General features: G+C 43.5%; 4 protein-coding genes and 1 pseudogene across 12 annotated transcripts; 2 read left to right on the top strand and 3 right to left on the bottom strand.

Annotated features, from left to right (window-relative positions):
- Window positions 1–6,966: 6,966 nt before the first annotated feature.
- LOC124017519 (E3 ubiquitin/ISG15 ligase TRIM25-like) lies at window positions 6,967–13,857 on the bottom strand. Of its 3 annotated transcripts, none has more exons than XM_046332734.1 (8): window positions 12,723–13,857; window positions 12,384–12,473; window positions 10,920–11,153; window positions 9,714–9,897; window positions 9,458–9,493; window positions 8,263–8,508; window positions 8,103–8,162; window positions 6,967–8,015 (listed from the first exon to the last, which is right to left on the bottom strand). In XM_046332734.1, the coding sequence occupies exons 1-8, from the start codon at window positions 13,296–13,298 to the stop codon at window positions 7,486–7,488; spliced, it is 1,956 nt and encodes a 651-aa protein (XP_046188690.1). In that variant the 5' UTR covers window positions 13,299–13,857; the 3' UTR covers window positions 6,967–7,485. The 3 variants fall into 3 exon arrangements, with proteins under 3 accessions (XP_046188690.1, XP_046188691.1, XP_046188692.1); XM_046332735.1 differs by having other exon boundaries at window positions 9,741–9,897; XM_046332736.1 differs by lacking the exon at window positions 9,458–9,493 and having other exon boundaries at window positions 9,741–9,897.
- Window positions 13,858–29,073: 15,216 nt separating this feature from the next.
- LOC124017515 lies at window positions 29,074–44,882 on the bottom strand. Of its 4 annotated transcripts, none has more exons than XM_046332727.1 (9): window positions 44,505–44,882; window positions 43,796–44,235; window positions 43,601–43,671; window positions 41,994–42,359; window positions 41,766–41,885; window positions 30,708–30,961; window positions 30,463–30,504; window positions 29,678–29,865; window positions 29,074–29,554 (listed from the first exon to the last, which is right to left on the bottom strand). In XM_046332727.1, the coding sequence occupies exons 1-9, from the start codon at window positions 44,628–44,630 to the stop codon at window positions 29,521–29,523; spliced, it is 1,641 nt and encodes a 546-aa protein (XP_046188683.1). In that variant the 5' UTR covers window positions 44,631–44,882; the 3' UTR covers window positions 29,074–29,520. The 4 variants fall into 4 exon arrangements, with proteins under 4 accessions (XP_046188683.1, XP_046188682.1, XP_046188684.1 ...); XM_046332726.1 differs by having other exon boundaries at window positions 30,463–30,507; window positions 44,505–44,872; XM_046332728.1 differs by having other exon boundaries at window positions 29,710–29,865; window positions 30,463–30,507; window positions 44,505–44,871.
- A 243-nt stretch (window positions 44,883–45,125) lies between these two features.
- Window positions 45,126–51,247, bottom strand: LOC124017517 (telomere repeats-binding bouquet formation protein 1-like). Of its 4 annotated transcripts, XM_046332731.1 has the most exons (14): window positions 50,747–51,247; window positions 49,432–49,483; window positions 49,213–49,323; window positions 48,981–49,109; window positions 48,759–48,890; window positions 48,259–48,319; window positions 47,959–48,077; window positions 47,705–47,833; window positions 47,080–47,232; window positions 46,810–46,941; window positions 46,532–46,654; window positions 46,269–46,411; window positions 45,976–46,046; window positions 45,126–45,232 (listed from the first exon to the last, which is right to left on the bottom strand). In XM_046332731.1, coding segments are annotated over exons 1-14 (1,491 nt in total). In that variant the 5' UTR covers window positions 50,882–51,247; the 3' UTR covers window positions 45,126–45,231. The 4 variants fall into 4 exon arrangements, with proteins under 4 accessions (XP_046188687.1, XP_046188689.1, XP_046188686.1 ...); XM_046332733.1 differs by lacking the exon at window positions 45,126–45,232 and having other exon boundaries at window positions 45,716–46,046; window positions 49,432–49,552; XM_046332730.1 differs by lacking the exon at window positions 45,126–45,232 and having other exon boundaries at window positions 45,716–46,046.
- A 950-nt stretch (window positions 51,248–52,197) lies between these two features.
- LOC124017518 lies at window positions 52,198–53,202 on the top strand (annotated as a pseudogene).
- A 256-nt stretch (window positions 53,203–53,458) lies between these two features.
- Window positions 53,459–55,818, top strand: LOC124017520 (tripartite motif-containing protein 16-like). The gene is made up of 3 exons (XM_046332737.1): window positions 53,459–53,813; window positions 55,113–55,164; window positions 55,286–55,818. The coding sequence occupies exons 1-3, from the start codon at window positions 53,466–53,468 to the stop codon at window positions 55,816–55,818; spliced, it is 933 nt and encodes a 310-aa protein (XP_046188693.1). The 5' UTR covers window positions 53,459–53,465.
- Window positions 55,819–69,804: the final 13,986 nt, after the last annotated feature.

Raw genomic sequence — 69,804 nt, 5'->3', positions numbered from 1 at the left:
TATTTTTGCATTTTCCAATTAAGAACATTCAAAACAAAAGTGAAAAGATATTAGACAACGATAGGACAAAGTGACAGTAACAGACGAACGTAACAAAAATAAATTATAATTATAGTTAAATAAACAAACAAACAATAATAAATAAAAAATATATTAAAAAAAATAAGGAGACATTGGATCAACTGTCGTAGGCTACATAATATACATTACGTGTGAAACATTATGTGAATATTATATATAGATTCAATCAATGAGATGTGGGGGGAGATTCTCCATATAGTCAATAAAAGGTTGCCAAATTCTGTAAAATGTCTCATTTATTCCTCATGCAGTAAGTTATTTTCTCCAAAGGGTTACAACTATTAACTTCCGAAAGCCACATTGCAACTGGCAGGGAGGAATCCAATTTACATTTCAAGGCAGTACATTTCTTGGCAATCGCTAGCAATATTTCTGTTAGCTTTATAGTATGGCTTTGCCTAAGATTGGTGTTAGTAAAGTTACCCAGTAGACAGACCTCCGGGTCTAAAGGGAATGCAACCCCGTGAATTGAGGATATGGTATCGCATACCCCCTGCCAGAAACTGTGTAGTTTTGAACACTGCCAAGTGGAATGGAGGAATGTTCCTTCATCTGAGTCACATCTAAAACATAGGGAGGAGATATCTGGGTTGAACCTGTGCAGTCTAGATGGGGTGATATAGAGCTGATGGAGGAAATTAAACTGGATCAGTCTGTATCTGGAGTTCAATGTGGATGTAACCCCATCCCTGCATAGGTCACTCCATAGATCCTCATCAAGATCAATACCCAGATCTCTCTCCCATCTAAGTCGGGGTTTATCTAGCCCAGGCAGTGTTAGTCCTGACATAAGAGCATTGTAAACACGGGATATGGTCTTGAACAGTGGTTGGTCTGCGTGGCAGAGTTGTTCAATAGGTGACATCTTAGGTAGGTTCCATTGTCCCTTGAGAGTCACCCTAATAAAGTTTCGTAGTTGTAGGTAGCTAAAGAAGTCCCTGTTAGGCAAGTGGTATTTCTGTTTCAGCTGATCAAGACATAAGAACTCCCTCCTCGTAACAATGTTCCAGAAGAGTGATCCCCTTATCAGACCATGGTCTAAAGTTACTATTCTGGAAAAACATAGGGATCAATCTATTGTTCCATAAAGGGGTTTTAGGGGAAAGGAATCCCCCTCGTCCGAACAGCTCATGCAGTTTGCACCATGCCAGGACAGAATGTATGATTAAAGGGTTGTCTGTGATGGTTTTTTTATAGATTTTCTGTCCCATTTGTAAAACAAATCTGCCCCAGTGTCATCATTTACCTCAAGCTTTTCAATGTTCAACCATGAGGGAGAGGGACCATTGTCAAACCTCTGAGCCAGAAACCTAGACTGTGCAGCCCAGTAGTACATTCTAAAATTGGGGAGGTTTAAGCCCCCTTGACTGTAATCAAGGGTCAGTTTATCCAGGCCAACCCTAGGGGTTTTGCCGTGCCAGATAAACCGTCTGGTCAGCTTGTCGAGAGAGGAAGAAAATGCTGCGGGAACAGGGATAGGGAGAGATTGAAACAGATATAGAAACCTGGGCAGGACATTCATTTTAATTGCATTGATTCTACCCAGTAGAGTGAGAGGTAAGTCCATCCACTCGGGGTGGTTAGAGCGTTGGACTAGTAACCGGAAGGTTGCGAGTTCAAACCCCCGAGCTGACAAGGTACAAATCTGTCCCTGAACAGGCAGTTAACCCACTGTTCCCAGGCCGTCATTGAAAATAAGAATATGTTCTTAACTGACTTGCCTGGTTAAATAAAGGTAAAATTAAAATCTATATATTTTTTTACAAAGGTCAACCTCCACCTTTTGCAACAAACTGGCCAGATTGAGTTTATAGAGGTTGATCAGATTACCATCCACCATTACGCCCAAATATGTGAAGCCCATAGGAGACCATCTAAAAGGGAACTTGTGCTTGATGGTATGATGGTCAAAGACAGACAACGGTAAGATTTCGCTTTTATCAAGATTGACCTTATATCCAGAGAAAGAACTATAACACTGTAGTAGGATCTGCAAGTGAGAGAGGGAGTGTTCTGGGTTTGTTAGGAATAAGATAAGGTCGTCCGCAAAGAGTGATAATTTATGGGTATGGGGGCCCACCTCAAAGCCATGTATGTCAGGGCACGTTCTAATAGCCTCAGCCAACGGTTCGATGGCGAGGGCAACGAGGTGGGGGCTAATTGGGCAACCTTGTCTGTTCCCCCTATAGAGAGGGAAAGAGGAGGAAGTAATCCCATTGGTAGCAATCCTAGCTTTAGGAGATTTGTAGAGTGATTTTATCAAATTTACAAACACGGTACCTAAACCGAACTTTTCCAAGACGTGAAAGAGGTATGGCCATTCAAAGGCCTTTTCAGCGCCGAGGGAGACTGCGACACCAGGTATTTTGTTTTTGTTAGCAAGGTGAATTATATCAAAGAACCATCTGAGATTATTGGAGGACAATCTATTAATTATGAAGCCAGTCTGATCTGGGTTGACCAACAGGGGAAGACATGACTCCAGTCTCTTAGATAGCATCTTGGTGACCAGTTTACAATCTGTGTTAAGGAGAGAGATTGGTCTATAGGAGGCGCACTTTAGCGGGTTTTTCCCTTTCTTGTGGATTACAGTAATCACTGCTTGAGAGAAGGACTCTGGAAAGCAGTTGTCTTCTCTGGCTTTTTTTAAGTACCTCCATAAGGTAGGGGACCAACAGCTCCCTAAATTCTTTATAGAACTCTGGAGGGAAGCCATCCTCCCCAGGAGATTTATTAGAAGGTAAGGATTTAATGGCCTCCAACAATTCAGGGACTGAGAAGTGTTCACTCAGGCGCTCGCTGTCTTCCCCTGACAGGCATGGGAGGTTGAGAGAGGAGAGAAAGGAGTCTATCTCTGATAGATCATCGCTTGATTGGGAAGTGTAGAGGTCTTCATAGTATTTCTTAAAAGTGTTATTAATTTCAGTAGGGTCAAAAGATATCTCTTTAGTGAGAGTTTCTATGGCATTAATTGTCCTCTTACTTTCCTCTGCTTTCAGTTGCCATGCCAATACCTTGTGAGCTTTCTCTCCAAGCTCATAATAAGGCTGTTTTGATTTAGTGATGGCCCTCTCAGCTTGATATGTGTTCAGAATATTATATTTAAGTTTTTTATTTACCAAAAGCCTGTATAGATCTTTAGTCGGGCCTCTTTGGTAGGTTTTATCTAGCTCGGAGATTTCAGATTCAAGGGCACTCAGTTTCCGCACCGTGTTTTTTCTTCAGCCCTTTAGTATAGGAAATAATCTGTCCCCTCAGATAGGCCATCAATGTGTCCCAAAGAATGAAGCTGTCAGGAGCAGAGGGTTTGTTTGTCAAAGTAAAAATATTGATCTGCTCTTTGATGAATGCACAAAATTCAGGTTGCTTTAGAAGTGTAGAATTTAGTCTCCATCTATATGCTCCATTTACCTTGGTAGGAATGGAGATTGATAATACCAGAGGAGAATGGTCACTAAGCAATCTGGGGAGATACTCGACATCTAACACTCTATGAAACAGTTGTGTCAAAAGTAAAAAGTTATCTATGCATGTGTGTGTCTTGTGTGGGTGTGAATAAAAAGAGTAGTCCCTATCCTGTGGGTGCAACTGTCTCTAGATGTATAGTAAATTGCGATCTTTCATGAATGACATGGTGAGCTTGCCGGCTTTGGTAAGAAGTGAGGGTCTATCAGAAGACCTATCAAGAACTGTATCTAAGCCAAAATTAAAATCTCCTCCAACCAGTAGCCATCCTGTTGGTGCTTGAGCAACCTGAAGGAAGACATTCTGAATAAACATATGGTCATCGAAGTTAGGAGCATAAATATTCAATAGGGTCCAAGACTCTGAAAACATATGCCCCTGCACCAAAACAAACCTGCCAGAGGGATCAGAGATGGTGTTGTTGACGTAGAAGGGGATGTGTCTACTTATCAAAATTGCAGTTCCTCTTGCTTTGGAGTTAAAAGAGGATGCAAAAACTTGTCCTACCCATTCCCTCTTCAATTTCTTGTGTTCACTGGCTGTAAGATGTGTTTCTTGTAAAAACACAATGTCAGCCTTTAATTTCTTAAGGTATGTATAGACTCTTTTCCTTTTAATCGGGCTGTTAAGACCTTTTACGTTGAATGTGACATATATTAGTGGATTAAGCATAGGTTGGGTTTCAAATATGTAACTGAATAGAAATCTATCATATGCAGATAATTAGGAAATGTTTCAACTTTGGTTTGATCACAAAAGTGACCTGTGTGTCTCTTTAGGAAGGAAACAATAAACATAGAAAAAAGGAATAAAAAAATAATAAAAATCCCACCACGATTGTCAGACTAGAACAACAGTCCCAACAATCAAACATGAATACACTTGTAGAGATACGTTGCTGCTCGCTTTCCATCTTGCTCTTACTAGCTAAACCTTGGCGTAAACTAAAACCTGCGAGCTCTCTAAATTGAAAACAAACGTTGTGAATAGATATTTATGGCTGAATATTTACTGCCCACAGTAAGGGCTGCTTGAGTCTCTTTACGAAAGATTAACATAAATGAGGGGGAAAGCAGTGGGCCTAAACCCACTTATTGCTTCGCCCAGTAGATATGGACTAAACCAAAATATACTCTCCTGTAAATGTAATAGAACTCACCCCGGGAAGATACTGTTAGTTGAAAATGTACAAATCAATTAAAGTGACCGGGAGATACCAGCAGTTCAATCCGGATAAGAGAAAACAAACAAACTGCATTTTATCCCCCAGAGAGACCGTCCTGGCTCAGACTCAGACGTTGCTCAGTTCTTTGAGAAAAGTGTGCACTTCTCCCGGTGTGTTGGAGAGATGGCCTTTGGCCTTTGTAATGAACTTTAATCCGCGCAGGGTGGATGAGGTAGCCGGTGATGTTCTTCTCCTTCAGTGCTTTGGCGGCAGGTCTGAACTGCTTGCGGCGTCTGGCGAGGTCCGCGCTCATATCCGGGAAAAGGCTGATCCTCTTCCCATCGATGGCGATGTCCCCTTTGGCTCTTGTGAGTTGCAGTATCTTCTCTCTGTCTTGGAAACGGAGGAACCTGATCAGGAGGCTCGTGGGGGCTCATCTGGCCGGGGTTTCGGCGCTGATGTTCTGTGGGCGCGTTCGATGTCCAGCGGCTTGGTGAAGTTGGTTATGCCTAGGACCTCCGGGATCCATTGAGTGAAGAAACGGACCGGGTCACGGCCCTCGCTGTCCTCTTTCAATCCCACCACACGGATATTACTACATCTACTCTGGTTCTCCATCTGATCTACTTTGTTTTTGAGGTAGGCATTGTCCTTTTGCAGTTGTGTCAAGACCTGGTCATGTCTAGCGATGGTATCTTCAACTGTGCTAATGCGCAGCTCTGCCTCAGTCGTTCTCAAAAGGAGAACAGTCATGGAGGATTTCAGGCCGTCAATGGAAGAATGGAGTTCAGCCGATTTCTTATCGATTTTCAGAGAAAGACCTCTGTTACCATCCTGAATTTCCCGGAGGAGAGTAGCCAGCATGTCGGCAGGCTCGCAAGAGGTTGCTGAGAGCAACAGTCTGGGACTGTCGGCTGAGTTATGAGGGCTAATGCTAATCTTGCTAGCTGTAGCGTTATCTTTATCTTGGGAATCAACAACGTTTTGGTCGTCCTTCTTGCCTCTCGGTCGGAGGTCCATGGCTCTTTGGGAAGGTAAGTACTTGACAATTTATCAGCCGATGTTAGAATATTGTTTCAACGTTGTTATTTAGGTAAAAATAGAATAACTTTGAAGAGCTCGGTTTGTCAACGTCTGCTCAGCTCCGCGGCATCACGTGTCTATCAACAGTTCATTTCTGATGTCATACTGAATATGTGTTTGTATGTGAAAAGATGGCGCAGGAGAAGATGGCTGCCGTTTTATGAGCTCTTACCCAACCGTGCTATTTTGTGTTTTTTCACGTTGTTTGTAACTTATTTTGTACATAATGTTGCTGCTACCGTCTCTTATGACCGAAAAGAGCTTCTAGAAATCAGAACAGCGACAACTCACCTTGAACTGAACAGAAGATCGGGGTGCCTTGTGAGGATCCGCTGACGAGAGGCTAATCTGCCGTTGCAATCTGTACTATTAGCCAACGTACAATCACTGACTAATACATTGGATGAACTAAAAGCACGTATATCCTATCAATGGGACATTCAAATCTGTAATAGCTTATGTTTCACAGAGTCGTGGCTGAACGACAACATGAATAACATACAGCTGGCGGGTTATACATTGTACCAGTCCATCTGACTGTGCTGCTGCTCCAGTTTCAACTGTTCTGCCTTATTATTATTTGACCATGCTGGTCATTTATGAACATTTGAACATCTTGGTCATGTTCTGTTATAATCTCTACCCGGCACAGCCAGAAGAGGACTGGCCACCCCACATAGCCCGGTTCCTCTCTAGGTTTCTTCCTAGGTTTTGGCCTTTCTAGGGAGTTTTTCCTAGCCACCGTGCTTTTACACCTGCATTGTTTGCTGTTTGGGGTTTTAGGCTGGGTTTCTGTACAGCACTTTGAGATATCAGCTGATGTACGAAGGGCTATATAAATAAATTTGATTTGATTTGATTTGATTTGATATCTTGCAGGATAGAACAGCAGCCTTTGGTAAGACGAGGTGGCAGCCTATATATATTTGTAAACAGCTGGTAAACAATATCTAAGGAAGTCTCTTATCGATGCATAAGTCACTTTAATAACTACCTTCATGTATATATAACCTCAACTATCTCGATTAAACGGTGCCACCTGTACTATTGTTATTTTACTGCTGCTCTTAATTATTTGTTACTCTTATTTCTTAAAACTGCATTTTTGGTTGAGGGCTTGTAAGTAAGAATTTCAAAGTAAGGTCTACAAATTGTATTCAGCAGATGTGACAAATAACATTTCATTTTATTTTGCGTTGACAGAATCCTGTAACCTACTGTATGTATAAGCCTGATTCCATTGTGGTCCCCTTTCCCTACATGTTGGTGTTGCAGATCTAAAAGAATGGGATAGGTGATGACTCCATGTGCTTTTATAATAGGCCAAGTGAAGCAGCCTCCATATTGCTTACATCCTTCCGGTCCTGTCAAACTTGTGCACACTGAAGTGGTAGGAGCTAACTGCCAAACTGGAACTAGGCCTTGTTTGAGTTTCTCATGGCTTACTATTTACCTCAACCCACATAGAGGCCAGCTTGCATGTGTTTATACAACAAACCCTGGTTCATCAGATTTGCAGTCAGGACATAAACAATCTGTTATGTCAGAGCTGGGGAAAACAGCAGCACTCCATCAGCAGAGACATTAAGCATATTTTTCCGAACTTCTCAAGATTATATAAAAAAAAGAGAAATAACAATGTTATGGATTAAACCCATACTGAGTTTAATATGAAAGCTGCTTTACTTCTATCATTTTGTCAGTATCTTCACAGATGATCCATGACCAACTGTAAACCCAGGATAAAGAGGTTCAGTGAATGTGGTCTGCACTCTGTGGAGGAGAGTCATTGTGTCAGAAACGTTGTAGAAGGACAGAGTTCCTGCCTTGTGGTCCAGGTACACGCCAACTCTGGAGGAGCAGGGGACAGTGATAACAGTTGTAGAGCAATTGTGCATGAAAGTACAGCTAGAGGTTGAGCAGTATAAACTCAGTGACAGATCATTCCTTCCAAATGCAGCGACGCCATTCCATTGGTCTCCTTTCCTGATGATTCTTTTATATGAGACGGCTACATTAACAGAATCCCCACTCCACTCTACCTCCCAGTAGCTGGCTCTAGACAGACCCTCTCTACACAGCACCTGGACGAAGTAGGTAAATCTGTCTGAATGGTGAAGGTAGGGCTGGGTCTTTCCATTATTTGTCACCTTCCTGTTTCCCTCAGACAGACACAGGCACTCTTGAGCTGAGTTAGGATCCAATGTGAGCGGTAAGGAATCTGAGAAAATATCAAAACAAAGTTGAAAATGCAGACGTAATAGTGTGTGCATGCATGGGTATATGGAATTGTGCGTTTCAAACTCACATTTCAAGAACTCTTCTCTGATCCTGGGTTTGGGGAGTGGAACATCATGAAGATTTGTTGCTATGGATAACAGAGATAATCAAATATAGCTGATCCACTCTGATCATCATGGCCCTGGGCACACTCAACAACAGTTATGTTAAAACGTTTGTGCACTTACCCAGATTGACTAGATAGTGTTGTTTTTCCCGTAGAATCTCATAAAAGGCTGCTTTCACCTTAGAGCCTCCTGAGTGTAGGGCCTCATACAGCAGTCTCATCTGTTCCTGGCTGGGCCTGGCATTACGGATAGTATTATACATTTCTTTATGAAGCATGCATCTCTGAAGCAGTTCATCTGCTATAGGCATCACCATGGTTACCCTCTGAATGAGCTCAGACCTTTGCTCATCCACAAACTGGACACCTTCAGTTGGAGAGAGAGAGAGAGAGAGCGAGAGGGGTAAAGTTATCATGACAATAATATCACCATCTTTCAATCTGCCTCTAGATTTTTATAGTACCAGTCAAAAAATGCATTATTTTTATGATTTTCTACATTCTACAATAATAGAGAAGATATCAAAACTATGAAATAACACATGGAATCATGTAGCAACCAAATAAGTGTTAAACATATATTTAATATTTCAGATTCTTCAAAGTAGCCACCCTTTGCCTTAGTGACAGTTTTGCACACTCTCTCAACCAGCTTCATGATGTAGTCACCTGGAATGCATTTTAATTAACAGGTGTGCCGTGTTTAAAGTTCATTTGTGGAATTTCTTTCCTTAATGTATTTGAGGCAATCAGTAGTGTTGTGACAAGGTAGGGGTGGTATACAGAAGATTTGGTAAAAGACCAAGTCCGTATTCTGGCAAGAACAGCTCAAATAAGCAAAGTGAAATGACTGTCCATCATTAATTTAAGACATGAAGGTCAGTCAATGTGGAACATTTCAAGAACTTTGAAAGGTTCTTCAAGTGCAGTCGCAAAAACCATCAAGTGCTATGATGAAACTGGCCCTCATGAGGACTGCCACAGGAAAGGAAGACCCAGAGTTACCTCTGATGCAGAGGATAAGTTCATTAGAGTTAACTGCACCTTAGATTGCAGCCCAAATTAATGCTTCAGAGTTCAAGTAACAGACTCATCTCAACATCAACTGTTAAGAGGAGACTGCGTGAATTAGGCCTTCAAGGTCGAATTGCTGCAAAGAAACCACTACTAGTAAAAAATAAAGAAAAACCCTTGAATGAGTAGGTGTCCAAACATTTGAATGGTACTGTATATGAATTGATAAATCATCATTATCATAGAGGTAACCTAAAATCTAATATAATTTAATATTGAGTTGGCCCCAAAAGCAACATTACCATATTCCTCGGTACTTATGGTCGCTGGCACCAGCACTAGAATGGTATGAAAGAGTGCCAACAAGAGAGATTTCATGAAACATGTCATGTTAAAGATACAATATAGAAAGTCTGACAAGCTAAAAAATTGTTCTCACATTTACTGTTCAACATCAAATTACATGATCATACCATATGATTTACTCTCTTGCCAGATAAAGCAACATAATCTTTATGTACAAACATTTCCAAAAAACAATAAGATATAACGCTGTACCTTTGCTGTTTGTGTGTGAAGTCCTACCTTTCCCAGGTATCTTGGCCATTTCCTCCTTGAATATAACCTCCAGTCGCTGTTTAAGTGCAGATATTGATTTCTTTAAATCCTCAAATGAGATTTGGTTGACAGTGATGCTGGGTAAGGCCTCAGATCCAGGAGGGACACAGACAGACTGGAAACTCTACAGACACAGATCAGAAAATAAGTCAAATATTATCAATGTGGGCAAGGCAAAAGAGCTGATCGTGGACTACAGGAAACGGAGGGCCAAACGCCCCCATTCACATCAACAGGGCTGTAGTGGAACGGATTGAGAGCTACAAGTTCCTCGGTGTCCACATCGCTATGGACCTAGCACGGTTCAAACAGACCAACACAGTCGAGAAGAGTGGACGATAACATCTCTTCCCCCTCAGGAGGCTGAAAAGATTTTGCATGGGCCCTCAGATCCTCAAAAAGGTCTACAGCTGTACCACTGAGACTATCAACTGGCTCATCACAACTTGGTATGGCAACTGCTTGGCTTTCGACCGCAAGGCGCTACAGAGAGTAGTACGTATGGCCCATTACATCACTGGGACCGAACTTCCTGCCATCCAGGAACTCTATACCAGGCAGTGTCAGAGGAAGGCTTTAAAAATTGTCAGACTCCAGCCACCCGTGTTATAGCCTATTCTCTCTGCTACTACATGGCAAACTTACTGGGACCCAAAAGCTCCTGAACAGCTTCTACCCCCAAGCCATAATACTGCTAAAAGCACTCTACCCACCCACTAAAAGCACTCTACCCACCCACTAAAAGCACTCTACCCACCCACTCACACACTTATCACATATGCTGCTGCCACTGTATATCTATCCTGTTGCCTTGTCACTTTACCCCAAACTATATGTTCATATTTACCTCAATTTCCTCGTACCCCTGCGCATAGACTCAGTACTGGTACCCCCTGTACTGTATATAGCCAAGCTATCATTGCTCATTATGTATTTATTTCTCATGTTACTATTTTTATTTCTATTAACATTTTTTACATTTAAATTCTGCATTGTTGAGAAGGGCTCGTAAGTAAGCATTTTACTGTTAGTCTACACCTAGTTGTTTACGAAGCACGTGCCAATTAACATTTGATCACGGATAAAGACATTGACTACACTTCAGGAGTGACACCTGCTGCAATGGACAGAGAGTCATGATGCCACCTGGAGGAAATGGATGTGATCCTCTGTGTGTGAGAGTTGCTCCAACTCAGCCTCTCTCCTCTTCAGCTCAGCGACATCCTGCTCCAGTTGCTTCAGGAGTCCTTCAGCCCGACTCACTTCAGCCTTCTCCTGGGCTCTGATCAGCGCCGTCATCTCAGAGCGCGTTTTGTCAATAGAGTGGACCAGCACAGTAAAGATCCTCTCACTTACCCCAACTGCTGTCTGTGCAGAGCACTGTTAGGACAAACAGAGAGGAGGGGTTACATTTTAATAGGGCTAGGCCCCTTTTTTCTCCATTTCCTCCTGAAGCCCAAAGTAAACTGCCTGTTGCTCAGGCCCTGAAGCCAGGATATGCATATAAGTGGTACCATTGGAAAGAAAACACTTTGAAGTTTGTAGAAATGTTAAAATAATGTAGGAGAATATAACAATAGATATGGTAGGAGAAAATTCTAAGAAAAACCAACCAGAATTTTTTTGGGAGAGACCATCCTCTTAAAATGGCAAGTATAAGGTCATATTGACAATTAGCTCCCTGACTGCAATTGCTTTGGCTTCCACAGGGTGTCAGCAGTCTATGTTCAAGGTTTCAGGCTTGTAAATTCAAAAACGAATAAGAAATATCAGTTTTAGTACTTTTAGACTAACTAACTTCAAAGTAATGACTCGGGACGTCTGGTTTGATACGAAAGCTTCTTTTAGTAAGAATACTTGTTCACGTTACATTTAACAACAATTGTTTTGGTACAGAGCAATGCAGGTAAGATGCTGTCGGAAAGTCAGCTACAAACACTAGCACCTGCACATAATTTTAGGGTATCTGAGGAGAAGATAGAAAGTATTTTGACTTGTTGAAACAAAGTTTAGGGATAGATTTTAGGATTCCTTTCTCAGCACGTTGAACGAGTGGATTACTCAAATCGATGGCACAAACTAAACTGACTTTTTGGGATATAAAGAAGGATTTTATCTAACAAAACGACACTACATGTTATAGATGGGACCCTTTGGATGACAAATCAGAGGAAGATTTTCAAAAAGTAAGTGAATATTTCATTGTTATTTGTGAATGTATGAAACCTGTGCCAGTGGAAAAAAATGTTGATGTGGGGTGCCATCCTCAAACAATCACATGGTATATTTTTGCTGAAATAGCTACTGTAAATCAGACAATGCAGTTAGATTAACAAGAATTTAAGCTTCCAGCTGCTATAAGACACTTGTATGTACTTAAATGTTGAATATCCATAATATTTATGACTATTTATTTGAATTGCGCCCCCTCCAGTTTCACCGGAAGTTGTCCCACTAGCGGGATGCCTAGCCATAAAAATGAACCAGTCTATTTATTCAGCTCTCACCAGAACCCCAGCCTGTTCCCCCTAGTTATACTGCACTTCAGTTTAGGAATAGTAAGTCACTTTATAGAGTACTATCTGTTAAGTGGAAACATGTCAAACTCACCTTGAGTGACTTCACAGCCTGTCTCACCTCCTGTATCTTCACCTCTCTCTCCTGAATTCTCTGCCTGGCCTGGTTCTCACTTAACTGTTTCTGTACAGAAACAAATGTCATAGAATGAAAGCTTAAATATCATGTGTTAATTTGTATTGGATGTGTCTTTCTAAAAGCATAGTACCATCACATAGACGTACCGTCACCGTCAGTACCGTCACATTAGTACCATCACATAGACGTAACATCATACAGACATAATGACTCTCACATTAAATGATTCTCTGATTAATTACATCTTCAGATATACTGTATCCTGGATGAGATGTTTAGAGTTGTTGCCCTTACCAGCCTCTCAATCCTTTCTACTGCTGGAGAAACGGTATCATGGCCTTTGTGTTTCTCTATCTCACACTGATAACAGATACACTGCTGATCCGTACGGCAGTAAACCTCCAGCAGCTTGTCATGATGAGTGCAGATCTTCTCCTGTAGTTGTGTGGAGGCTCTGACCAGCTTGTGTTTTTTAAATGCAGGAGATTCATAGTGATGCTGGAGGTGAGTCTCACAGTAAGAGGCTAAACACACCAGACAGGACTTTACGGCTTTTAATTTTTTCAGAGTACAGACGTCACACTCAACATCTCCAGGTCCACCAAAACAGAGAGCTGGAGGAACAGCTTGGATTCCTGTCTTCTTCAGATTCTCCACAAACTCAGTTAGTAGAGGGTTTCTGTTCAGAACAGGTCTTGGGGTAAAGGTCTGCCTGCACTGGGGACAGCTGTACACACCTTTTAGATCATCCTGATCCCAGCAGCCTTTAATACAGTCCATACAGTAGTTGTGTCCACAGGGAATAGCGACTGGATCCTTCAGTAGATCCAGACAGATCGAACAACTGATCAGGTCCGTGGCCTCTGCCATGTTGTTACACACACTGACCAAGTAGCAGAGTTCTGGAAGTAAAGTGGTTGTGACTGGGAAGGAAACGCTGTATTCTGTAAGAGGTGTGGTGTTGCGCAAAGATCAGGCAGTTGTTGCAGACTCAAGGGCATATCTACAGTAAGTTCCTTTATTTCTTAAAAACTAAAGAACACTCATGACTAATGACTATTTGGTCACAAGAAAAATAACTTTCAAAAAGTCTTCATAAGCACTATAAATACTTCACAGTCAAACAAAGGCTGATATGATATTGCCACTATTTAATAATCATTTATTTTTCAATTAAAATGTTTCACTTTTATTTAGACAGGTGGGTAATTGACGAATGTTTCCCACAATTATGACCTGCCATTGGCTGTGAGTAGATCACCCCAGTTTTCCCAGAAATGGAAACTTTTGCTGTATGAAATAAAGCTGCTTCTTCTGACATTATTGTAAAAAAAAATTTTTTTTAAGGTATTTATTTATTTAAACTTTATTTAACTAGGCAAGTCAGTTAAGAACAAATTCTTATTTACAATGACAGCCTACCAAAAGGCAAAAGGCCTCCTGTGGGGATGGGGGCTGGGATAAAAATAATAAATATATAAAAATAACATGGTAGCAGCACAAAACATGGTACAAACATTATTGGGCACAGACAACTGCACAAAGGGCAAGAATGTAGAGACAACAACACATCACGCAAAGCAACCACAACTGTCAGTAAAAGAATGTAGAGACAACAACACATCACGCAAAGCAACCACAACTGTCAGTAAAAGAATGTAGAGACAACAACACATCACGCAAAGCAACCACAACTGTCAGTAAAAGAATGTAGAGACAACAACACATCACGCAAAGCAGCCACAACTGTCAGTAAAAGAATGTAGAGACAACAACACATCACGCAAAGCAGCCACTACTGTCAGTAAAAGAATGTAGAGACAACAACACATCACGCAAAGCAGCCACTACTGTCAGTAAAAGAATGTAGAGACAACAACACATCACACAAAGCAACCACTACTGTCAGTAAAAGAATGTAGAGACAACAACACATCACACAAAGCAACCACTACTGTCAGTAAAAGAATGTAGAGACAACAACATCACGCAAAGCAACCACAACTGTCAGTAAAAGAATGTAGAGACAACAACATCACGCAAAGCAGCCACTACTGTCAGTAAAAGAATGTAGAGACAACAACATCACGCAAAGCAACCACAACTGTCAGTAAAAGAATGTAGAGACAACAACATCACGCAAAGCAGCCACTACTGTCAGTAAAAGAATGTAGAGACAACAACATCACGCAAAGCAACCACAACTGTCAGTAAAAGAATGTAGAGACAACAACATCACGCAAAGCAACCACAACTGTCAGTAAAAGAATGTAGAGACAACAACATCACGCAAAGCAACCACAACTGTCAGTAAAAGAATGTAGAGACAACAACATCACGCAAAGCAACCACAACTGTCAGTAAAAGAATGTAGAGACAACAACATCACGCAAAACAACCACAACTGTCAGTAAAAGAATGTAGAGACAACAACATCACGCAAAGCAACCACTACTGTCAGTAAGAGTATCCATGACTGAGTCTCTGAATGAAGAGATTAAGATAAAACTGTCCAGTTTGAGTGTTTGTTGCAGCTCGTTCCAGTCACTAACTGCAGCAAACTGAAAAGACGAGTGACCCAGGGATGCGTGTGCTTTAGGGACCTTTAACAGAATGCGACTGGCAGAACGGTTGTTGTATGTGGAGGATGAGGGCTGCAGTAGATATCTCAGAGAGGGGTGAGTGAGGCCTAAGAGGGTTTTATAAATAACCATCAACCAGTGGTTCTTGAGACGGGTATACAGACATGACCAGTTTACAGAGGAGTACAAAGTGCAGTGATGTGTCCTATAAGGAGCATTGGTGGCAAATCCGAATGGCTAACAACATCTAGCCGTTTGAGAGCACCCTTACCTGTCGATCTATAAATTATGTCTCCGTAGTCCAGCATGGGTAGGATGGTCATCTGAATCAGGGTTAGTTTGGCAACTGGAGTGAAAGAGGAACGATTACGATAGAGGAAACCAAGTCTAGATTTAACTTTAGCCTGCAGCTTTGATATGTGCTGAGAGAAGGACAATGTACCATCAAGTCATACTCACAAATACTTGTATGAGGTGACTACCTCAAGCTCTAAATCCTCAGCGGTAGTAATCACCTCTGTGGGGAGAGGGTCATTCTTCTTACCAAACGACATGACCTTTGTTTTAGAGTTGTTCAGAACAAGGCTAAGGGCAGAGAAAGCTTGTTGGACACTAAGAAAGCCTACACAATTCCAGTAACCATCTGGTTCCCCTCAGAAAGATACAGGTGCTCATTGACTGTGTTGGGTTCCAAGGTCCACTGGCAAGAATCCCCCGTGACAGATGTATCAGGTAGTTCCGGGATTATAATGTGTTTTATTTACACTTTCAAACCTCCGCTCTTGGGCTCAGGAGTGGGGTTCATGATGTCACTATAGAGAGACAAACTCTTTAGTTTAAATCAACATAATCTTCGATAAGATTACAGCGTTTTAGGAAAATTTCTGTTACAAAAGGAAACGCTACCACATCTACATGGAGACTCAACCTCTTCAACTGAATGCCACTAAAACAATTATTATATCTTTACCAAAGTCATGAGGTAAGGCAGCTTGGAGTTGTCTTCTTCATTTACCCCAGAGCAGATCTATGCCCCTGTTCAGTTCTAGGCCTATTGGTTTACACTCCCATAGAAACCAACATCTCACTTCCTCTTCAGTCTCTGCTACTACTTACTTAGTAAGTGACTCATGAAAGATAGCAAGCCTATAAAATGTGCATTACTGCCACCAACTGGACATTATAAAAACCCACAGCAATCAAAAGGCAAGAAAGGATCATTATAAATCAGAATTTATAATCAACACCATGCCCATACACTTTAGGCACTTCTATACATCTGAAACAATTGGAAAGGTGGAAGACATATGGTGAAAATTCCATCCAGCCAAATTTGACATAATTCTCCCAAAATGTGCACTTGCACACTTCTCAACATGTATGTGAAAGCATTGGAATGTAAGAATTGGCTGGAGTTTCCACCATTGTTAAATCCATGAGCGGAGTGTGCAACTTCACAGATCAAGACGTAATCTTAGAAGGCATGATGACCCAATTACCTATAAAATTCTTTCATACAGGAGGGTCTGGGGCTATTTTGAATTCAGCAGCCCTCACAGCTTTCAACACATTTCCAAAGCAACTTTTAATTCCATATTCTTTACATTTTACTGACTGAATACACTCAATATCGCTCCCCCAGTCTCTCCCTTATGACAGTGCAGACTAGAAGGTCATGTTTCACCGATGATTAAGGGTAGGATTTGGGGAGGGTAACCTCATGCTTGTTCTGCCAGACATAACAACATTCAGACCAACAGCCTGTTCTTCTCCATCTGATTCATATAATTCCAAAGGGCTCAGACCTCAATAAACAACACTACATAACTCCACTCTGCTGATTTACTGGAAATTGTTACTTACCTTATTAATGTACTGAATGTGCTGGTTGACACCATGCATAGTAAAGTTTGCTTAACTATATATATTTGTCTGTCGTGACTACAACACAACGCATATTGAAACATGGTGGCAGCGGTACTCAAAAGAACCTGGATCTCATCGATTAAAATAAAGAATAGATCCCAGGCGTCATTTTGGAAAAGTGCCGCGTTAACAAGCAAGTCATCAAGCTAAACGTCAACGTTAGCTTTTATCATAGTCACGATAGCCAGCTAACTGGCTATTGGATACAGGCAGATTCATGAGTAGCTAACGTTCCATTCTACAAATAAATCGTCATGGAAAATGCACTGAAACTAACCGGGAAAAATATACTTTGATGATTGTAATTTAGCACTCACCTGGAAAAGATCGATCGACGAATTAAATGTGTACATGGGAGAAAAACCTGATGACTACAAAGTGGAGCTACTGTATAATCGCATTGGGGGAAAAGGCAGATATTTATGAGACCCTCTTTAAAAAAAATATTTTTTTAAATGTATTATGAACACAACAAATACAAAAAACATAAATATACAAACAAGAGTGCATAAACCTAACAGATGGGGGGGGGCTGGGTCTGGGTCACAATCACAAAATATACATTTGTTATCAGTAGCTATTTTAAATCTGTGTATAATAAAGGTCTTTACAGGGTAGATTCTATGAATGAGTTTGTATGATACTTCTTTCACCTTATTAGATATACAATATTTACCAGACAACAACACTTTGTTCCAGTTCACTTAGAGCTGCATTCTAGGTCTGCAACTCTGGAATTCCGTGGAGCCTCAGGTTCCACCTGCGCTGGTATCTCTCCTCCTCATTCACCTTTTGCTCAAGTTCAGCCACCTTCTTTTCACTTCCACTTTCTTCATGTCACTCTTGAGGGTTTTCACTTCTCCAAGGATAAAGTCAACAGATTTCTTAATGGCCTCAATTTTCATCATATTCTCCCTAACCATGACATCCAAGCCATTTGCCCTTTCATCCATCTTTGCTGTCAAAAGCATTACAATATTGTTTTACATCTCAAGAAGTGACATGCCCTCTTGGACTCTCATATTTTCCCCCTGGGGCATGACGGGAGTGCCAGGGTCGTTAGGTAAAGGCCTGAGCTGGGGACTGGAGGGGCGCAAGTTGTGAGCATTGTTGTCCGTGGTTAATTGTCCATCTGACAATCTCTCTTTCTCTGCAGAAAGCAATCAATTACTTTGGTAAATAAACTAAACCATATTCATACACGGTTTTATGGCCTTAGAAATAATCCAATGGTCATAATTAGGTAAGGAAATAATAATAATAATAATTCCTTCAACTACCAAAACAAATCATCTGTACTGACCGCCATCTTGCGCACCCATTTATGAGACCCTCTGTGTGGGCAGTACAAAAGACAATATCTTTGTTGAGGAAGTAATTGCAGCAATGGATGTATTTTGTGATCCAAGTAAAAAATATATTTTAATGTGCAGTCAGGGCCAAGATGAGAGTTAAAACAAATATCTCACTGAATTGAGGACCTTAGTGGCCACCTACAACTTTAGTAATCACAGACTCTCTTATCAGAGACAGGATTGTGTGTGGCACGTGTGACCCACACTTGAGAGCGCTTACTCAGAAAGAATGATCTCAGTTTATAGAAATGCATACAGATTGGAAGAGCTGCAGAACTGTCCAGACAGACAGCTGAAGTCCTAAATGTGCAAGGCCCTGTAGCAGTGCATGCATTAAGACAGAAAGAGAGGCAGAGAGGGAGAGGAGACCCTACAGAGGGACAGAGAGGGAGAGGAGACCTTACAAAGGGACAGAGAGGGAGAGGAGACCTTACAAAGGGACAGAGAGGGAGAGGAGACCCTACAAAGGGACAGAGAGGGAGAGGAGACCCTACAAAGGGACAGAGAGGTAGAGGAGACCCTACAGAGAGACAGAGAGGGAGAGGAGACCCTACAAAGGGACAGCGAGGGAGAGGAGACCTTACAAAGGGACAGAGAGGGAGAGGAGACCCTACAGAGGGACAGAGAGGGAGAGGAGACCCTACAGAGGGACGGAGAGGGAGAGGAGACCCTACATAGGGACAGAGAGGGAGAAGAGACCCTACAGAGGGACAGAGAGGGAGAGGAGACGTTACAGAGGGATAGAGAGGGAGAGGAGATGTTACAGAGGGACAGAGAGGGAGAGGAGACCCTACAGAGGGACAGAGAGGGAGAGGAGACGTTACAGAGGGATAGAGAGGGAGAGGAGATCTTACAAAGGGGCAGAGAGGTATAGGAGACCCTACAGAGGGACAGAGAGGGAGAGGAGACCCTACAAATGGACAGAGAGGGAGAGGTGACCCTACAGAGGGACAGGAGATGTTACAGAGGGATAGAGAGGGAGAGGAGATGTTACAGAGGGACAGAGAGGGAGAGGAGATGTTACAGAGGGTTAGAGAGGGAGAGGAGACCCTACAGAGGGTTAGAGAGGGAGAGGAGACCCTACAGAGGGACAGAGAGGGAGAGGAGACGTTACAGAGGGATAGAGAGGGAGAGGAGACGTTACAGAGGGACAGAGAGGAAGAGGAGACCCTACCGAGGGATAGACGGGGAGAGGAGACCCTACAGAGGGATAGAGAGGGAGAGGAGACCCTACAGAGGGTTAGAGAGGGAGAGGAGACCCTACAGAGGGTTAGAGAGGGAGAAGAGACCCTTACAGAGGGACAGAGAGGGGGAGGAGACCCTACAACGGGACAGAGAGGGAGAGGAGACCCTACAAAGGGACAGAGAGGGAGAGGAGACCCTACAAAGGGACAGAGAGGGAGAGGAGACCCTACAAAGGGACAGAGAGGGAGAGGAGATCTTACAAAGGGACAGAGAGGTATAGGAGACCCTACAGAGGGACAGAGAGGGAGAGGAGACCCTACAAATGGACAGAGAGGGAGAGGTGACCCTACAGAGGGACAGGAGATGTTACAGAGGGATAGAGAGGGAGAGGAGATGTTACAGAGGGACAGAGAGGGAGAGGAGATGTTACAGAGGGTTAGAGAGGGAGAGGAGACCCTACAGAGGGTTAGAGAGGGAGAGGAGACCCTACAGAGTGATAGAGAGGGAGAGGAGACCCTACAGAGGGATAGAGAGGGATAGGAGACCCTACAGAGGGTTAGAGAGGGAGAGGAGACCCTACAGAGGGATAGAGAGGGAGAGGAGACCCTACAAAGGGACAGAGAGGGAGAGGAGACGTTACAGAGGGACAGAGAGGGAGAGGAGACCCTACAGAGGGACAGAGAGGGAGAGGAGACGTTACAGAGGGATAGAGAGGGAGAGGAGATGTTACAGAGGGACAGAGAGGGAGAGGAGATGTTACAGAGGGTTAGAGAGGGAGAGGAGACCCTACAGAGGGTTAGAGAGGGAGAGGAGACCCTACAAAGGGACAGAGAGGGAGAGGAGACCCTACAAAGGGACAGAGAGGGAGACGAGACCCTACAGAGGGACAGAGAGGGAGAGGAGACCCTACAGAGGGACGGAGAGGGAGAGGAGACCCTACATAGGGACAGAGAGGTAGAGGAGACCCTACAGAGAGACAGAGAGGGAGAGGAGACCCTACAAAGGGACAGCGAGGGAGAGGAGACCTTACAAAGGGACAGAGAGGGAGAGGAGACCCTACAGAGGGACAGAGAGGGAGAGGAGACCCTACAGAGGGACGGAGAGGGAGAGGAGACCCTACATAGGGACAGAGAGGGAGAAGAGACCCTACAGAGGGACAGAGAGGGAGAGGAGACGTTACAGAGGGATAGAGAGGGAGAGGGGATGTTACAGAGGGACAGAGAGGGAGAGGAGACCCTACAGAGGGACAGAGAGGGAGAGGAGACGTTACAGGGGGACAGAGAGGAAGAGGAGACCCTACAGAGGGACAGAGAGGGAGAGGAGACGTTACAGAGGAATAGAGAGGGAGAGGAGACGTTACAGAGGGACAGAGAGGAAGAGGAGACCCTACCGAGGGATAGACAGGGAGAGGAGACCCTACAGAGGGATAGAGAGGGAGAGGAGACCCTACAGAGGGACAGAGAGGGAGAGGAGATCCTACAGAGGGACAGAGAGGGAGAGGAGATCCTACAGAGGGACAGAGAGGGAGAGAAGATCCTACAGAGGGACAGAGAGGGAGAGGAGACGTTACAGAGGGACAGAGAGGGAGAGGAGACCCTACAGAGGGATAGAGAGGGAGAGGAGACGTTACAGAGGGACAGAGAGGGAGAGGAGACGCTACAGAGGGACAGAGAGGGAGAGGAGACGTTACAGAGGGATAGAGAGGGAGAGGAGATGTTACAGAGGGACAGAGAGGGAGAGGAGATGTTACAGAGGGATAGAGAGGGAGAGGAGACCCTACAGAGGGTTAGAGAGGGAGAGGAGACCCTACAGAGGGATAGAGAGGGAGAGGAGACCCTACAGAGGGATAGAGAGGGAGAGGAGACCCTACAGAGGGACAGAGAGGGAGAGGAGATCCTACAGAGGGACAGAGAGGGAGAGGAGATCCTACAGAGGGACAGAGAGGGAGAGGAGATCCTACAGAGGGACAGAGAGGGAGAGGAGATCCTACAGAGGGACAGAGAGGGAGAGGAGACGTTACAGAGGGACAGAGAGGGAGAGGAGACGTTACAGAGGGACAGAGAGGGAGAGGAGATGTTACAGAGGGACAGAGAGGGAGAGGAGACGTTACAGAGGGACAGAGAGGGAGAGGAGATGTTACAGAGGGACAGAGAGGGAGAGGAGACGTTACAGAGGGACAGAGAGGGAGAGGAGACGTTACAGAGGGTTAGAGAGGGAGAGGAGACCCTACAGAGGGATAGAGAGGGAGAGGAGACCCTACAGAGGGTTAGAGGGATAGAGAGGGAGAGGAGACCCTAGGGAGAGAGGAGAGGAGACCCTACAGAGGGATAGAGAGGGAGAGGAGACCCTACAGAGGGACAGAGAGGGAGAGGAGATCCTACAGAGGGACAGAGAGGGAGAGGAGATCCTACAGAGGGACAGAGAGGGAGAGGAGATCCTACAGAGGGACAGAGAGGGAGAGGAGATCCTACAGAGGGACAGAGAGGGAGAGGAGACGTTACAGAGGGACAGAGAGGGAGAGGAGACGTTACAGAGGTACAGAGAGGGAGAGGAGATGATACAGAGGGACAGAGAGGGAGAGGAGACGTTACAGAGGGACAGAGAGGGAGAGGAGATGTTACAGAGGGACAGAGAGGGAGAGGAGACGTTACAGAGGGACAGAGGGGGAGAGGAGATCCTACAGAGGGACAGAGAGGGAGAGGAGACATTACAGAGGGACAGAGCATTATACAATGCAGATACTGTGGACGGACACATGAGAGAAAAAGGGAAACATGCCCTGCATATGGACAAAAAATGTCAATCCTTTAGAAAAAAACAATCACTTCTCTACGGTTTGCAAAGGTGCAGGGACCAGCAAGAGTCCTGGCAATGGAAAATGTGTCAGCTGACTCAGAGAGAGATGAGGATGTTCTCTGCATTACACTAGGGCCAAAGTTAGAGCATCAATGTGGTACAGGAGAAAACCACAGACCCCAATGCAGCTCTCTTTGCAACCATGCTGGTCAAGAAAAAGTCAGCCAGATTTCAGCTAGATTGTGGTGCAAGTTGTAATATTATCCCTGCAAACTTCACAAAAGCCAGTGACCTAGAGCCCTGCAGTCAGGTATTGGTGATGTATAACAAGAGTACTCTGACACCACTGGGGAAGTGCACACTTAAAGTGATCAATCCACGCAATAAGAAAACCTACCAAGTTGAGTTCATTGTAGTCAACAAGAACTTACACAGGCCCATTCTAGGAAGTAAGGCTATCCAGGCAATGGAGCTGATTACTGTGCAGCACCACAACTTCGTGGCCACCGAGAAAACAACAGGATCCTGGACATAATAGCAATTAAAATTGGAGTATTCTGATGTATTCTGAGATGGATGCTTACCCTGCAAACTGAGGCTGTAAGTGGATGAGCGAGTGGTGCCCATCCAGCTGCCAAAGAGAAGAGTGCCAGCAGCACTATATAAAGCACTCAAAGAGACGCTTGTGGTCTAGAGAAAAGAAGGACGATAAAAGCAGTTGAAAAAAGCACACAGATTAGATTAGCAGTTTGGCCGTAGTGCAGAAACCATCTGGAAACCTATGAGTGTGTACTGATCCGAAACCTCTGAACAAGGCGCTCAAGAGGAGCCATTACCCACTTCCCACTATTGAAGACGTTCTGCCAGATCAACAGCATGTTCTCTGTTTGTGATGTAAAAAAATGATTTTGGCATGTGGAACTGGAGGAGGAATCCGGCTATCTCACCGCATTCTCTACTCCCATGGGACGCTACAAGGTGGCTGCACATGCCAATGGGAATCAGTCCAGCCCCAGAGATCTTTCACATGAAGTTGACCCAGGCAATGGAAGGTCTTCCAGGAGGTCTTCCAGGAGTCAAAACCATTGCAGATGACATCCTGATTGTGGGAGACAATGATAAAGCAGCGACTCTGGACCATGACAAGAACCTGAGAATGCTCCTGGACAGATGCAGGAAGCTCTATATCAAGCTGAATAGCTACAGCTCAGGCTGCTCTACATTGGCCCCCAGATAACATAAGAAGGATTGAAAGTGGACCCAGAAAAAGTGACAGCCATCAGACAGATGCCTAGGCCTACAGATGTGCAGGGGGTTCAGCGCTTCCTGGGCATGGTAAACTACCTAGCCAAGTTCTGCAGCCACGCCACCGAGCTCTGCGAGCTACTGCAACAGCTAACACACAAGGACTCACTGTGGGAGTGGTCAGAGACAGGAGTTGGCTTTCAATAAAATCAGGGATACCAGTGCACAGACCCCTCTGCTGAAATACTACAACCCAACAGAGCAGCTTGTACTACAGTGTGATGCTTCAGAGTGGGTTAGGAGCAGCCTTGATGCAGGGAGGACAACCAATAGCATACGCCAGCAGAGCCCTGACAGAGACTTATGAAGGGTATGCACAGATAGAGAAGGAGCTGCTTGAGGAGCCCTGACAGAGACTGAAAAGGGGTATGCACAGATAGAGAAGGAGCTGCTTGAAGAGCCCTGACAGAGACTTATGAAGGGTATGCACAGATAGAGAAGGAGCTGCTTGAAGAGCCCTGACAGATACTTATGAAGGGTATGCACAGATAGAGAAGGAGCTGCTTGAAGAGCCCTGACAGACACTGAAAAGGGGTATGCACAGATAGAGAAGGAGCTGCTTGAAGAGCCCTGACAGAGACTTATGAAGGGTATGCACAGATAGAGAAGGAGCTGCTTGAAGAGCCCTGACAGAGACTGAAAAGGGGTATGCACAGATAGAGAAGGAGCTGCTTGAAGAGCCCTGACAGAGACTTATGAAGGGTATGCACAGATAGAGAAGGAGCTGCTTGAAGAGCCCTTACAGAGACTGAAAAGGGGTATGCACAGATAGAGAAGGAGCTGCTTGAAGAGCCCTGACAGAGACTTATGAAGGGTATGCACAGATAGAGAAGGAGCTGCTTGAAGAGCCCTGACAGAGACTGAAAAGGGGTATGCACAGATAGAGAAGGAGCTGCTTGAAGAACCCTGACAGAGACTTATGAAGGGTATGCACAGATAGAGAAGGAGCTACTTGAAGAGCCCTGACAGAGACTGAAAAGGGGTATGCACAGATAGAGAAGGAGCTGCTTGTAGAGCCATGACAGAGACTGAAAAAGGGTATGCACAGATAGAGGAGCTGCTTGCAGAGCCCTGACAGAGACTGAAAAGGGGTATGCACAGGATAGAGAAGAAGCTGCTTGCAGTGTTTGGCATGGAAAGGTTCCACCAATTCACATATGGACGAACTGTCGACGTGCACAAGCCTCTAGAGAGCATCATGACAAAGCCTCTCCTCAGCACACCAAAAAGACTACAACACATGCTCATGAGACTCCAAAACTATGAGGTCAGTCTCTGATAATTTCCTGGCAAACATGAGCAGGACGAACAGCGCCTTGGCGTTTTTCCTATTTTGTTGCATTACAACCTGGAATTTAAATTGATTTTATTTGGATTTCATGTAATGTACATACACAAAACAGGCCACATTGGTGAAGTGAAAAATAACTTGTTTCAAAAAATTACATGAAAACTAAAACGGAAAGTGGTGCGTGCATATGTATTCACCCCCTTTGCTTTGAAGCCCCTAAATAAGATCTGGCGCAACCAATTACCTTCAGAAGTCACATAATTAGTTAAATAAAGTCTACCTGTGTGCAATCTAAGAGTCACATGATCTGTCGCATGATCTCAGTATATGTACACCTGTTCTGAAAGGCTCCAGAGTCTGCAACACCACTAAGCAAGAGGCACCACCAAGCAAGCGCCACCATGAAGACCAAGGAGCTCTTCATGGTGTTAAGGAGAAGTACAGATCAGGGTTTGGTTATAAAAAAGTATCCAAAACTTTGAACATCCCATGGAGCACCATTAAATCCAGTATTAAAAAATGGAAAGAATATGGCACCACAACAAACCTGCCAAGAGAGGGCCGCCCACCAAAACTCATGGACCAGGCAAGGAGGGAATTAGTCAGAGAGGCAACAAAGAGACCAAAGATAACCCTGAAGTAGCTGCAAAGCTCCACAGTGGAGATTGGAGTATCTGTCCATAGGACCGCTTTAAACCGTACGCTCCACAGAGCTGGGCTTTATGGAAGAGTAGCCAGAAAAAAAGCCATTGCTTAAAGAAAAGAATAAGCGAACACGTTTGGTGAGAACACCATCCCCACAGTGAAGCATGGTGGTGGCAGCATCAGGTTGTGGGGATGTTTTTCATCGGCAGGGACTGGGAAACTGGTCAGAATAGAAGGTGTGCTGCCATCCTGTTAGAAGGTAACAGATTATTTTATTACAATGGTTAAATTGGATTTTCATTGTGTTCAATGGTGTTATTTGCCCCCTAGTGGCGCTTTCTGGTACTTAGAAAGACAACGCAAACGGGAAGTTTAGAATTTGTTTTGCACGCATAGAAGCAGCTACAAGCAACGCTACGGTGCAGGTCTTTCAATGTAGTTCTTTCTTGTCACGCTTCAGCCTTGGAAAAATATTTGTTTGTAAGTTTGATTCAAGCATTTAGCTAATGATGATAATCTTGTTATTGATAGAGTTTCTTACATATCAATGTTGGTTGCATTTACTCACAAATTGCAATGCCTTTTGTGTATGTCATTAGCTGTATTACTTTGCTCATGCGTCATGCAAACGAATTGTAAAATATACAATACTGTAGTTTTGTTACTGTTTCTAGTGTAATATGCTTTATTATTCTACATAGATGGTTATACATTATTAGAGTAATGAAAGGAGAAATTACCATATGGTTAACAATTAGCTATATGGTTTGGCATCATGCCAGATGCATGGTACCTTAGCGCGTGCTTTGTATTTATGCAACTTCAAATGTTTAATGTACAGCTACAGTATGTCGGTGTGAATTGAACACTAAAGTATATTCTTTTCTGTATTTTGCAGTTTCACAACATAAAGGTTTTCAATATATTTGTTCAAGAAAAGTCACGCCTTGGGAGTTTTATTGAAGACATAGTTGTTAGCTATCTGTCTAGTTTTGCATGGGAACGCAACTCAAGGGCAGAATAGAAGGAATGATGGATAGAGCTAAATAGAGGGAAATTCGAGAGGGAAACCGGTTTCACTCTTCCAGAGATTTGAGACTGGGACGGAGGTTCACCTTCCAGCAGGACAATGATCCTCAGCATACTGCTAAAACAACACTCAAATGGTTTAAGGGGAAACATTTAAATGTCTTGGAATGGCATAGACCAATGCCCAGACCTCAATCCAACTGATAATCTGTGGTATGATTTAAAGATTGCTGTACACCAGTGGAACCCATCCAACTTGAAGGAACTGGAGCAGTTTTGCCTTGAAGAATGGGCAAAAATCCCAGTGGCTAGATGAGCCAAGCTTATAGAGACATACCCCACGAGACTTGCAGCTGTAATTACTGCAAAATGTGGCTCTACAAAGTTTTGACTGGGGGGGTGAATAGTTATGCACGCCCACGTCATGTTTTTCGTCTTATTTCTTGTTTGCTTCAAAATAAAAAATATTTCTTCATGCATTGCGCCAACAGAAATAAACATATCTCTGGGAATAAGGGCGGGGGTATATGCTTCATGATCAACAACTCTTAGTGTAACCATAACAACATACAGGAAGTCAAGTCCTTCTGTTCACCTGACCTAGAATTCCATACAATCAAATGCCAACCATATTATCTCCCAAGAGAATTCTCGTCAGTTATCGTCACAGCTGTGCATATACCCCCTCAAGCACATAACACAACGGCCCTCAAGAAACTTTACTGGACTCTATGTAAACTGGAAACTATATATCCTGAGGAAGCATTTATTGTAGCTGGGGATTTTAACAAAATCAGCTTACTGATTGTGGCACTCACGAGGACAATACACTGGACCACTGATACTCTAACTTCCGTAATGTGTATAAGGCCCTCCCTTCAGCAAAACCGACCATGACTCCATCTTGCTCCTACCGTCCTATAGGCAGAAATTCAAACAGGCTGTACCCGTGACTAGAACCATTCAATGCTGGTCTGGCCAATCAGAATCCACGCTTCAAGATTGTTTTGATCATGCGGACTGGGAAATGTTCCGGGTAGCCTCAGAGAATAACATTGATCGATACGCAAATTCGGTGAGTGAATTTGTAACGAAGTGCATTGGAGATGTTGTACCCACTGTGACTATAAAACCTACCCTAATCAAAAACCTTGGATGGATGGTGGGATTCATGCAAAACTGAAAGTGCGAACAGTTGAAAGAGGACTGGGAATATGGCAGAATATAAAGTGTAGTTATTCCCTCCGCAAGGCAATCAAACAAGCAAAATGTTGGTATAGGGACAAAGTGTAGTCACAATTCAACAGCTCAGACACGAGACAGATGTGGCAGGGTCTACAGGCAATTACAGACTACAAAAAGAAAACCAGCCACGTCTCGGTCACCGACGTATTGCTTCCAGACAAACTAAACACCTTCTTTGAGGATAATACAGTGCACGACTGCATCTCAGTGCTAGAGGTGTCACTACAGACCCTGGTTCAATTTCAGGCTGTATCACAACCGGCCGTGATTGGGAGTCCCATAGGGCGGCGCACAATTGGCCCAACATCGCTGGGGTAGGCTGTCATTTGAATTAAGAACTTACTCTTAACTGATTTGCCTAGATTGAAATCAGAATTGTCAAATAGTTCTGAGAGCAGAACAGTCTCCCAGATATCACAGGAGTGTTGAATGGACAATTGACTCAACAGGCAAAGCTACAATTATACTGAACAAAAATATAAACGCAACATGTAACTTGCTGGTCCCATGAGCTGAAATAAAAGATCCCAGAAATGTTCCATATGCACAAAAAGCTTACATCTGTTAAAGAGCATTTCTCCTTTGGCAAAATAATCCATCTACCTGACAGGTGTGGCATATCAAGAAGCTGATTAAACACCATGATCATTACGCAGGTGCCCATTGTGCTGAGGACAATAAAATGCCTCTAAAATGTGCAGTTTTGTCACACAACACAATACCACAGCTGTCTCAAGGTTTGAGGGAGCGTGCAATTGGAATGCTGACTTCAAGAATGTCCACCAGAGCTGTTGCCAGGCAATTGAATGTTAATTTATCTACCATAAGCCACCTCCAACTTCATCTTAGACGGTCAGGTCCATCAAAAGTATGAGCTCCTGCTGTTGTTTTCCCAATGAGAACACAATCCCTGTATCCAAATCCAGACTAAAATACATCAAGATACAGTATTCAATGTCTGTCGGCTGTATGCCACTCAAACTCAAATATATCTTTCACGTATCTTTTCTTCTCCCACACGGTCTCCTATGTTTCATGCATGTTTAAACCATTCACACCCATGCATTGCATAAAAAGTGTCTTAGATATTGGTGTTTAATATTAAGCTATAGAAAGCATTTCCCCTTAAGGGACAAACTCTCTAGAAGTAGAAAAAGCTGTTTACTGTTTACTGACCTCAAGTCAGTAAATGAACATCCTCATTGTTATGGAGCCTTGAGGGTCCCTGAATGAAAAAGCATGGTGTGAGATTATCAGACAGTGACACACACATCACTGCATACAAACACTCTTCTGTTTAATTCAATACAAACAACTTCAGGGGATGACGAGTGAACAACCATTTCAATCTCAATCCATACATTAACAATGAACAAGATAAATTATGAAACCGTCAAGTGCAAATCATTACACAAATAATTGCCATTTTTCTATTCCAAACAATATTCCAACTACTTCAAATAGGCAGCAAAATGCTGTGTAAAACAACAAGGTTGAGAAATACAGAACGGACCATTCATCCACCCTCCATGACCATGAAATTAACATATTTCAAATATAGTACTAACTTAAATAACAAATTATGTATTTTATTTACAGTAGCACAGCATAGTAATTCATTTCAAACTGGGGACTAAATTATAGTATTTAAACTATTATTGAATATTACATTAAAGTATTTAAAATATATGACTGTGATGTATGTACAATAGACAATGTGTTCCTCTAGGATCTCATGGAGTCTGAATCCATACCCTGGGCTTTAGCCTGTAGGGAAAGAAAGAGAGAATGAGAGACAGAACAAAATGGAGAACAAGACCCAAAAAATGACGAGAGAGCAGGGTCAGTTGAATACTCACCAACTGAAATTGAATTCAGTGACATACATACATTTTTGTAAAACCATTGTTGATGCCTATCACCTGCAGGCGTTTGTATTTCTTGGCCAGGTCAACGTTGGTGCGTCCCGGCTGGAACGGATAGGCCCAAAGGATGGAGTTCCAGGATGGACCAAACCGCTCTATACCTCGACACAGATAACTCTCCTCCTCACGGCTGAAGTTCCTCCTCTCCCTCCTCTGTAAATAGATAGAGTTCGCTGAAGACAGACCTGGCTCTCAAGAGCAGACAGGTTATGTGCACACTGCCCACAAATTGAGGTGGAAACTGAGCTGCACTTCCTAACCTCCTGCCAAATGTATGACCATATTAGAGACACATATATTTCCCTCAGATTACAGACCCACAAAGAATTCAAAAACAAATCAAATGTTGATAAACTTCCATATCTATTGGGTGATATTCCACAGTGTGCAATCACAGCAGCACAATTTGTGACCTGTTTCCACAAAAGGGCAACCAGTGAACAAACACTATTGTAAATACAACCTATATTTGTTTATTTATTTTCCCTTTTGTACTTGAATGATTTGCACATCATTACAACACTGTATATACACAACATTTGACATTACGTTATTTAAATCTTTTGTAAGTAATGTTTACTGTTCATTTTTTATTTCACTTTGCTTTGGCAATAAACATGTTTCCTATAAAGCCCCTTAAACTGAAATTGAATTGGGAGGATCAATGTACAAGGAATGTAGGAGAATGCAGGGTAAAGAACAGTAAGACAGAGAGACAGACAGAGGACATGAGACAAAACACAAACACACCTCATTGGTATTCACCCTCTTTTCCTTGGTTTTGGAACTGCTCTGCTGCAAGACAGAGGACACCATGACACACATACCTCTGGATAACATTCCCCTACTACACACACACTGGCATAGTGGTCTCTTCTCCCACATTGCCTGATTACTAGAACACTGGTCGTTCTATACAGTCCATCCACTATAGATTAACCTCCAATTCAACACTCACTTCTACAGAGACATCTGGATACACTCATCTCTCTTACAGTCAAAGATGGGTTTCCCATAGAAAGAGTCTTCTGCTGATTATCCATGACACCGTCCTCCTCATGCATGACACCGTCCTCCCCACCGATGACATCGTCCTCCCCACCGATGACACCGTCCTCCCCATCGATGACACCGTCCTCCTCATCCATGACACCGTCCTCCTCATCCATGACACCGTCCTCCTCATCGACACCGTACTCCTCATCCATGACACCGTCCTCCTCATCCATGACACCGTCCTCCCTTCTGTCTGCATGTGCGTGTGAGTGTGTGTGTGTGTGTGTGAAAGTGTGAGGGAAAAAAAGAGGGAGACAGTAAGCAAAGAACAGACGTGTCAAGCCTTATTGTGAGCAGAGACCAACAGCTCACAGAGCTCATTGAGGTAAACAGAGACACAATCAAATAAAGAGAAAATACAATCTCTCTCTCTTTGTCTTCTTCATTGGAAGTGACATTAGGTCAGTCAGGCCTAATACAGCTGCCTGCTACCAGAACAATAGAACACAGAAGAGATTCACTGATCAGAGAGGGAAAAAGGGAGAAATAAGGATAAATGGAGCATATGAGAGGGGCAGAGAGAGAGAGTACGGGGGGGGGAAAGCAAGACATAAAAACAGAGCGGGAAAGTGGGTTAGAGAGCAAAAGAAAAACGAACGGACAAAGAAAGAGTGTAGTATTTCTTTGAAGGAGGAAAGGTGCTCAAAAAGAGCAGAGTAAATCTGTGAACTGTGAATCAACACACAGTTCACACAGTTCACACGATAAGAGCGCTATAAGAGTGTAAACTAGCTAGTGTTGTACAACTGTACCTCTAGAACAGTGTAAACTATCTGGAGTTGTACAACTGTACTGGTATAGAACAGTGTAAACTAGCTGGAGTTGTACAACTGTACTGGTATAGAACAGTGTAAACTATCTGGAGTTGTACAACTGTACTGGTATAGAACAGTGTAAACTAGCTGGAGTTGTACAACTGTACTGGTATAGAACAGTGTAAACTATCTGGAGTTGTACAACTGTACTGGTATAGAACAGTGTAAACTAGCTGGAGTTGTACAACTGTACTGGTATAGAACAGTGTAAACTAACTGGAGTTGTACAACTGTACTGGTATAGAACAGTGTAAACTAGCTGGAGTTGTACAACTGTACTGGTATAGAACAGTGTAAACTAGCTGGAGTTGTACAACTGTACTGGTATAGAACAGTGTAAACTAACTGGAGTTGTACAACTGTACTGGTATAGAACAGTGTAAACTAACTGGAGTTGTACAACTGTACTGGTATAGAACAGTGTAAACTAACTGGAGTTGTAAACTGGTATAGAACTAACTGGAGTTGTACAACTGTACTGGTATAGAACAGTGCAAACTAGCGGGAGTTGTACAACTGTACTGGTATAGAACAGTGTAAACTAACTGGAGTTGTACAACTGTACTGGTATAGAACAGTGTAAACTAACTGGAGTTGTACAACTGTACTGGTATAGAACAGTGTAAACTAACTGGAGTTGTACAACTGTACTGGTATAGAACAGTGTAAACTAACTGGAGTTGTACAACTGTACTGGTATAGAACAGTGTAAACTAACTGGAGTTGTACAACTGTACTGGTATAGAACAGTGTAAACTAACTGGAGATGTACAACTGTACTGGTATAGAACAGTGTAAACTAACTGGAGTTGTACAACTGTACTGGTATAGAACAGTGTAAACTAGCTGGAGTTGTACAACTGTACTGGTATAGAACAGTGTAAACTAACTGGAGTTGTACAACTGTACTGGTATAGAACAGTGTAAACTAACTGGAGTTGTACAACTGTACTGGTATAGAACAGTGTAAACTAACTGGAGTTGTACAACTGTACTGGTATAGAACAGTGTAAACTAGCTGGAGTTGTACAACTGTACCTCTATAGAACAGAGTAAACTAGCTGGAGTTGTACAACTGTACTAGCTGGAGTTGTGTTATACAGCTGTAGAGGTCAGTAACAGAGTTGACTAGCTATCAGCCAGTGTGAGAACATTTCTCTGTGCTACAAGGAATACACTGGAGACCAGGAATCCCACGGGGGAAAAAACACATTCAATTCGCATATTAGTTGTAACTTCATAGCAGCCTGTTACCAGCATCTAACTTAAAAGGGTAAATCCACTCATTAGTCCACTGTTGATACAGTCCCAAAATGTTTTGCATGTAAGCAGACAATTTTCTAAATATTGGACTTTCAAGAGGGTCTCCATGGAGATGTTGACCCCGGAACTGACAAAGACCAGAAACAGCTTTGCCACTTGTACTGATAACTTTGACACCTTCTGGAAACAGAATATACTCTACAGGAATGACAGAGTCCATCCAAATCATCTTGGCTCCTGGACTCTGTACATGCATTTCAAGGATGCCTTGAAACAATGACTGGTAAATGATCCAGGACCAGCTCAGTTAATCCCTACCATTGTGACAATGAGTTGTCATAATGCTGCATCAAATGTACATGATCTTAGGGGCATTGGCAAACAGAAGTCATTTCATTTATGTAACCCTAACTGCAAGGAATATATCCGTTTATCCTACAGCTATTGTAAGCAGTAATCATGAGCCTATAAACCAGAGTTACACTGTTAGCACTGAGGCTCACCCTGCACTATCAGCTCCAATGTAAATAACAAGAGTAAGTCTACCTCTGATAAGCTTCCCAGTAAAGCATTAAAACAATCAAGCACCCAGAAAAGTACTAAAAATAGCCCATATTAACATATGTAGCCTAAGAAACAAGGTCCATGAAGTCAATAACTTGCTTGCAACAGATTACATTTATATTCTGACTATCTCTGAAACTCACTTAGATAATACATTTGATAATACAGTGGTAGCAATACATTGTTATAACATCTACTGAAAAGACAGAAATGCCAAGGGAGGCTATGTTGCTGTCTATATTCAGAACCACATTCCTGTAAAGCTTAGAGACAACCTAATGTTAAATACTGTTGAAGTAATATGGCTACAGGTTCATCTGCCTCACCTAAAGCCCATTCTGGTGGGAAGCTGCTACAGACCACAAAGTGCTAACAATCAGTATCTGGATAATGTGTGAAATGCTTGATAATGTACATGATATTAACAGAGAAGTATATTTTCTGGGGGATTTAAATATTGACTAGCTATCATTAAGCTGCCCACTCAGGAAAAAAGTTCAAACTGTAACCAGTGCCTGCAACCTGAATCAGGTTGTCAGTCAACCTACCAGGGTAGTTACAAACAGCACAGGAATTAAATCATCAACATGTATTGATCACATTTTTACTAACGGTGCAGATATTTGCAATATCCAAATCCATAGGATGTAGTGATCACAATATAAACAATATAATAGCCATATCTATGCAAACCAAAGTTCCAAAGGCTGGGCCTAATATAGTGTATAAGAGGTCATACAAGAAGTTTTTTAGTGATTCATATGTTGATGATTGTTATGGATACAGTTATCCTTTGTGTGTTTCTTTTCTCTCCTTCTCCACTCACAGGTGAAAATCATCACTCCCCAATCAGTCAACAATCAATCATCAATCAGAAGACACACCTCCTCCTATTTCCTGACCTATCACAGTTCCTTCCCCATGGTTTAAAAACCCCATCATTTGTTTGTTCTAGAGCTCAGCTCAGCTCAATCTCTCTGTAAATGCCATGTCTGTAGGTCTCTGTGGTTCACTCTCGCTTTGTGTCTTAACCTCTCTTTTGTTTAAAGCACCTCCATAGCACTTTGTCATCACATGTGAGTATTGTTTTTGGTTATGGTGTTTGTTTGTTTGCTGGTGGGAAAAGGGGGAAACCAAGACAAGTCGCCCATGGGCATACTGTCATGTTTTGTCATTGATTATCATGTCTTGTCTCTGTGCTTCCCTTCTATTCGTTTCCCTCTGCTGGTCTTATTAGGTTCTTTCCCTCTTTCTATTCCTCTCTCCCCCTTCCTCTCTCCCTCTCTCTCTTTCCGTTCCTGCTCCCAGCTGTTCCTCATTCTCCTAACTACCTCATTTACTCTTTTCACACCTGTCCCCTATTTCTCCCTCTGTTTTCCGCTTCTGTCCTTGTCGGATCCTTGTGTGATGTTCGCTGTTCTGTGTCCTTGTTCCGCCCTGTCGTGTTTTACCTTCTTCAGATGCTGCGTGTGAGCAGGTGTCAATGTCAGCTACGGCCGGTGCCTGCCCGACGCGACCTGCAGTCTGTGGTCGCGTCTCCAGTCATTCCTCTCTACTGACGAGTGGATTTCAGTTTTCCTGTTTTTGCTTTCACCTAGATAATATCAGGATTATCGCTTTTGTCTTAGACTGGAATAAAGACTCTGTTTTCGTTAAGTCGCTTTTGGGTCCTCATTCACCTGCATAACACATACACTACCCGTAGGTGAACTTTGTTAAATACACTAGTTAGAACTGGGTGGACCACCCACTGTATTTTTGGTTAGTTAGTTGTTGTTAAAGTAGGCTAGTCTAGCTTAGGGGTGTGTTTTTGTATATTTATTTTCTTTCCTTGGGTCCAGCTCAGCCCCTTTTCCTGCTTCCCCCCCCCCATTACTGTGTTTATAAATAAACCTAGAGTTTGACGGTAGATTTCTGTTGTCGTGGTTATTTCGTGCACACTTTTACTTTGTCACTAATAATTTGCATGAGTTGTTACGGGTCTCATTACCATCCCCCCTAGACTGTCGGGCCAAAAGGGATTCTTAACAATGATGTAAACAATATTTGCTGGTCTGTGTGTGTAATAAGGAGCAACCAGATGCCGCACTTGACACATTTATGAAACTACTTATCCCAGTTACTAATAAACTCACAACCATTAAGAAAATTACTAAAACTGTTACATCCCTGTGGATTGATGAGGAATTTAAAAATGGTATGGTTGAGGGATGAGGTATGGCAAGTAAGTGTGGCAGCCCAACTAATTGGCAAACGTACTGCAAATTAAAAATCATGTGACTAAACTAAAAAAACAAATATCAATTATATAAAGAATTATTTAAAAAAGCATCCGGGGCAACTTAAATGACATTTTGGGAAAAAGGCCAACTTGGCTCATTGAATCAAAAAGCCCACTGATATTGCAAACTACTTTAATTACTTTTTCATTGGCAAGATAAGCAAACTTCGGGATGACATGCCAGCAACAAACGCTGACACTACACAAAGTATATCAGACCAAATTATGAAAGACGAGAATTGTACTTTTGATTTCTGTAAAAGTCAGTGTGGAAGAAGTGAAAAAATGGATGTCTATCAACAATGACAAGCCACCAGGGTCTGACAATCTAGATGGAAAATGACTGAGGATAATAGCAGATTATATTGCCACTCCTATTTACCACATCTTCAATTTCAAATCAAATTTTATTTGTCACATACACATGGTTAGCAGATGTTAATGCGAGTGTAGCGAAATGCTTGTGCTTCTAGTTCCGACAATGCAGTAATAACCAACAAGTAATCTAACTAACAATTCCAAAACTACTGTCTTATACACAGTGTAAGGGGATAAAGAATATGTACATAAAGATATGAATGAGTTATGGTACAGAGCAGCATAGGCAAGATACAGTAGATGGTATATCGAGTACAGTATATACATATGAGATGAGTATGTAAACAAAGTGGCATAGTTAGTGGCTAGTGATACATGTATTACATAAAGATGCAGTAGATGATATAGAGTACAGTGTATACGTATACATGAGATGAATAATGTAGGGTATGTAACATTATATAAGGTAGCATTGTTTAAAGTGGCTAGTGATATATTTTACATTTCCCATCCATTCCCATTATTAAAGTGGCTGGAGTTGAGTCAGTGTCAGTGTGTTGGCAGCAGCCACTCAATGTTAGTGGTGGCTGTTTAACAGTCTGATGGCCTTGAGATAGCAAGAAGCTGATTTTCAGTCTCTCGGTCCCAGCTTTGATGCACCTGTACTGACCTCGCCTTCTGGATGATAGCGGGGTGAACAGGCAGTGGTTCAGGTGGTTGATGTCCTTGATGATCTTTATGGCCTTCCTGTAACATCGGGTGGTGTAGGTGTCCTGGAGGGCAGGTAGTTTGCCCCCGGTGATGCGTTGTGCAGACCTCACTACCCTCTGGAGAGCCTTACGGTTGAGGGCGGAGCAGTTGCCGTACCAGGCGGTGATACAGCCCGCCAGGATGCTCTCGATTGTGCATCTGTAGAAGTTTGCGAGTGCTTTTGGTGACAAGCCGAATTTCTTCAGCCTCCTGAGGTTGAAGAGGCGCTCCTGCTCCTTCTTCACGATGCTGTCTGTGTGAATGGACCAATTCAGTTTGTCTGTGATGTGTATGCTGAGGAACTTAAAACTTGCTACCCTCTCCACTACTGTTCCATCGATGTGGATAGGGGGGTGTTCCCTCTGCTGTTTCCTGAAGTCCACAATCATCTCCTTAGTTTTGTTGACGTTGAGTGTGAAGTTATTTTCCTGACACCACACTCCGAGGGCCCTCACCTCCTCCCTGTAGGCCGTCTCGTCGTTGTTGGTAATCAAGCCTACCACTGTTGTGTCGTCCGCAAACTTGATGATTGAGTTGGAGGCGTGCGTGGCCACACAGTCGTGGGTGAACAGGGAGTACAGGAGAGGGCTCAGAACGCACCCTTGTGGGGCCCCAGTGTTGAGGATCAGAGGGGAGGAGATGTTGTTACCTACCCTCACCACCTGGGGGCGGCCCGTCAGGAAGTCCAGTACCCAGTTGCACAGGGCGGGGTCGAGACCCAGGGTCTCGAGCTTGATGACGAGCTTGGAGGGTACTATGATGTTGAATGACGAGCTGTAGTCGATGAACAGCATTCTCACATAGGTATTCCTCTTGTCCAGATGGGTTAGGGCAGTGTGCAGTGTGGTTGAGATTGCATCGTCTGTGGACCTATTTGGGCGGTAAGCAAATTGGATTGGGTCTAGGGTGTCAGGTAGGGTGGAGGTGATATGGTCCTTGACTAGTCTCTCAAAGCACTTCATGATGACGGAAGTGAGTGCTACGGGGCGGTAGTCGTTTAGCTCAGTTACCTTAGCTTTCTTGGGAACAGGAACAATGGTGGCCCTCTTGAAGCATGTGGGAACAGCAGACTGGTATAGGGATTGATTGAATATGTCCGTAAACACACCGGCCAGCTGGTCTGCGCATTCTGTGAGGACGCGGCTGGGGATGCAGTCTGGGCCTGCAGCCTTGCGAGGGTTAACACGTTTAAATGTCTTACTCACCTCGGCTGCAGTGAAGAAGAGTCCGCATGTTTTCGTTGCAGGCCGTGTCAGTGGCACTGTGTTGTCCTCAAAGCGGGCAAAAAAGTTATTTAGTCTGCCTGGGAGCAAGACATCCTGGTCCGTGACTGGGCTGGTTTTCTTCTTGTAGTCCGTGATTGACTGTAGACCCTGCCACATGCCTCTTGTGTCTGAGCCGTTGAATTGAGATTCTACTTTGTCTCTGTACTGACGCTTAGCTTGATTGATAGCCTTGCGGAGGGAATAGCTGCACTGTTTGTATTCGGTCATGTTACCAGACACCTTGCCCTGATTAAAAGCAGTGATTCGCGCTTTCAGTTTCACGCGAATGCTGCCATCAATCCACAGTTTCTGGTTAGGGAATGTTTTAATCATTGCTATGGGAACGACATCTTCAACGCACGTTCTAATGAACTCGCACACCGAATCAGCATATTCGTCAATATTGTTATCTGACGCAATACGAAACATATCCCAGTCCACGTGATGGAAGCAGTCTTGGAGTGTGGAGTCAGCTTGGTTGGACCAGCGTTGGACAGACCTCATCGTGGGAGCTTCTTTTTTTAGTTTCTGTCTGTAGGCAGGGATCAACAAAATGGAGTCGTGGTCAGCTTTTCCGAAAGGGGGGCGGGGCAGGGCCTTATATGCGTCCCGGAAGTTAGAGTAACAATGATCCAAGGTTTTTCCACCCCTGGTTGCGCAATCGATATGCTGATAAAATTTAGGCCTACTAGAGAGCATGTGCCCTCAGGCCTGGAGTGAAGCTAGTCATTCCGCTACCCAAGAATAGTAAAGCCCCCTTTACTGACTCAAATAGTCGACCAATCAGCCTGTTACCAACCCTTAGTAAACTTCTGGAAAAAATGTAGTTTGACCAGATACAATGCTATTTTACAGTAAACAAATTGACAACAGACTTTCAGCACGCTTATAGGGAAGGACACTCAACAAGCACAGCACTTACACAAATGACTGATGATTGGCTGAGAGGAATTGATGATAAAATTATTGTGGGGGCTGTCTTGTTCAGTGCAGCTTTTGAAATTATTGATCATAGTCTACTGTGGAAAAACCTATGTGTTATGGCTTTACACCCCCTGCTATAATGTGGATAAATAGTTACTTGTCAAACAGAACACAGAGGGTGTTCTTTAATGGAAGCCTATCAACTATAATCCAGTTAGAACCAGGAATTCCACAGGTTAGCTGTTTGGGCACCTTGCTTTTTTCAATTTTTACTAAAGACATGCCATTGACTTTGAGTAAAGCCAGAGTGTCTATATATGCGGATGACTCAACACTATACACGTCAGCTACAACAGCGACTGAAATGACTGCAACACTCAACAAAGAGCTGCAGTTAGTTTCAGAGTGGGTGGAAAGGAATAAGTTTGCCCTAAATATTTCTAAAACTAAAAGCTTTGTATTTGGAACAAAACAGTCACTAAACCCTAAACCTCAACTAAATCTTGTAATAAATAATATGGAAATTGAGCAAGTTGAGATTACTAAACTGCTTGGAGTAACACTAGATTGTAAACTGTCATGGTCAAAAAATATTGATGCAGTAGTAGCTAAGATGGGGAGAAGTCTGTCTATAATAAAGCAATGCTCTGCCTTCTTAACAACACTATCAACAATGCAGGTCCTACAGGTCCTCGCACCTTGACTACTGTTCTGTCGTGTGGTCAGGTGCCACAAAAAAGGACTTAGGAAAATTGCAATTGGCTCAGAACAGGGCAGCACAGCTGGCCCTTGGATGTACTCAGAGAGCTAATATCAATAATATGCATGTCAATCTCTCCTGGCTGAAAGTTATGGAGATTGACTTCAACACTACTTTTATTTATGAGAGGTATTGACGAGAGGTCTACCGATTATGATTTTTCAACGTCGATACCGATTATTGGAGGACCAAAAAGGCCGATACCGATTAATCGGACAATTTATTTATTTATATAATGACAATTACAACAATACTGAATGAACACTTATTTAAACTTAATATAATACATAATTAAAATACATTTTCTCAAATAAATAATGAAACATGTTCAATTTGGTTTAAATAAATGCAAAAACAGTGTTGGAGAAGAAAGTAAAAGTGCAATATGTGCCATGTAAAAAAGTAAACGTTTAAGTTCCTTGCTCAGAACATGAAAACATATGAAGAAAGCTGATGGTTCCTTTCAACATGAGTCTTCAATATTCCCAGTTAAGAAGTTTTAGGTTGTAGTTATTATAGGAATTTTAGGACTATTTCCCTCTATACCATTTGTATTTCATATAACTTTGACTATTGGATGTTCTTATAGGCACTATAGTATTGCCATAATCTTGAGAGTTGATAAATCATAAACAGCGCTGCGCATTGCAAAGAGCTGCTAGCAAATGCAGAAAGTGCTGTTTGAATGAATGCTTACGAGCCTGCTGCTGCCTACCACCGCTCAGTCAGACCACTATCAAATCATAGACTTAATTATAATATAATAAACACAGAAATATGAGCCTCAGGTCATTAATATGGTAAAATCCAGAAACTACCATTTCGAAAACTAAACGTTTATTCTTTCAGTGAAATACGGAACCGTTCCGGATTTTATCGAACGGGTGGCAACCCTAAGTCTAAATATTGCTGTTACATTGCACAACCTTCAATGTAAGTCGCTCTGGATAAGAGCGTCTGCTAAATGACTTCAATGTAAATGTAAATAATTATGTAAAATTCTGGAAAATTAATTACGGTCTTTGTTAGGAATAAATGGTCTTCACACAGTTCGCAACGAGCCAGGCGGCCCAAACTGCTGCATATACCCTGACTCTGCTTGCACTGGAACGCAAGAAGTTTCCCTAGTTAATATTGCCTGCTAACATGTGTTTTATCCAAATATGCAGGTTTAAAAAAAATATACTTGTATATTGATTTTAAGAAAGGCATTGATGTTTATGGTTAGGGACATTGGGGCAACGATAGTGCTTTTTTTCACGAATGCGCTTTTGTTAAATCACCCATTTGGCAAAGTAGGCTGTGATTCGATGATACATTAACAGGCACCACATTGATTATATGCAACGCAGGACAAGCTAGTTAAACTAGTATTATCATCAACCATGTGTAGTTAACTAGTGATTATGTTAAGATTGATTTTTATAAGTTTAATGCTATCTAGCAACTTACCTTGGCTCCTTGCTGTACTCACGTAACAGGTGGTCAAGCCTGCCACCAGTCTCCCCGTGGATTGCAACGTAATCGGCATCCAAAAATGCAGATTACCGATTGTTATGAAAGCTTGAAATCGGCCCCAATTAATCGGCCATGCCATTAATCGGACAGGCCATGCCGATTAATCGGTCGACCTCTAGTATTGACAGTACTAGTACACAGCTCGGACACCCATGCATACCCCACAAGACATGCCACAAGAGGCCTCTTCACATTCCCCAAGTCCAGATCAGATTATGGGAGACACACAGTATTACATAAACCATGACTACATGGAACTCTATTCCACATCAAGTAACTGACGCAAGTAGTAAAATTAGATTTTAAAAAACCTTATGGAACAGCGGGAACTGTGAAGCAACACAAACATTGGAACAGACACATGCATACACACACGATAACATACGCACTATGTGGAAGTGGTAGATTAGGGGCCTGAGGGCACACAGTGATGATGCCACACACACACAGATGATACAAGAGAAACGATACGGTTATCTCATTATTGGCAGGATAAAATAAAGGCTAAGGTGTTGTCATGGTGTCTGAACATACAGTACCTCCTCTCTCCTGCCCCCTGCTGGTCACAGAAGAGAGGCTCTTCATCAGACCTTCATGCAAAGGATTCCAAGCGATACCTTCACATGGACCACAGGTCTCAAGGGGAGTGAGACTCACATCTAAGAAAGAAAACAGGGAGGGGCGAGAGAACTACATAATATATTATTGTTTTTCACAGAAAAGACAGAGGGGATATGTAAATATTTTGTTGAGATGGTGAATCTTACGGTTGTGATCAGTGTTGCGTTGTCCGCTGTTGGTTGAGAAGCTCCTCAGGAGGGTTCCTTTACAGACAGGAGTCAGACTGGCCTCTGTTACAACAGGACACATATCCGAATTCAAATCACATCGGTGTGTGGGTGTGTTCAGCACTTCAGGAATCTTATCTCTGCAGTGATCCCAGACGCTCTGTGTCCCTCGCCGAGTCTCTCTCTGTCCCGTTGTGTGTATTTCTCTCCTCCTGCGTATATCTCGGAGGTGCTGTGTGTAACTGTGTGTGGCCTGCTGCAATACCAGGTGCAGGTCACAGCTGTGGGGACAGTTCCTTTGGAGGACAGGGAACGACCGGCTGGTCACCAAACCGAACACACAGCCTGGGGAGACGGAAACAGCTGGGTGAACACGGTTTTGCTATGAGACAGTTAAGCTTTTTTCAGAGCTATAGATAAATAGATACACTACATGAACAAAAGTATGTAGACAGCTGCTTGTCAAACATCTCATTCCAAAATCATGGGCATTAACATGGAGTTGGTCACCCCCCTTCTATAACAGCCTCCACCCTTCTGGTACGGCTTTCCACTAGTTGTTGGAACATTGCTGCGGGGACTTGCTTCCATTCAGCCACAAGAGCATTAGTGAGGTCGGGCAACGATGTTGGGTGATTAGGCCTGGCTCGCAGTCGGCGTTCCAATTCATCCAAAAGGTGCCACAAAGTTGTAAGCACAGAATTGTCTAGAATGCTGTAGAGCTAAGATTTCCCTTCGCTGGAACTAAGGGGCCTAGCCTGAACCATGAAAAACAGGCCCAGACCATTATTTCTCCTCCGCCAAACTTTACAGTTGGCACTATTGGGGCAGGTAGTGTTGTACTGGCATCCGCCAAACCCTGATTCATCTGTTGGACTTCCAGATAGTGAAGTGTGAGTCATCACTCCAGAGAAAGCATTATCAATGCTCCAAAGTCCAATGGAGGCGAGCTTTACACCACTCCAGCCGACACTTGGCATTGCGCATGTTGATCTTAGGTTTGTGTGCGGCTGGTCGGCCATGGAAACCCATTTCATAAACCACTCGATGAACAGTTCTTGTGCTGACGTTGATTCCAGACGCAGTGTCGAACTCAGTGGGTAGTATTGCAAATGACGACAGATTATTTTTACGTGCTACACGCTTCAGCAATCCGCGGTCCCGTTCTGTGAGCTTGCGTGGCCTACCACTTCGCGGCTGAGCCGTTGTTGCTCCTAGACGTTTCCACTTCACAATAACAGCACTTACAGTTGTCTGGGCCAGCTCTAGCAGGGCAGAAATTTGACAAACTGACTTGTTAGAAAGGTGGCATCCTATGACGGTGCCACGTTGAAAGTCACTGAGCTCTTCAGTAAGACCATTCTACTGCCAATGTTTGTCTATGGAGATTGCATGGCTGTGTGCTCTATTTTATACCTGTCAGCAACGGGTGTGGCTGAAACAGCCAAATACACTAATTTCAAGGGGTGTCCACATATTTTTGTATACTCTGGATAAGAGCGTCTGCTAAATGACTTAAATGTAAATGTAAAAACATAGTGTAGACAGTCTTGCATTGTCACTTTATCCCATTGACATTTTTGTACCTTCATCATCCAACGGTTTCTTCTGCCTGCTCATTCCTGGCTTGCCTGGAGCTTGGCACTTCAACACTTGGCTAAAACACACCATGAGGAAGAGAAGAATGGTACACAGAATTACATTTCTTACATGACATGAAACATTTCACAAGATTCATGTTTCAATAAATACTGCATTTGCATATAGTGCAGAGTGCTGACCTGTGTGTGTGTGTCTGGGAGTGTCCTTCTAGTGGACTGGAGGAGGAAGGGACCACTGTTCCTGTCCCCAGATATACAGAACACCTCTCATCCTCTCCATCACGGGGCTGCCCAGGGACACTGGCTCTACAAGGTCCAGCATAGCCCACGGCTGACACAGACGGTGTGTGAGCCTGCTCTCTCATGCCAAGGTGCTTGTCTCTGCCGTTCTCGGTCTGTGTGTGTGATGCTGTGTTTGTGCATTTCTTTGTGAGTGTGTTTGTGTAGAGAGGATAAGTATTTCTCTTAGCTGCCAAGCCCCTGTCCTTCTCTGGTTGTGTGTTTCCAAGTGTGTACATGTGCAGAGTGGTGTGCCTTTGTGTGTGTGTTCTCTTCTCCCTCTCACTCTCTCTGCTGCGGCTGAGTTTCTGAGGCTCCTCACTGGTCTGTCTCCTTACACGCTTCAGATCAAAACACACACACACCTTGACACTTAACTTACTATAAAATACCCAAGAGAGTCAGTGCGCTTGGAGAGCCTAGTACAGTGTCTGTAAAATAGATTGGTCCTGTCCAGAAACAACATGTCACAGGGCAAGGTGGAGCTACCATATTTCTTATTATACCTATCCAATTCCTTCAGATTGGCATGACGTCCCCTAGAGGGTAGGGGTTGTTCTGGACAGGACCATTGTGTGTAGAGTGGACCAGAGCTGTGTTAGACCCGCACCGTTAGGTCCCGCCCTCTGTTTGTGGGTTGATTCTCCTCTAGGACTCTATGGTGTAGATCCTCTCTCTCTCCATCTCCAACCCTCCCCTCTAGAACCGGCCAGACTGGGGTGTGTTCACAGGACATCCCCCTCTCTTCTCCTCCTCCCTCCTCTCTTCTCTCTTGACCCCAACTCTCTACTCCTCTCCAACGCTCTCTTTCCTCATACCTCCTGCCTCCATTCCACTCCTGGTATGGTAAAGAGGTGTGGTGAGGCGGTAGGGATAAGGATGGGGGTAGAGGTAGGGGTAAGAGTAGCTCCTTCCTCCCCCATTCTGCAGGGTTCTGTCGGTCTGAGGAACTTGGTTCAACCCCCTCCCACTCCTCCTCCGCTCCCTGTTCAACAACCCCAACACACACACAATGACATCATTGAATAATATAGGACTAGAATTAGATGCAGAAGGCTTTCACTTCTCTTCACGAAAATGTAAGTTATTATTTGTATTTGTTTGATTGAATGGTTATGGGTCTGAATAAATAACCGCTATAGCCTACCGCCAGCGCACGTTCGCTCTTCTTTCAAACTACCTTCTATTGGCTGCTGTATTTAACATTAAGCAAACAAGAGCTTGCATCACTCTTCAAATAGTTTATTGGTATAAGAAATACAAACAAAAAAAATGTCCAGAACGCCATTCTAGTCTAGATTATCCTGCATGGGAGAAGCCAGTGGAGCACAGGTGCATCTGTTTTGCACAAGAGACAGAGGCTATAAGTTAGAAGCTTATTATGCATAACCCATCATTAATTAGCTAAATATAAGGCTAATACTGCATTGAATGTATTACCTGAAAGAGGTAGGCTAGGACATCTATATATAGGGCTATATATCAATGTATGTTTATAATTGTATTTAACTAGGCAAGTCAGTTAAGAACAAAATCTTATTTACAATGACAACCTACCAAACGGAGTGGTCCTAGCCCTGAATGCTGATTGGCTGAAAGCTGTGGTATATCAGACCGTATATCACGTGTATAACAAAACATGTATTTTTAATGCTCCAATTATGTTGGTAACCAGTTTATAATAGCAATAAGGCACCTCGGGTGTTTGTGATAAATGCCAATATACCACGGCTAAGGGCTGTATCCAGGCACTCTGCGTTGCGTTGTGCATAACAGCCCTTAGCCGTTGTAAATTGGCCATATACCACACCCCCTGGTGCCTTATTGCTTAACTAGAACATGATTATCTATTTTGGATGCAATTTGAATGGAGTTAATGGAGAGAAAGAGAGTGCTTGGGCGTGCACTGATTTAAAGCAACGATATTTGAGTGACTCTGCAGCTGCAACAAAATTGTAAAAGTAATTACAATTAAAAAACAAGGTGACCCCCAAAAGATGTACATTTATTCTTTATATTACTGTAGACTATGCTGCAGCAAATGCAGGCCTACAGCACCCGTCACAAGAAAATAAAGTTACCATGATGAGATGATAGGTCTACATGCATAGTGAACTGCTCTCCATACTGAGATGGGCTGTCTGTCGCCACCCTGAGTGTTGATAATTCGTCATGCAGAGGCCGTAAAGAAGACAGATTTAGACATTGCATATAATTTAACAGTTCCATTTCATGCCATGCTGTTCATATAAATAATTTATTATAATTTACTAGTTTCTCGCAGTTATTTATCCCGGGAAAAGAGAATGGTCTTGGGCGGTAAATCCCAGTAACCGGGTTCCCGCCATGTATATGTGTGTGTGGTGTAATATACCTGAGCCTGTTGTCTCTCCAGCTGGTTGATCCTGTGCAGCATGTCTCGTGCTGACCTCCAGTACCCCTCCATGTCCACAGGGGGCTCCAGCTCTGCAGTCTGACCCTGAGACTCCCCATGTACCGCACCGCGCAGAAACACAGCTGGGAGGACAGGGAGGAGCAGGATGAGAGGAAAGACAATGCTACGGACATAATGAAATGGGTAGACTCACTTCAACACTGACATCTGACGTTTGCATACAGGTCTGTGTGTGTACTCACTAGCCTGTTTGCAGGTCTGCAGTATGAAGGCAGCAGCCTTCCTGAGCTCTTCACTGGTAGACTCAGTCAGTAGAGTGATGAGGGACAGACCTCCACACTGTAAGAACTGAGACCGGTGCTCCTCTAGAAGAGAGAATTGAATTAAATAAATGCTGTAGTTATCACAGTTATTACTGTGCAGTTATCATTGTTGTAATAACTTAATGTTTTCATTTGGAATTGCAAGATGTTTTATCGTCATTATTTGATGCAAATAAAGCTGTGCGTCCCAGCCATACCAGAGGCCTCAGTGCAGTGTCCCAGGGTGAGTATGACAATGAGCCTGTCTTGGGGCTCCAGGCTGGGGCTGGACAGCAGGGAGTGGAGCTGAGCAACCAAACCATAACCTGCCAGACCTGACGCCAACACAGCTACACACAGTAGGGGGAGAGAGGATCAAATGGACAGGTTACCTAAGGAGAGCTGGTTTACATGGCTGTATGAGAGTGAGTTCGCCCTAGCAGTAGGGGAGAAGGGTTGATTTGGGATTCAGGGAATGAGTCACTCACGGTTGTCAATGATGCAGGCTGACAGGGTCTTGGTCATGATGACAGACAGCTGACAAGCCAATGGGCTGTGGGAGGCATCAGAGGCTAAGCGAATCAGAGTGAGTGTCAGATTTCCGAGCCCGCCGACTGTGGAAAAACTATCCTGAGCAAAATCTGTGAGAGGGGTCGAGAGAGATAGATAAGTGGGAGACACAGAGATCGGAGATGAATACAGAATAATGAGTGTTCAGACAAACCAAAACCATCTACACTGTAGCCTCTAAAGACTAAAGGCCTGCATCCATCCATCCTTCCTTCCTTAACACCAGGGAGAGAAAGAGAGAGATTTAAACCTTCATTTGAACAGTTACCAAAACGCTCTAGGACACGAATCTCTACAGACTGAAGGTCTGCATCTATCTTTAAGATCTTTGCCTGGCCGTCATAGAAATAGAAACAACACTGCACTTATAAAACTACTCGGATTACAATTACATACTGTCCATTGCAAAAGCAACCCAAGTATTCTGTGTGTGACAAGACAACTCAAGAAAATCTAAAAAGGCTAACATACCTTTTCAATCACAAGATACATACAGTATGTAAGTAACTGACTCTAAACATGAAACATCCCTGTTTTACTCACGGTTGTTGGCAACAGTCATGGATATAAAGGAGCAGATGGGCTGAACCATCTCTGCGTAGGGGTGAGAGAGCTGCTGCAGCCAGCCCTTGACCAGGGGGAAGGCTGACACACACATACGCTGGCTCTCCTCTAGGGAAAGAACATTTTTCTTTGTCCACCAAGTTACACACATGCATAACCACCCTTGTTTATTTAATGTACAGTTGCATAGAACACTGTACAAGGACACAAATACACACAGACACACACATTACCATTCTGGGGGTTGTTGACACAGCCACAGAGAGCACTGGACACAGAGGTCCAGAGTTGGAACAGCTGAGTGACGTTAGCAGGTCTCACTGTGGCCTCACCAGAGAGAGGGAAACTAGTTCTGGGGAGAGAAACAAACATTAATCAACCTGAATTGGAGTTGCCCTGTACAGTTTTACTTTAATACAATGTAATCATCTGCTCACCTCTTGACCATGCAGGTCTTGATTGTAAAAGATCATTCGTTGTCTATTTCAACCCATGTCTGCCGGAAACCCAGTGAAGTGCATTTCAGTGTTTACCTGAACAAGTCCAGCAGGATATCCAGACAGCCTGAGGTCTGAGCGAACTTCTGGCCAGACCCTGAAGCAGCACACACACAATTAACCACATCTGTATGTACAATATATATAGCCTAGTGCTTTTCACATTAACATCAATAAAGCCTTGTTCACACTGGAGGTTTAGAAGTGACTCAAATCCTTTTTTTTTTTGCATATCCAAATCTATTATTTTTCCTGCAAAACTGATTTCAGCATTACGTCCTGTAGTGTGAACAGGGCTTAGGTGCTTCACAGTAACCCAGCTTAGACTTCAAAAATCAAGCACTAGTACAGTGTCAAGGAAAAACTCCCTGGAAGGTAGAAACCTTGAGAGGCACTAGACAGGGGAGCCCCATCCTCCTCTGGCTGTACCAGGTAAAACACCTGCCTGTCATGACAATCACCCTCTGTTCGAAATCAACTATCAACCCCAGCCGGACCAAAGAAACCTAAAGTCAGTTTTTCCTGTCTGCTCTTACTGTTGTTGGCGACGAGGACAGAGAGCAGGTAGACGGCTACTCTCCTCTGGGTCAGTGGACTGTCCTGCTGCATCAGACACTCGGCCAGATCACTGAATGTCTCCCTCCTACACAGGGCCTGCTTACAGTACACTGCACATACACACAGTGTGTTTACAATACACGTACGTCAGCATCAGAGAGAAACTGCTTAAAGTACACTACCAACATATACACACAAACCATTGGCCTCTGCCAGCATTCCCAGTGTGAACTGAGCAGTCTCCCTGACCTCTGAGTGAACACTGGATTTAGAGAGGTTGTACACAAACACCACTCCTCCCATCTCTCTGAAGAAGTCAACATTCTCTTCTGAAACAGAGAGAATCAGTGACATTACATCACTATTATTGGTTCATTTGTCTATTAAATCGATCTACAGAAGATGTGCTGTTTGTGTGGGCGTGTGAGAGACCTCTCTGTTGACAGATGGAGTAGATGGTGAAAAGAGCTTGTTTCTGTGAAGCAGGACATTTCATCTGGTACTTCAGACACTCCAGCAACAAACTCAGATCTGTCTTTGTGGCTGTAAAGTAGAAAAACACATTTAAAAAAGACAAACCAAACAAATGAATGAACAAAAACATAAAGTAGTGTCATGTGTAACATATAAAAGTCCAGCAATAATACTCACCATTACGTTTGCTTATGCTGGAAACATACATTTCCATCTTCATTGGATTGAGCTGCCAGGGTGGGACATGGATATGTTTCAAGAAATAAGGATGCTAGCTAGGACTGTAGGACAGATGTTGCTACCAAAGAAATACAGGCTGTATTAATCTGTGCTGTTGCTGTAACTAGCTAGCTAGCAAGAAAGTACGATCCAAGAGGTTTAGAAACTCTGTGGGATGGTGCTTTCAAAACAACTGGGAAGTTGAAAGACAATAAACAGGTAAAATCATGACGTCGGTGATCTTTAGGTCGGAAACTTCGAGCTCTCGAAAGAGGCCCGAGTTGCAGACTTGGACTGCCAAATTGGATGACCGTTCAAAACACGGTTTCCCTCACTCTCAGTTCCCAGTTGTATTTGAGGCCAGATATGTTATGAACGCGGCAGTAGTCACAGATTGTTGTCACCACCTGAGCTAGCTAACGTTAGCTATCTGCTACTAGATGTGTCACGACTCTCATGAGCGACCTTGTACTAAAAAAACAGCTATCTAGCTACCTGTCTAGTGTTTGCCAATTCATCAATACACTTCATGAATTACAATTCAAATCAAAGCATACACTCTTACATTGTCATTTGCTGGCCAGTAAACAGACTTTAAGATGCTTATGTGTTGATGCATTTGCTGGTGCACCGGATGGAAAATTGTGGACTCAAATGTACCTCCACCGTTTTTGATTGGCCTCCGTAAAGGTGCGACTTGTCGGAGGCAGAACGAAGCCAGGGACTTTTTTTTTTTTTTTTTTAAACCTAGCTAACGTTAGCTAAATATCAACAGGTCAAGGTGTCTTAGCTTCAGTATTATTTACAGTAGTGTAAAATAGTTAGTTATGCGTTAGCCTGGGCAGCTGCTAGTGGGCTTTATGGATCTCCAGTATCTATGTAGTTATAGTGTTACTAGTGGAGGTCCATTAAAGCCCACGGTTTAGCCAGAGGTTGGTTAAGTTTAGCAGCTGCCCAGGCTTCAGTTCGGAGTGAAACTCATGTCTTCTACGTTTGCCTTGCACATTTCAGACGTTTCCTAGCTAGCTAATGTTACATTGCAACAGTTACCAGGCCAACAGGCCAACAGGGCAGGGGTCGCTTTAGCTTTTAGAAATCTGCATTTTAAAAACGCACACCATCATAAACATTTTTTAAAAGCGCTGCGTAGGCCTTGCAACATTTACAGTGATATGGCCTCTGCAGAAGTCGGCATTCATACTTGGGCTTTTCCGAGCCGCTCAGAGATGTGAAGTGAGTTTGTGTTTATACAGGACCTCCCACCCTCACCTACCGTTAATGCGGAGCCCGAAAATGTAAGAGGCGTATGGCGATGCGGTAGAGTTAAATGTGACCTCTGTGTGCCTCCAATCTGGTTTGCAATTACACCATACCACCCATATGGCGTCCGCGTTTTCGGACCAAGCATAAATGGACTCTTGACCCGAGATGTATGTATTTTTTAAAATTAACTAGGCAAGTCAGTCAAGAACACATTCTTATTTACAAAGACGGCCAAACCCGGACGAGGCCCTATGGGACTCCCAATCACGGCCGGATGAGATTATGCCTGGATTCGAATCAGGGACTTCTTGCACCCGAAATGCAGTGCCTTTAGACCCGTTGCGCTACTCCGGGGCGTGCAACTATAGTTTTCACACAAAATAAAATAATGTAAAGCTATTTGGCTAGCAACTAAGCTACACAACATAAGACGTTTACAATGAAAGAGCAAGGTCTTTTTTTTGCCAAAAGGTTTATCATAGAAAGCATTTAGCCAGCTACATTTTCTAATGTTTTGCACGAAGTGAATCTCTTATTTTAACTAGCTACTGGAGAAAATGTGTTAGTTAGCTAGCGAACTACATACATATCAGGAGCAATAGGGACGTTGCACGTACCCGTGTGAAACTAGCCACAATAGTGGCGTTTGCCATTCCCTTTCAAAATAAAAAATCCCCGATTTGAAAGTGATCAAACGGGTTCAAATAGTGTAATCCTGCCATTTGGACTAAATAATTCTGAGCGAGGTCAGAATGTTGTTATATACATTCCACAAAGACAATGAGAAAAGTGTAAACAAAATATTACACATTTGTTGAAATCGGACTGTGGATGTATTAGACTTTAGAGTTGCGTTGGGGCATATCACTTTGCCAGTGCCGTTTAAGATGAGGGAGGACGATTTGTTTTTTCATGAGCATGGCCTTATTTATATTACAGCATATTGGTTGACTATCATTCATATTCCATTTACCCTGTTCAATGTAACAGAGATCAATTTTAGGTTCCAGACACTGACAAATGGACAGACAGTGACATTCAGCACCACCTTGCAAACTCTTGCCTGCATCTAGCTGATATAGGGTGTAATCATTAGTCCAACAGTTGAAAACAAGACATTCTATTGGACAAATTCAGGTATGTTGATCGCAGTTTTTTTCCGTTTGCTTCAGTTTAAGAAACTTCCGTTTAAGAATCCCTTTCAACAGAATTGGTGAAATGAATACACCCCTGATCACGAGTAAACACAGTTCACTGAACTCGCATGCAGCTGTGTGTCTCTCTCTCTCTCTCCCTTGTATGTATAAATACATACACCAATGTAAATTACTAAAAATATTACAACAAAAACATTACATGTGAATACAGTTCATGGGATAAGTTGCAGTTCACACAGTTCAGCTCATGTGAGGGGGGAGGAGGTTGTTGGGCAGAGTTATTTGTTTGATTAAATTGGTTGTAATGAACCCCCCTCTTCTCTATGTGTTTCCTAACGGGTACCGTGCAAAGATGAAGGTTGTTTCACCTCCTGAACCCAATACCAGAGAAGAGTTCTTGAAATGTGAGTAAATATCTACACACAACTATGAATACGGTTTCACTAGCCTGCCTGACCTACACACAAATGCGTGCAGGTATACAGACACATGCAAACACAATGTTTTATTTCAAAATAATTTCAGATTCCTGCCAGCTCACATTGGACCCCAACACAGCTAATAGATATCTGCGTCTGTCTGAGGGGAACAGGAAGGTGACCAGGAGTGAAAATGCTGAGTCCTATCTTCACCATCCAGACAGATTTAACCTCTACTGCCAGCTGTTGTGTAAAGAGGCTTAGTCTGGAACCTGCTACTGGGAGGTAGAAAGGAGTGGGAGCAAGTGTAAAGTTGCCGTGTCTTATAAAGGGATCTGCAGGAGAGGAGATGGAGTGGATGTTAGCTTTGGACGAAATTATCAGTCCTGGACTTTGGTCTGTGATCCGTCTATCTGCTCTTTCAGGCACAATAATATCAATACTGATATCCCTACCCCCTGCTCCTCCAGAGTAGGAGTGTACCTGGACCACAAGGCAGGAACTCTGTCCTTCTACAGTGTCTCTGACAAGATGACCCTCCTCCACAGAGTCCAGACCACATTCACTCAGCCCCTCTACCCTGGATTCTGGGTTGGTCCTGGTTATGGATCATCTGTGAAGATACTGACACCAATATAGCAAATTAACAAAGTTTTATCTACACTCATTGACTTTCAGTGTGTTCATAAGCATCGTAAATTATTTTTCAGCCTGACACAATAACATGATACCTTTATGAAAACAGTAATACAATCTACAAGTGAGTGCACCCGTGCACTATTCAGAGGATGCAGTCCATTTCAATGAAAGGGATTTAATCTGTTAGACATCAGCTTTGCACAAGCTCCATTGACAATGAGCTGTTTGCATTGTTTGTTGAAATAAATTCTATGCAATCTGATGTAGCTCATGGAATGGATGTTTCTTTTGTAGTATATGTTTTGTTGAGTTGATGTTTAAATGGCTGCCGGTCCACAGTTATGGAGCTTTGACTTGAAGGGTTACGGCTGTTCTATTAAATGTCATTCAATCTCAAACTTACAATAAGAAAGTTCTCTCTCTCTCTATGGTTGTGACAGACCACTTATAGCCCCTCTGCTGGCCAGACCTGGTATTTGATACGTGAGTTAAGATCCAGGAAGTGAAATGTTATATGGGTTATTGGGAGCCACTCCTAAGCCTACTCCTCAGCACAATTGGAAACGAAACTCATCTCTTCAGCTCAGTCTGCTTGCGTTTCAAAATGGCAGAAGCCATGGACTCAATCAGTTGTTCAATCTGTTTGGAGATACTGAAGGATCCAGTGACTATTCCCTGTGGACACAGCTACTGTATGGACTGTATTAAATGCTTCTGGGATCAGAAGCTTGTCTGCAGCTGCCCCCAGTGCAGACAGATCTTCCCAACAAGGCCTGTTCTGAACAAAAACACTGTCATTGCAGAATTGGTGGAAAAACTGACAGAAATAAATACGAAGAAGATTCAGGAGGTGAGACTTAAGGTGAGTTCTGTACCATCACTCATTCATGTATCTTTATGTACATATTCTTTATCCCTTTTACACTTGTGTATAAGGTAGTAGATTTGGAATAGTTAGGTTAGATTACTCGTTGGTTTCTACTGCATTGTCGGAACTAGAAGCACAAGCATTTCGCTACACTCGCATTAACATCTGCTAACCATGTGTATGTGACAAATAAATTGGATTTGATTTGAGTGTTGACAACTCACATGTAGCTTATTGAATTAGCAGATTCCTAGACTAAAGCCAATGAGGAGCCCATGCAGGGCCTCATTCAAACACCACTGAGTCCCACTGTGGGGAATAGGCTATCTGGGGTCCTAGTGTGAGCTGACTGAATGGGTGGGATGATAATAATAATAATCATTCTTTGTGCCTCTTTTTTTGTGTCTTGCATGATCTCAACAACACAGCATCACCACATTTAGCGCTTAAAGGGATATATATATATATATATTTATTTAACCGGGCAAGTCGGTTAAGAACAAATTTTTATTTACAATGGCGGCCTACCACGGCCAAACCCTAACCCGGACAACGCTAGGCCAATTGTGCCAAACCCTAACCCGGACGATGCTAGTCCAATTGTGCACCACCCTATGGGACTCCCAATCATGTCCGGTTGTGATACAGCCTGGAATCGAACTAGGGTCTGTAGTGATGCCTCAGGCACTGAGATGCAGTGCCATTAACTGCTGTGCCACTAATAGTTCACCCTAATTATAAAATTACATGTTGATTTTCATACCCTGTAAGCAGTCTATGAACAAGGTATGACGACAATGAATGCTTGGTTTAGTTTCTCTAGCTCTTTTTCCATATGCTAACGTTTTAGTATTTGTGGCACAAATCCTTTTCAATTTGAAATGCTTTTGGATGATTTGGACATGATGCGTGAAAAATGCTTATATCGGTATCATGACTTGAATGGGATTTGTACCACAAATACTAAAACGTTAGCATTTGGAAACAGTTCCAGGGAAATAAAACAAAAGCATGGATTTCTGCCATACTGCCTACTCCAGGGTTAGGAAAACCAATGTGTCATTTTGTAATTTTGGTAAACTATCCATTCAAATGCATACACCAATATAGATCACAAACAATATTACAACAAAAACATTACATGTGAATACAGTTCATGGATAGGTTGCAGTTCACACAGTTCAGCTCATGTGAGGGGGGAGGAGGTTGTTGGGCAGAGTTATTTGTTTGATTAAATTGGTTGTAATGAACCCCCCTCTTCTCTATGTGTTTCCTAACGGGTACCGTGCAAAGATGAAGGTTGTTTCACCTCCTGAACCCAATACCAGAGAGGAGTTCTTGAAATGTGAGTAAATATCTACACACAACTATGAATACGGTTTCACTAGCCTGCCTGACCTACACACAAATGCGTGCAGGTATACAGACACATGCAAACACAATGTTTTATTTCAAAATCATTTCAGATTCCTGCCAGCTCACATTGGACCCCAACACAGCTAATAGATATCTGCGTCTGTCTGAGGGGAACAGGAAGGTGACCAGGAGTGAAAATGCTGAGTCCTATCTTCACCATCCAGACAGATTTAACTTCTACTGCCAGCTGCTGTGTAAAGAAGCTTTGTCTGGAACCTGCTACTGGGAGGTAGAAAGGAGTGGGAGCAAGTGTAAAGTTGCCGTGTCTTATAAAGGGATCTGCAGGAGAGGAGATGGAGTGGATGTTAGCTTTGGACGAAATTATCAGTCCTGGACTTTGGTCTGTGATCCGTCTATCTGCTCTTTCAGGCACAATAATATCAATACTGATATCCCTACCCCCTGCTCCTCCAGAGTAGGAGTGTACCTGGACCACAAGGCAGGAACTCTGTCCTTCTACAGTGTCTCTGACAAGATGACCCTCCTCCACAGAGTCCAGACCACATTCACTCAGCCCCTCTACCCTGGATTCTGGGTTGGTCCTGGTTATGGATCATCTGTGAAGATACTGACACCAATATAGTAAATTAACAAAGTTTTATCTACACTCATTGACTTTCAGTGTGTTCATAAGCATCGTCAAATCTTTTTCAGCCTGACACAATACCATGATACCTTTATGAAAACAGTAATACAATCTACAAGTGAGTGCACCCGTGCACTATTCAGAGGATGCAGTCCATTTCAATGAAAGGGATTTACTCTGTTAGACATCAGCTTTGCACAAGCTCCATTGACAATGAGTTGTTTGCATTGTTCTGAAAGAAACACATTTTTATCTACACTTATTGACTTTCACTGTGTACATATACATCATGCAATCTGTTTCAACCTGACAGACTTAACATTATTTTATGATACAAACTACTGGTGAATGCACAACATGTGCACTACTGTTAAAATATGAACTGTCCACAGTCTTTGTTACATTTTACATTACATTTAAGTCATTTAGCAGACGCTCTTATCCAGAGCGACTTACAAAGTCGCTCTGTCACTGAAAGGGATTGATTCTAATGTTAGGCATCAGTGTACACAAATTACTATACCCTGTTCAAAGGCACTTAAATATTGCCCATTCACCCTCTGAATGGCACACATACCCAATCCATGTCTCAAGGCTTAAACATCCTTATTTAATCTGTCTCCAAAAAGGGATCATTGCTTTCATCTGGATTCACCTGGTCTATGCCATGGATAAAAGACTTGCGTTTCAAAATGGCAGAAGCCATGGACTTGATCAGTTGTTCAATATGTTAGGAGATACTGAAGGATCCGGTGACTATTCCTTCTGGACACAGCTACTGTATGGACTGTATTGAAGGCTACTGGGATCTGGATGTCCAGAAGCTTGTGTGCAACTAGCCCTTGATCATGACTCTCTGTTGCATTACATTACACATAAAAGTCATTGGACGGTGCCGTTTTCTGTAGGGGGAAAATATGTTAAGAGCCATGACGCTCTTTCCGAACATTATCATGCATCACTTGCGGTACAGTTTTGGAAGCATAAGGACCTTGTATTTCACATCGGCAAGAAATTATAAAAAATTTAAAAAAGGTTAAATTGATGCACAATTTTATAGGGTTAGGATTCCCACACGACCAAATGAGACGGAAGACCAACTGGACTACCTGTGCTAATTAGCTATATGCGTCTTTCGAACACCTGTGTATAAATGGAAGACGGAGGCCACAAACGTGTTAAAACCGATTAAAACAGTATACAGTGAGTGTGTATTTTGCATTTGTGAATATATTTTGTTGTGATATGAAAGTGGATGGATCTATGTTTATAGAACCGTACCACAATTGAGAATTCACTTGGGCTATTTAAGCCGGTAAGGCCCGCCTGCTCTTTGTGCGGGCTTCATTTTCCTGTGTGTATGTTTGTGGTGGTGTGTTTCCCTTTGTTTTTCCAACGGACGGGTTGGGGCCTGGTTTTGGGCCAGTCTCGTATGTGCACCCAGTATTGGCGTGACCATTTTTCTCTGTTATAAAATATTGTTCTTTACCTTCTGCTTCCTGCGCCTGACTCCGCACCCACTACGCCTAAAGTGCGTTACAACAACGAGGACCGCCGCAGTGCATCCACCTGCCTATGTGGTGTCCAATTCATTATTTTAACCATCACACACTCCCCCATGCCATCTCTCTCACCCTCAGACTAAAAACATGTCGTTTGGGGTCTTAGACAGTGCCTGGGTTGCCGCTTTTCCTGGGATGGGGTCCCTGGACGAGAAAAGGTTGAAGACTTGTAGGCTTGGCCCTAATTAATGTGCTCTCTGTCACCTGGAGCTGCATATCAGATGGTCCAGGATCACAAGGAAAGCACAAAGGACAATGCCCAAGGACTAGTCAGCCCTTCCCCTTGAGTGGTCAAAGTGTATCTCTCTGTTACACTATTCAGAGGACTAACTATTGAATATGATAGAGTAATACTATAGTATCCATGTCTGGTATCTCTCTTAAACTTGTTCACTGAGGATAACTCTGACGCTCTCTATATGGATGTACTGTATGATCTCTGTGGTTACTTGTATTCGTATAGGGTGAACTCTGAATTACTCTATGCAAAGGGGTTGTATACCTGTACAGGGTGGACTTCTTAGGAATTATTTACATTGCTCTCATGCACTACACAAGCCTTTAGACGCTGTGACACCCTGTGCAGATTGGGCCTTGATGGTCAGGCTAGTCTGTAAACTTGGTATGATTTGTTTGGTGAATGGGGTTTGGTTTTGGGTTGAAAGGTTACACCCTCATAAATTGAATGAAATGCCTTTGTTCTCCCTCTTATCCCGTATCCAGTCCATGGAGGAAAGTTGTATGATCAATTCTCATTTCCTAGGCTTCCAGGACTCTGGCCAAGAAGGCATCTCTTTGTTCCTGCTTTGTCATCTAAGATAACCTTAGGATCTACACTACTGTTCAAAAGTTTGTGGTCACTTAGAAATGTCCTTGTTTTTTAAAGAAAAGCACATTATTTGTCCTTTAAAATAAAAAATAATCAAATTGATCAAAAATACTGTGTAGACTGTATTTCGAATCATACAACACCGGCTCCGACGCTCGTCGGATGTGGCAGGGCTTGCAAACTATTACAGACTACAAAGGGAAGCACATCAGCTGCCAGTGACACGAGTATACCAGACAAGCTAAATAACTTCTATGCTCGCTTCAAGGCAAGTAACACTGAAACATGCATGAGAGCACCAACTGTTCCGAATGACTGCGTGATCACGTCTCCACAGCTGATGTGAGTAAGACCTTTAAACAGGTCAACATTCACAAAGCCGCTGGGCCAGATGGATTACCAGGACGTGTACTCAGAGCATGCCCTGACCAACTGGCAAGTGTCTTCAATGACATTTTCAACCCCTCCCTGTCTGAGTCTGTAATACCAACATGTTTCAAGCAGACCATCATAGTCCCTGTACCCAAGAACACTAAGGCAACCTGCCTAAATGACGACCGACCCATAGCACTCACGTCTGTAGCCATGAAGTGCTTTGAAAGGCTGGTCATGGCTCACATCAACACCATTATCCCAGAAATCCTAAACCCACTCTAATTTTCATACCGCACCAACAGATCCACAGATGATGCAATCTCTATTGCACTCCACACTGCCCTTTCCCACCTGGACAAAAAGGAACACCTATGTGAGAATTCTATTAATTGACTGCAGCTCAGCGTTCAACACCATAGTGTCCTCAAAGCTCATCACTAAGCTAAGGACCCTGGGACTAAACAGCTCTCTCTGCAACTGGATCCTAGACTTCCAGACGGGCCGCACCCTGGTGGTAAGGGTAGGTAACAACACATCACCCACGCTGATCCTCAACACGGGGTCCCCTCAGGGCTGCGTGCTCAGTCCCCTCCTGTACTCCCTTTCACTCATGACTGCATGGCCAGGCACAACTCCAACACCATCATTAAGTTTGCTGATGACACAACAGTGATAGGCCTGATCACCGACAACAATGAGACGGTCAGAGACCAGGTCAGAGACCTGACCATGTGGTGCAAGGACAACAACCTCTCCCTCAATGTGATCAAGACAAAGGAAATGATTGTGGACTACAGGAAAAAGAGCACCAAGCATGCCCCCATCCTCATCGACAAGGCTGTAGTGGAGCAAGTTGAGATCTTGTCCACATCAACAACAAACTAACATGGTCCAAGCACACCAAGACAGTTTTGAAGAGGGCACGACAAAACCTATTCCCCCCATTTGACATGGGTCCTCGAATCCTCAAAAGATTTTACAGCTGCACCATCGGGAGCATCCTGATGGGTTGCATCACTGCCTGGTATGGCAACTGCTCGGCTGCTCGGTCTCCGACTGACAAGGCACTACAGAGGGTAGTGCGTACAATCCAATACATCACTGGGGCCAAGCTTGTTGACAATGAGACTGATGTTTTGCGGCAATTTATTGCTTGCCTTAATTTGACCAGACCACAGAAAGAGTAGCTACTGCCTTGGCAGCAGCTAATGGGGATCCATAATAAATACAAATAGCACCACTATGCTTGACCGTCTTTATGGGGTTCTTACTGTGGAATGCAGTGTTTGGTTTCTCGCCAGGCATAATGGGACACGTCTTCCAAAAGTTTACTAAAGTTTGTCAAAAAGCACCTGGAAGCACCTGGATGATCATCAAGACTCTTGGAAGAATGTTCTATGGACAGATGAGTCAAAAGTATCACTTTTTGGACAACATAGGTCCCATTATGCCTGGCGAAAACCAAACACTGCATTCCACATCCACAGTAAGAACATCATACCAACACTCAAGCATGGTGTTTTGGGGATGCTTTGCTGCCTCAGGACCTGGATTACTTGCCTAATTAGAAGGAACCATGAATTCTGCTCTGTATCAGAGAATTCTACGTGAGAATGTCAGGCCATCCGTCTGTGAGCTGAAGCTGAGGCACAGCTGCGTCATCCAACAAGACAATGATCCAAAACACACAATCAAGTCTACATTAAATTAGCTAAAAAACAACAAATTTGAAGTTTTGGAAAGGCCTAGTCAAAGTCCAGACCTAATCCCAACTGAGATATTGTAGCAGGACATGAAGTGAGCAGTTCATGTTTGAAAACACACAAATGTTGTTGAGTTACAGCAGTTCTGCATGGAAGAGTGGGACACAATTTCTCCACAGTGACTTGAGAGACTGATCAACTACAGGAAGTGTGTGGTTGGAGTCAATGCAGCTACTTTTTCACATAGGGGCATTGGGTGTTGCAAAACTTTAAGTATGTAATTGTTGTGTTATTTGTTCTCTCAGGTTTCCCTTATCTAATATTAGGTTTTGGTTGAAGATCTAATAACATTATCAAAACAGTATCAAAAATGAGAAAGGGGGCAAATACTTTTTTCACAGCACTGTACGTATAACTTTTCAGAACTACACTGTATGCAGTGGTTGGATGGCTGTAAATAATTATCCAATGATTAATTATTAACATCTGTGTGGGAGATTTAGAATGCATGGCCTGTATTTATTTTCAATCTCTCCTAAATAAATGTGTGAAATATACAAGCAACAATTTATTTTAATTATTTAGTGAGGCAGGGCTACTTACAAGTTTATTAAAATCAAATTTTATTTGTCACATACACATGGTTAGCAGATGTTAATGCGAGTGTAGCGAAATGCTTGTTAGGAACGCGAAGCGAGGCGGCCATCTCTGTCGGCGTCGGAAGTAACACCTGATATAAGTCTGGGAATAAAACATGGGCCTCCCATAAGCCAAGGGATTTTAAGACACATCAACCAGAAGTACTTCACTGATAAGACAGAGCATATAAATATTTCATAACAATTCACTGTCAGCAGGACTGTACACGTCCACATTTTTTAAATTGTCATTTTGCAAAAAAATTACAATGAAGTACTTTAACATTGAGTGCACATTGACAGATTTTTTACATAGTTTGATCAGGGATTCAAACCAGCAACCTTTTGGTTACAGGCCCAACAGTCTTAACAGCTAGGCTATCTGCCACACTGCATTTGTACAATGAAGGCTGTTATTACTGGGGAAAATTACAGGCCTCTCTCATCTTTTTAAGTGGGAGAACTTGCACAATTGGTGGCTGACTAAATACTTTTTTGCCCCACTGTATGTGGTTCAATAGTCATGGTCAGTAGTTGTGTGGTTGTGGTCATATGTTGTGTGGATATGGGAAAGGGGGATACATACCTAGTCAGTTGTACAACTGAATGCCTTCAACTGAAATGTGTCTTCCGCATTTAACCCAACCCCTCTGGTCAGTGATTCAATGTTTGGTCAGAAGTTGTCTGGGCAAAAATTGTGTGGTTGTGGTCCTTAGATATGGTCAGAAGTTGGGTGGTTGTGTTCAGATTTTGTATTGTAGTTGTATGGTTGAGCTCTGCATTGCTTGCTGTTTGGGGTTTTAGGCTGAGTTTCTGTATAGCACTTTGTGACATCGGCTGATGTAAAAAGGTGTTTATATATATATATATTTTAATTATTGATTGATTGCTCAATAGTTGTGTGGTTGCAGTCAGAAGTTTATGTGGTTGAGGTCAGGAGTTGTGTGTTTGTGGACACTAGATGTGGTCAGAAGTTGTGTGGTCAGAAGTTGTGTGGTTGTGGTCAATAGTTGTGTGGTTGTGGTCCTTAAATGTGGTCAGAAGTTGTATGGTTGTGCTCAATAGTTGTGGTCAAAATTTGTGTGATGGCGGTCAGGAGTTGTGTGGTTGTGGACACTAGATGTGGTCAGAAGTTGTGCGGTTGAGGTCAGAAGTTGTGGTCAGTAGTTATGTGGTTCAGTCGTTGTGGTCAGTAGTAGTTAAATGTGTGATCAGAAGTTGTGTGGTCAGAAGTTGTGTGGTTGTGGTATATAATTGTATGATTGTTGTCACTAGATATGGTAAGCAGTTGTGTCGTTGTTGTCAGAAGTTGTACGGTTGTGGTATGTAATTGTGTGGTTGCGGATACTAGATGTGGTCAGAAGTTGTGCGTTTGAGGTCAGAAGTTGTCGTCAGTAGTATGTGGTTCAGTAGTTGTGTGGATATGGTCAGTAGTTAAGTGGGAGATCAGAAGTTATGTGGTCAGAAGTTGTGTAATTGCGTTCACGAGATATGGTAAGCAGTTGTGTGGTTGCTGTCAGAAGTTGTGGGGTTGTGGTATGTAATTGTGTGGTTGTGGATACTAAATGTGGTCAAAAGTTGTGGTTGTGTCAGGACCCGGTTACGAACCCGGGTCTCCGGAGTGAGAAACAGTCACTTAACCAACTGAGCCACGAATAGTCGGCAGAACCCAGAAGATGAGGCAGACACAGCAATACTTGAGACGGTGTATTTAATGAAGTAAAAAGGGAAGTTCTTCAGGAAAACATGTAACTCCACAACCTCAAAAGGAATTCCACAAGAACAAAGGTAATCCTCCAAGACAAAAAGGTAAACCACAAGGTGGAAGGAATAGCACAAAAAGCCTCAAAAGATACTCAAAAAAACAAACAAACAAGAACAAAAAAAACAGAATTCCACAAGAGAGTCCACCGGGATCAACAAGAGTTCACAGAGTACTAGGGCTGGGTGCTAACATACAAACACAGAGCAAAGAACAGAGGAAAACAAAGGGTTTAAATACAATCAGGGGAAACGAGGCACAGGTGCAAATAATAATGGGGATCAAGGGAAAACAAAAGGTCAAAAGGCACAATGGGGGCATCTAGTGACCAAAAACCGGAACAACCCTGGCCAAATCCTGACAGGTTGTTTGTAGTGACTTTTTTCTCTCATTATTTTGGCCCTCAGTGTCAATGAGTATCCTAGCAACGGGTCCGTTTTGGAATCTCACTAATGATACAGACAGTTGTTGTTAGAAGAGAGCAGGCGATGGGTTACAAAAATGGCTGATGTTACAGATTGGTTCACACGATTTCGAATCCGATCACATCTTTGAAAAGCAGAGAAGTAGGGGAAGATTTCATAATGTAGAAACATTTTCTCAACCTTGTGGCGTTTGTGGTTAAAACAGCAGTTTTTTGGGAAAAGTTGGAAGAACACGTGGTAATGCAGTTACAAAAACAGTAAGTTCCGTAGTGAATATTTTGATTCCACGTACAGATATGAATAGCAGAGAAGTAGACAAATATCCCATATGCTCTAACTTTTTGTCTAACTTGTTGCAATAGTGGTCAAAATGGACGTTGTTTGCAAGAATGTTACAGAAAATGTTGTTGATGTGGTTACATAAACTGCTGTGAATATTGATCCATATATCATTTTTTGTCCAAACGGCAGATTTCAGTAGCAGAGAAGTAGACGACGCTGGTAAGTGGTTGCAAAGTGGAATTATTAGATGTTTCGGGTCAAAAGTTGCATGATTTCACGTAGCCACTGTCTTCTATCTCCTCATCATTATGGCCTGCAGTGTCAGAGAGTATCCTAGCAACGGTTCTGTTTTGGAATCTCAATATTGACACAGAGAGCTGTTAGCAAAGAGCAGGTAAGGGGTTATTGAGAAAACCTTAAAATGTTTCAAGACCCTCATTCACAGTTTCAATGTTTCCTCGGTCAACAATAATTACTTTTATTTCATTCATTTTGTGTGTACACACTCTAAATTTGCCTCTCCGGGCTGCATAGAATGAATTGAAATGCTCTTCTGCCCTCTCCAGTGGGGTCTTATTTGGAATTTCATCCTCCATCATTCACTTTTAATTCTCTCAATTTACAATGACACCATTTTGGGTTTGATTGTTAAATGCAATGCCCCTTTAGACCTCCTTTAATGCTTTGAAAACACAGTCATCCATTTCAGCGTATGGACCCATTTTGCATTGAACATGTGCAAGTTTGGCATTTTAGATGCATTTAAAAATTTCAATCCATTATAGGTTTTGTCCCCTTTAATTAAGTTTAAACACACAGTATCTTTAGATCCTTTAGTTGCGTTCCATTGATGCATTGCATTTCTGCGTTAGGCCTAATATTAGACATTTGATTAGGCCACATTGTGCATTGGTGCCCAGTGTTTCCCAAACTCAAACGTCTTAATTGTTTTCACAGCGCTGTGTTTGGAATTCCATTTCCAAGTTAACATTCCAATTATGAGCACATTTGCACTTCCATAGTATGCTTGATCAAATTGCATTGAACAGGGCAGCTCATTCATTTGCAGAGATACTCGCGGCTGACGAATTCTAGGAGTTCAAGTCCTTCCAAGCGAGCTGTCCTTGCGGTCCGAATGAAATGATAAATAGAAAAATATCCAGAGTGTGTCCATACCAGAGCTTTCCTTCCGATAGTAATCCTTCACGGAGTCTTTTGACTTGTAGTCACCAAATACACTAATTGCCTCAACAGCACTCTGTAGGGTAACACCATGGTGTAGCCAGAGGACAGCTAGCTTCCGTTCTTCTTTTGGTACATTGACTTCAATACAAAACCATGGAGGATCACGGTTCTCACCCCCTTTCATAGACTTACACAGTAATTTTGACAACTTCAAGAGGACGTCCTCCTACCTATCAGAGCTCTTGCAGCATGAACTGACATGTTGTCCACTCAATCAAAGGATCAGGGAATGAATCTAGTACTGAAAGAATAAGCTAAAGCTAGCTCACACTGCAGTGCATAAAAAGTGGTGACAATAGTTGAACAGTTTTGAACAAATTAATTTTTTCAAAAATGAAGGAAGCGCAAGAGAGAGAGAGATTACTAGAAATATCATTTTTGTCACCTTTCACTTACTTAGCTAGCTAATGCTTAAGCCTACTCAAACACCCAGCTCAAACAGAGGATGCTATGTTAGCTAGCTGACTTTGACTATCCAACACTGGAACTCTTCCAAGTCAAGTTAAGCTTTTGGCTTTACTAATTAATTTCCCCCGGGGCCCGCCGGTGTAACTGCTAAACTAGTTACTGACTGTACTGCATGATTATAGTGGGTTTGCTAATGCATTAGTTCTATTAGCTATGTTGACTATGATGTTACTTTAGCTAATATGGTGACAATGATGTAGGCTGTGTGTAGCGGTTAGTGGTTGTTACATATCAGACAACTGATGTGTTGTGCATTAAAGTCCACAAGCAAAGGGAAAAAGTGAGAGGAGGAGAGCCCATAGATGCGATAAGCAATACAACAAGTTATTTGTATGTGGCTGCTATGAAAGTGAACTGTATTTACGTGTGATCAGGGGTCTATTCATTCCTCCGATTCAGTTGAAAAACATTTCTTAAACGAAAACGAACTGAACGAAACGGGGATAAACATACCTGAATTTGTCCATTAAAAACTCTTATTTGCAACTGTTGGACTAATGATTACACCCTAGATCAGCTTGATGCAGGCAAAAGTGTGCAATGCGGTATTGAATGTGTCACTGTCTGTCCATGTGTCACTGTTATGCTGGTGAATGAGGACCCAAAAGCGACTTAACGAAAACAGAGTCTTTATTCCAGTATTTGACAAAAGTGATAATCCTGGATATTATCAAGGTGAAAACAAAACAGGAAAACTGAAATCCACTCGTCAGTAGAGAGGACTGACTGGAGACTCGACCATAGACTGCAGGTTGCTTCGGGAAGGCACCGGCCGTAGCAGACCTAGACACCTGCTCACACGCAGCATCTGAAGAAGGTAAAACACGACAGGGCGAGACAAGGACACAGAACAGCGAACATCATACAAGGATCCGACAAGGACAGAAGCGGAAAACAGAGGGAGAAATAGGGGCTCTAATCAGAGGGCAAAATAGGGGACAGGTGTGAAAAGAGTAAATGAGGTAGTTAGGAGAATGAGGAACAGCTGGGAGCAGGAACGGAACGATAGAGAGAGAGAGCGAGAGAGGGAGAGAGGGAGGGGAAGAGAGGGATAGAAAGAGGGAAAGAACCTAATAAGACCAGCAGAGGGAAACGAATAGAAGGGAAGCACAGAGACAAGACATGATAACCAATGACAAAACATGACAGTACCCCCCCCACTCACCGAGCGCCTCCTGGCGCACTCGAGGAGGAACCCTGGCGGCAACGGAGGAAATCATCAATCAACGAACGGTCCAGCACGTCCCGAGATGGAACCCAACTCCTCTCCTCAGGACCGTAACCCTCCCAATCCACTAAGTACTGGTGACCACGTCCCCGAGAACGCATGTCCATGATCTTCCGTACCTTGTAAATAGGTGCGCCCTCGACAAGGACGGGGGGGGGGGGAGACGAACGGGGGCGCGAAGAAAGGGCTTGAAACAGGAGACATGGAAGACAGGGTGGACGCGACGAAGATGTCGCGGAAGAAGCAGTCGCACAGCGACAGGATTGACGACCTGGGAGACACGGAACGGACCAATGAACCGCGGAGTCAACTTGCGAGAAGCTGTCGTAAGGGGAAGGTTACGAGTGGAAAGCCACACTCTCTGGCCGCGACAATACCTAGGACTCTTAATCCTACGTTTATTGGCGGCTCTCACAGTCTGCGCCCTGTAACGGCAAAGTGCAGACCTGACCCTCCTCCAGGTGCGCTCACAACGTTGGACAAACGCCTGAGCGGAGGGAACGCTGGACTCGGCGAGCTGGGACAAGAACAGAGGAGGCTGGTACCCCAGACTACTCTGAAACGGAGATAGCCCGGTAGCAGACGAAGGAAGCGAGTTGTGAGCGTATTCTGCCCAGGGGAGCTGTTCTGCCCAAGACGCAGGGTTTCTAAAAGAAAGGCTGCGTAATATGCGACCAATCGTCTGATTGGCCCTTTCTGCTTGACCGTTAGACTGGGGATGAAAACCGGAAGAGAGACTGACGGAAGCACCAATCAAACGACAGAACTCCCTCCAAAACTGTGACGTGAATTGCGGACCTCTGTCTGAAACGGCGTCTAACGGGAGGCCATGAATTCTGAACACATTCTCAATGATGATTTGTGCCGTCTCCTTAGCGGAGTGAAGCTTAGCGAGGGGAATGAAATGTGCCGCCTTAGAGAACCTATCGACAACCGTAAGAATCACAGTCTTCCCCGCAGACGAAGGCAGACCGGTAATGAAGTCTAAGGCGATGTGAGACCATGGTCGAGAAGGAATGGGAAGCGGTCTGAGACGACCGGCAGGAGGAGAGTTACCTGACTTAGTCTGCGCGCAGTCCGAACAAGCAGCCATGAAACGGCGCGTGTCACGCTCCTGAGTAGGCCACCAAAACCGCTGGCGAATAGAAGCAAGCGTACCCCGAACGCCGGGGTGGCCAGCTAACTTGGCAGAGTGAGCCCACTGAAGAACAGCCAGACGAGTAGAAACAGGAACGAAAAGAAGGTTACTAGGACAAGCGCGCGGCGACGCAGTGTGAGTGAGTGCTTGCTTAACCTGTCTCTCAATTCCCCCAGTCAACCCGACAACACGCCCATCAGGAAGAATCCCTCGGGCCGGTAGAAGCCACAGAAGAACTAAAGAGACGGGATAAGGCATCAGGCTTGGTGTTCTTATTACCCGGGCGATAAGAAATCACAAACTCGAAACGAGCGAAAAACAACGCCCAACGAGCTTGACGTGCATTAAGTCGTTTGGCAGAACGGATGTACTCAAGGTTCTTATGGTCAGTCCAAACGACAAAAGGAACGGTCGCCCCCTCCAACCACTGTTGCCATTCGCCTAGGGCTAAGCGGATGGCGAGCAGTTCGCGGTTACCCACATCATAGTTGCGTTCCGATGACGACAGGCAATGAGAAAAATAAGCGCAAGGATGGACCTTATCGTCAGACTGGAAGCGCTGGGATAGAATGGCTCCCACGCCCACCTCTGAAGCGTCAACCTCGACAATGAATTGTTTAGTGACGTCAGGAGTAACAAGGATAGGAGCGGATGTAAAACGCTTCTTGAGGAGATCAAAAGCTCCTTGGGCGGAACCGGACCACTTAAAGCACGTCTTGACAGAAGTAAGAGCTGTGAGAGGGGCAGCAACTTGACCGAAATTACGAATGAAACGCCGATAGAAATTAGCGAAACCTAGAAAGCGCTGCAACTCGACACGTGACCTTGGAACGGGCCAATCACTGACAGCCTGGACCTTAGCGGGATCCATCTGAATGCCTTCAGCGGAAATAACAGAACCGAGAAATGTGACAGAGGAGACATGAAAGGCGCACTTCTCAGCCTTCACGTAGAGACAATTCTCTAAAAGGCGCTGGAGTACACGTCGAACGTGCTGAACATGAATCTCGAGTGACGGTGAAAAAATCAGGATATCGTCAAGGTAGACAAAAACAAAGATGTTCAGCATGTCTCTCAGTACATCATTAACTAATGCCTGAAAAACAGCTGGAGCATTAGCGAGACCGAACGGCAGCACCCGGTACTCAAAATGCCCTAACGGAGTGTTAAACGCCGTTTTCCACTCGTCCCCTCTCTGATGCGCACGAGATGGTAAGCGTTACGAAGGTCCAACTTAGTAAAAGAACCTGGCTCCCTGCAGAATTTCGAAGGCTGACGACATAAGGGGAAGCGGATAACGATTCTTAACCGTTATGTCATTCAGCCCTCGATAATCCACGCAGGGCGCAGAGTACCGTCCTTCTTCTTAACAAAAAAACCCCGCTCCGGCGGGAGAGGAAGAAGGCACCACGGTACCGGCGTCGAGAGAAACAGACAAATAATCCTCGAGAGCCTTACGTTCGGGAGCCGACAGAGAGTATAGTCTACCCCGAGGGGGAGTGGTCCCCGGAAGGAGATCAATACAACAATCATACGACCGGTGAGGAGGAAGGGAGTTGGCTCTGAACCGACTGAAGACCGTGCGCAGATCATGATATTCCTCCGGCACTCCTGTCAAATCACCAGGTTCCTCCTGAGAAGAGGGGACAGAAGAAACAGGATGGATAGCAGACATTAAACACTTCACATGACAAGAAACGTTCCAGGATAGGATAGAATTACTAGACCAATTAATAGAAGGATTATGACATACTAGCCAGGGATGACCCAAAACAACAGGTGTAAAAGGTGAACGAAAAATCAAAAGGAAATGGTCTCACTGTGGTTACCAGATACTGTGAGGGTTAAAGGTAGTGTCTCACATCTGATACTGGGAGAAGACTACCATCTAAGGCGAACATGGGCGTGGGCTTCCCTAACTGTCTGAGAGGAATGTCATGTTTCCGAGCCCATGCTTCGTCCATAAAACAACCCTCAGCCCCAGAGTCTATCAAGGCACTGCATGAAGCAGCCGAACCGGTCCAGCGTAGATGGACCGACAAGGTAGTACAGGATCTTGATGGAGAGACCTGAGTAGTAGCGCTCACCAGTAGCCCTCCGCTTACTGATGAGCTCTGGCTTTTACTGGACATGAAATGACAAAATGTCCAGCAGAACCGCAATAGAGGCAAAGGCGGTTGGTGATCCTCCTTCCCCTCTCCTTAGTCGAGATGCCAATACCTCCCAGCTGCATGGGCTCAGTCTCTGAGCCGGAGGGAGGAGATGGTTGCGATGCGGAGAGGGGGAACACCGTTAACGCGAGCTCTTCCACGAGCTCGGTGACGAAGA

This window comes from Oncorhynchus gorbuscha, unplaced genomic scaffold, assembly GCF_021184085.1.
Source record: "Oncorhynchus gorbuscha isolate QuinsamMale2020 ecotype Even-year unplaced genomic scaffold, OgorEven_v1.0 Un_scaffold_2654, whole genome shotgun sequence".
NCBI lineage: Eukaryota > Metazoa > Chordata > Actinopteri > Salmoniformes > Salmonidae > Oncorhynchus > Oncorhynchus gorbuscha.
This window is presented reverse-complemented; position numbering and strand designations above follow the sequence as displayed.

Excerpts from the sequence above, each read along its gene's own strand:
- LOC124017519 (XM_046332734.1), bottom strand. The coding sequence starts at position 13,298 with ATGGCAGAGGCCACGGACCTGATCAGTTGTTCGATCTGTCTGGATCTA. Across the intron at positions 8,509-9,457 it reads CATAAGTACCGAGGAATATG|GTGTCCAGTTTGTGGATGAG; the intron begins GTAATGTTGCTT and ends CTCCAACTGAAG. Across the intron at positions 8,163-8,262 it reads ACACTATCTAGTCAATCTGG|CAACAAATCTTCATGATGTT; the intron begins GTAAGTGCACAA and ends TGTTATCCATAG.
- LOC124017515 (XM_046332726.1), bottom strand. The coding sequence starts at position 44,630 with ATGTCCTGTGAACACACCCCAGTCTGGCCGGTTCTAGAGGGGAGGGTT. Across the intron at positions 29,866-30,462 it reads AGAGGGTGAATACCAATGAG|AGGAGGGAGAGGAGGAACTT; the intron begins GTGTGTTTGTGT and ends ATCTATTTACAG. Across the intron at positions 29,555-29,677 it reads AACAATGGTTTTACAAAAAT|GCTAAAGCCCAGGGTATGGA; the intron begins GTATGTATGTCA and ends CTTTCCCTACAG.
- LOC124017517 (XM_046332730.1), bottom strand. The coding sequence starts at position 50,881 with ATGCTTGGTCCGAAAACGCGGACGCCATATGGGTGGTATGGTGTAATT. Across the intron at positions 46,655-46,809 it reads ACACTGCACTGAGGCCTCTG|AGGAGCACCGGTCTCAGTTC; the intron begins GTATGGCTGGGA and ends TCTCTCTTCTAG. Across the intron at positions 46,412-46,531 it reads GCAGACCTGCAAACAGGCTA|CTGTGTTTCTGCGCGGTGCG; the intron begins GTGAGTACACAC and ends CTGTCCTCCCAG.
- LOC124017520 (XM_046332737.1), top strand. The coding sequence starts at position 53,466 with ATGGGTTATTGGGAGCCACTCCTAAGCCTACTCCTCAGCACAATTGGA. Across the intron at positions 53,814-55,112 it reads TTCAGGAGGTGAGACTTAAG|ATGAAGGTTGTTTCACCTCC; the intron begins GTGAGTTCTGTA and ends TACCGTGCAAAG. Across the intron at positions 55,165-55,285 it reads CAGAGAGGAGTTCTTGAAAT|ATTCCTGCCAGCTCACATTG; the intron begins GTGAGTAAATAT and ends AAATCATTTCAG.